The sequence below is a fragment of the Bos indicus genome, chromosome 15 (genome assembly GCF_029378745.1).
Source record: "Bos indicus isolate NIAB-ARS_2022 breed Sahiwal x Tharparkar chromosome 15, NIAB-ARS_B.indTharparkar_mat_pri_1.0, whole genome shotgun sequence".
Taxonomy (NCBI): domain Eukaryota; kingdom Metazoa; phylum Chordata; class Mammalia; order Artiodactyla; family Bovidae; genus Bos; species Bos indicus.
Window position 1 is genome coordinate 47,638,649 of NC_091774.1, and position 72,089 is coordinate 47,710,737.

The following is a 72,089-nucleotide window of genomic DNA, read 5'->3' on the forward strand; positions in this document are numbered from 1 at the left end:
CAGTTCAGTTCAGTCGCTCAGTTGTGTCCGACCCTTTGTGACTCTATTGATTGCAGCACATCAGGCTTCCCTTTCCATCACCAACTCCTGGAGCTTGCTCAAACTCATGTCCATTGAGTTGGTGATGCCATCCAACCATCTCATCCTCTGTCATCCCCTTCTCCTCCCGCCTTCAATCTTTCCCAGCATTAGGGTCTTTTCCAAAAGGTCAGTTCTTCGGATTAGGTGGCCAAAGTATTGGAGTTTCAACTTTACCATCAGTCCTTTCAATGAATATTCAGTACTGATTTCCTTTAGGATTGACTGGTTTGATCTCCTTGCTATTCTAGGGACATGCAAGAGTCTTATTCAACACCACAGTTCAAAAACATCAGTTCTTCAGTGCTCAGCTTTCTTTACACTCTGAACCTCACATCCATACACGACTACTGGAAAAACCATAGCTTTGACTAGATGGACCTTTGTAGGCAAAGTAATGTCTCTGCTTTTCAATATGCTGTCTAGGTTGGTCATAGTTTTTTTTCCAAGGAGCAAGCATCTTTTATAAAAATTTCATGGCTGCAGTCACCATCTGCAGTGATTTTGGAACCCAAGAAAATAAAGTTTCTGAGTGTTTCCATATCTATTTGCCATGAAGTGATGGGACTGGATGCCATGATCTTTGTTTTTTGAATGTTGAGTTTTAAGCCAGCTTTTTCACTCTCCTTTCACTTTCATAAAGAGGCTCCTCTGTTCCTCTTTGCTTTCTGTCATAAGGGTGGTGTCATCTGTGTATCTAAGGTTATTGATATTTCTCCTGGCAATGTTGATTCCAGCTTGTGCTTCATCCAGTCCAGCATTTCACATGATGTACTCTGCATGTAAGTTAAATAAGCAGGGTGACAATAAATAGCCTTGATGTACTCCTTTCCTGATTTGGAACCAGTCTGTTGCATGTCCAGTTTTAACTGTTGTTTCTTGACCTGCATACAGATTTCTCAGGAGGCAGTTAAGGTGGTCTGGTTTTCCCATCTCTTGAAGAATTTTCCACAGTTTGTTGTGATCCACACAGTCAAAGGCTTTGGCATACTCAATAAAGATGTAGATGTTTTTCTGGAATTCCCTTGCTTTTTCTATGATCCAGTGGATGTTGGCAATTTGATCTCTGGTTCTTCTGCCTTTTCTAAATCCAGCTTGAACATTGGAAGTTCTCCGTTCACGTACTGTTGAAGCCTGGCTTGGAGAATTTTGAGCATTGCTTTGCTGGTGTGTGAGATGAGGGCAATTGTGAGGTAGTTTGAGCATTCTTTGGCATTGCCTTTCTTTGAAACTGACCTTTTCTAGTCCTGTGGCCACTGCTGAGTTTTCCATATTTGCTGGCATATTGAGTGCAGCACTTTCGCAGCAGAATCTTTTAGGATTTGAAATAGCTCAGCTGGAATTCCATCACCTCCATTAGCTTTGTTCGTAGTAATGCTTCCTAAGGGCCACTTGACTTCGCATTCCAGGATGTCTGGCTCTAGGTGAGTGATCACACCATTGTGGTTATCTGGGTCATGAAGATCTTTTTTGTATAGTTCTTCTGTGTATTCCTGCTCTATTCTGTGTATTCATTATAGAGATGGCAAGAATATATATATATATATGTGTATATATATATAAGATCATATTTTATATATAAGATATTTTATATTTTATGTATAAGATATTTTACATTTTATATATAAAGTATTTTATGTTTTATGTATAAGGTATCATATATAAGAATATTTATATATACGATCTTAACATACACATAAAAATAGATGAAAAGCACACAACTGATTGTTTATACCAGTTATTTCTAATGGGTTCTAAGATTTTACTGGATGACTTTAAATGATGTACAATATCATAATTTGAATGCTAGAATGTCAATGTATTATTTTGTAATATAGGAAAAATGAAAAGTTATTGATTGGACTATATTGTTCAGAGTGAGAATTTGAACGATTAATGTTGGATTTGTGGGAAAAACACATGAGTGTTTATAAGTAGAAAACAAATGTGAGAAGTCAGTGAATTCAGGGACCTATTTAAAGGTCATCAGTTAGGAACTCATGGGAACCAGTAAAAATGAAGAGAAGGCTGGGAACTACAAAGCAGCTCTTTCACTGTGTAGGGCTGGACTACAGTATCCCTTTTGAAATCTTGGTTTGGCCATCAGTCGGTTCCGGTGCCCTCTATGCACAGTCCTATTGCGTTCCAGGTGTACACCTCGCAGCACAAGAGTAGAGCTGTGCTGAGTTCCCGGCAGAAACAGCTCCTTCCCTGCTTGCCCTGAGTTGTTATCAGCTCTCCTCATTATTATCTATTATCCATGCACTCAATCCTCCAGTGCAACATAAAGCATCAGGAAGCTCCATACAAGTAGCAGACTACTACAATTACACCAATCCCAGACAAATTTATAAAGGGCACTGGAATAAATTTCTGCTCATTTTCTAATGCAAGGTGGCTCCCAGGTGATGGTGTCGGCAGATGCATCAGATGAGACAACAAAGAAATGAAATGAATTATGTATTGCCTAACTAAATTATTTGTCTAAAATCAGTGAGAGGCTACAGGCTAAAGTCTGTTTATCAGATTATTTCTCTATTGAATATATTCTTTATCTGATGTCTAAACTTCTCCAAAACTTTTCTCAGATTTATCCTTAGTTTAAGAAATTATACTGTGTGTATACTATATGTATCCCTCTTATTATTTACTTCACTTACATAACATTTATTTTTCATCAGAATGTGATTTTCATACAGTGGGCATCCCTTAGCTGGGAAAACTGGAAATGCTTGAATACTTAGTTCAGCCTGTACTCAAAACTTAGTCTTTCTTGTTTAAACTACCAGTTTTTGATTTATCTCATTTTTGTGGCTGATTCATCTCTAAAACTTAGATTTGAAACATCCTACTTTCTGACTATCACCTTCTAACTGCAGGCTCAAATTTTTAACTATCCTTAATGCAGTCACAATTGTTGAACATCAAGACTACCAAGCCACTGAAAAAAATTTCCTTCATTTTATTATTTTTCTTTTTTCTTAACTTCTCAAGCTGAGCATCTACGGCCCATCATGCAATTATGCTCTTGGAAATAATCTGACCTCCTTTGTTCTCTTCCTCCATTGTAGTTGCTTGAAATAACCCAAACACTGACTAAATCTAAATATCTATTTCCTTTGTGGAAGATTGAAGCTTTCTAGAAAAAAATCCCCTGAGTAACTTGTTGATTTCACATTAAATTTATCATTATGAACTTCAAATGTAAGCTCAACAATTCCCAGAAATCTCACTATGTGATACAATTATAGTAAATGGGTCCATGTCTACTAGGTTATCAAAGAGAATCCTAGAATTATATTTGATTTCTACACTGAATGCCTCATTTTCTAATTCATCAGTATATTTATTTGACTATTCCTCCAAAATTTGTCCCCTCAAATTCATTTCCTCTGCCACCAGTCTGGTCCCAGCCACCATCTTGTCTGGGCAAGTAACAGTCTTCTGACTGGCTTCTCTGCTTCTACTCTTGTTTTTCTTCCCATTCATACCTCTCTTCCTTAAGGCCATTTTGATTCAACAACTTATCTAAAGTAATGCTCCCACAGTAATGTTCTATGATGGCTTTTGACAGAATTCTGTATATTTTCTTTTGTAAATTTTTTCTTTCGTAAATTTTACAAAATTTTCTTTTGTAAAATTACCAAAGCTTTCTACATTTTAATTGTATGATCAAAAGAATAAAATTAAAAGCATATTTAATTAAAAAATAGAAAATATACACATAGTTCAAAGTTTTAAAAGTTAAAGGTATTCAGTAAAAATAATTAATTTTCCATATCAGTTTTATTTCTGACGGCATATGTTAGAAAACCTAAATAATTATGGACTAAACAAAATAGAAAATACTTTTTCTTCCATGTAGAAGAGTCTCGGAAATGGACATCTAGGACTGAAACCAGAGCTTCACTGGTTTCTCTATTTCTGCTTTACCATGCTTAGAATCTAATGTTCATCCTCAATGTTACTGATAGTTTAAGGTGCTTACTAGAAATTCAGGCATCAGTCCTGTGCCTGTTCTATGTGGAAGGAAAGACGGCAAATGACCTTCATTCCTCAGCTAAATTAGTTCACTTTAGAGAGTTTTCTTGGAAAGTTTGCCAAATTACATCTACTAACATTTGAAATCTGAGAGGTGTAGTATTTTGGTGCTATACGTGGGTACCCAAATAAAATAATGTTTTTTGTTATTAAGGAAGAATGGAGGTATTGGCTAAATAACCAGTAATCTCTAACATACCATTTACCCATCTGCCAAGTTTGACAAATTTGTCTTTCTCAGAAAGAACTACTTTTACAGGTTTGTTGTGTATCCTTTCAGAGGTAATTTGATTTCATCTAAGAACATATAATAAATTGTGTATATATATACACACTTATTTATATTATATTCTTGGTATAGCATTGCAAAATTATTTTGTATAGCATTCTACATACTGTTTTTGCCTCTTGCTTCTTTGCTAAACAATGTGTCTTAGAAATTATTCAAATAAATACATTTAGAGACGCCATTTTCTTTTAACAACCATATAATTAGAATGCACTCTTGATGAAGGCAAGGACCACATTTGCTTATTTACCATTGTATTGGGTTGGCCAAAAAGTTCGTTTGGGTTTCCATATGCTATTACGGAAGAACCCAAACAAGCTGTTTGGCCAATCTAATATTCAGTGTCCAAGACAGTTTGTGGATCACAAGATATAGTTAGTGTTTGTTTAATGGGTGGGTCATGCAAACAGCCGGGGAAGGCAGTGGCACCCCACTCCAGTACTCTTGCCTGGAAAATCCCATGGATGGAGGAGCCTGGTAGGCTGCAGTCCATGGGGTCGCTAAGAGTCGGACACGACTGAGCGACTTCACTTTCACTTTTCACTTTCATGCATTGGAGAAGGAAATGGTAACCCACTCCAGTGTTCTTGCCTGGAGAATCCCAGGGACAGGGGAGCCTGGTGGGCTGCCATCTATGGGGTCGCACAGAGTCGGACATGACTGAAGCCACGTAGCAGTAGCAGCACGCAAACAGCAAATGCCAGAGCTGTGATTCAAATCTGTGATTTGAATGATTTTATTCCTTTATTTAATTCACAACCTTGATGTCTTAAATTAGATTGTCAGATTTCCTTTTCTTTCTCTTCACTCTTTAGGGGATAAATATATTTATTAGTTAAATAAATCTTAACAGTTTTCTGAACTTGATGTGCTAGGATTTTGTTTAGGAATTCAATACTTACAGTCACATTCATCAGATTAGTGGTGACAGTGGGAAAGGGTCATTTAGAACATAGACATTGAAGTCAGACGGATGTAGCTATAAATGTAGCCTAACTGTGTACCTTTGGGGACGTTTCCGTCTCTCTAGCTACCCCCTACACACAGTAGGGATAATAGTTTCTACTCCAAAGAGTTGCTCATCCATATCCAAGAGAGATGATTCAATGAGAAAAATTATATAAAGAACTTAAGTAGTTTAGGTCACTCAGAAAGCACTCAAAACATTGGACTTACTGTAATAAAGACTCTGTAGTCTCTTTTTCTCCATTTTCAACAGGTTTGTGTGTCAGGGCTTATGCACCAGATCCTTGGCTTCTGGGCAATTTCTTACCTTAGTTTCAAACCAGTCCATTTTTCACATGTTAACTCCCTACCAGCAGGAGCATAATATGACACAGTTCCCAAAGGACTCAGCTTTTTACCCGTCAAGTCTCTGCTTCCCAAGTTACCTTTTCCCATCTGGGTCTAAGAAAAAGGGTAGGAGAGGAATCAAATCCGATCAGATCAGTAGCTCAGTTGTGTCCGACTCTTTGCGACCCCATGAATCGCAGCACGCCAGGCCTCCCTGTCCATCACCAACTCCTGGAGTTCACCCAGACTCACGTCCATCGAGTCAGTGATGCCATCCAGCCATCTCATCCTCTGTCGTGTCATCCCCTTCTCCTCCTGCCCCCAATCCCTCCCAGCATCAGAGTCTTTTCCAATGAGTCAACCCTTTGCATGAGGTGGCCAAAGTACTGGAGTTTCAGCTTTAGCATCATTCCTTCCAAAGAAATCCCAGGGCTGATCTCCTTCAGAATGGACTGGTTGGATCTCCTTGCAGTCCAAGGGACTCTCAAGAGTCTTCTCCAACACCACAGTTCAAAAGCATCAATTCTTCGGCGCTCAGCCTTCTTCACAGTCCAACTCTCACATCATACATGACCACAGGAAAAACCATAGCCTTGACTAGACAAACCTTTGTTGGCAAAGTAATGTCTCTGCTTTTCAATATGCTATCTAGGTTGGTCATAACTTTCCTTCCAAGGAGTAAGCATCTTTTAATGTCATGGCTGCAGTCACCATCTGCAGTGATATTGGAGCCCATAAAAATAAAGTCTGACACTGTTTCCACTGTTTCCCCATCTATTTGCCATGAAGTGGTGGGACTGGATGCCATGATCTTCGTTTTCTGAATGTTGAGCTTTAAGCCAACTTTTTCACTCTCCACTTTCACTTTCATCAAGAGGCTTTTGAGTTCCTCTTCAGTTTCTGCCATAAGGGTGGTGTCATCTGCATATCTGAGGTTATTGAGATTTCTCCTGGAAATCTTGTGTTTCTTCCAGTCCAGCGCTTCTCGTGATGTACTCTGCATAGAAGTTAAATAAACAGGGTGACAATATACAGCCTTGACGAACTCCTTTTCCTATTTGGAACCAGTCTGTTGTTCCATGTCCAGTTCTAACTGTTGCTTCCTGACCTGCATACAAATTTCTCAAGAGGCAGATCAGGTGGTCTGCTATTCCCATCTCTTTCAGAATTTTCCACAGTTTATTGTGATCCACACAGTCAAAGGCTTTGGCATAGTCAATCAAGCAGAAATAGATGTTTTTCTGGAACTCTCTTGCTTTTTCTATGATCCAGCGGATGTTGGCAATTTGATCTCTGGTTCCTCTGCCTTTTCTAAAACCAGCTTGAACATCAGGAAGTTCACGGTTCACATATTGCTGAAGCCTGGCTTGGAGAATTTTGAGCATTACTTTACTAGTGTGTGAGATGAGTGCAATTGTGTGGTAGTTTGAGCATTCTTTGGCATTGCCTTTCTTTGGGATTGGAATGAAAACTGACCTTTTCCAGTCCTATGGCCACTGCTGAGTTTTCCAAATTTGCTGGCATATTGAGTGCAGCACTTTCACAACATCATCTTTCAGGATTTGGAATAGCTCCACTGGAATTCCATCAGCTCCACCAGCTTTGTTCGTAGTGATGCTTTCTAAGGCCCACTTGACTTCACATTCCAGGATGTCTGGCTCTAGGTCAGTGATCACACCATCGTGATTATCTGGGTCATGAAGATCTTTTTTGTACAGTTCTTCTGTGTATTCTTGCCATCTCTTCTTAATATCTTCTGCTTCTGTTAGGTCCATACCATTTCTGTCCTTTATCGAGCCCATCTTTGCATGAAATGTTCCTTTGGTATCTCTGATTTTCTTGAAGAGATCCCTAGTCTTTCCCATTCTGTTGTTTTCCTCTATTTCTTTGCACTGATCACTGAAGAAGGCTTTCTTATCTCTTCTTGCTATTTTTTGGAACTCTGCATTCAGATGTTTATATCTTTCCTTTTCTCCTTTGCTTTTCGCTTCTCTTCTTTTCACAGCTATTTGTAAGGCCTCCCTAGACAGCCATTTTGCTTTTTTGCATTTCTTTTCTATGGGAATGGTCTTGATCCCTGTCTCCTGTACAATGTCACGAACCTCATTCCATAGTTCAAGAGGCACTCTATCTATCAGATTTAGGCCCTTAAATCTATTTCTCACTTCCACTGTATAATCATAAGGGATTTGATTTAGGTCATACCTGAATGGTCTAGTGGTTTTCCCTACTTTCTTCAATTTAAGTCTGAATTTGGCAATAAGGAGTTCATGATCTGAGCCACAGTCAGCTCCTGGTCTTGTTTTTGCTGACTGTATAGAGCTTCTCCATCTTTGGCTGCAAAGAATATAATCAATCTGATTTCGGTGTTGACCATCTGGTGATGTCCATGTGTAGAGTCTTCTCTTGTGTTGTTGGAAGAGGGTGTTTGCTATGACCAGTGCATTTTCTTGACAAAACTCTATCAGTCTTTGCCCTGCTTCATTCCGTATTCCAAGGCCAAATTTGCCTGTTACTCCAGGTGTTTCTTGACTTCCTAGTTTTGCATTCCAGTCCCCTATAATGAAAAGGACATCTTTTTTGGGTGTTAGTTCTAAAAGGTCTTGTAGGTCTTCATAGAACCGTTCAACTTTAGCTTCTTCAGCGTTACTGGTTGGGGCATAGACTTGTGTTACTGTGATATTGAATGGTTTGCCTTGGAAACGAACAGAGATCATTCTGTCGTTTTTGAGATTGCATCCAAGTACTGCATTTCAGACTCTTTTGTTGACCATGATGGCTACTCCATTTCTTCTGAGGGATTCCTGCCCGCAGTAGTAGATATAATGGTCATCTGAGTTAAATTCACCCATTCCAGTCTATTTCAGTTCGCTGATTCCTAGAATGTCGACATTCACTCTTGCCATCTCTTGTTTGACCACTTCCAATTTGCCTTGATTCATGGACCTGACATTCCAAGTTCCTATGCAATATTGCTCTTTACAGCATCGGACCTTGCTTCTATCACCAGTCACATCCACAGCTGGGTATTGTTTTTGCTTTGGCTCCATCCCTTCATTCTTTCTGGAGTTATTTCTCCACTGATCTCCAGTAGCATATTGGGCCCCTACTGACCTGGGGAGTTTCTCTTTCAGTATCCTATCATTTTGCATTTTCATACTGTTCATGGGGTTCTCAAGGCAAGAATACTGAAGTGGTTTGCCATTCCCTTCTCCAGTGGACCACATTCTGTCAAATCTCTCCACCATGACCTGCCCGGAACAGGAGCTCATAAAACCCTCAAGATTTATTAAGCAAATTCCCAACATGGTTTTACTACAGCTGATACATCATAAAAGACTCATCCCTCTACATCTTCTGTAAATTCCAGGGCTAAGGGCAGATAAAACAGGTTCTGTTGGATCTAGATATGAAGAATGACAAGGCAGTTAAGGATCCTTTTCTAATAGCCTCCAATAAATAGGAAGAAAAAGGCAATAACAAGGTAAGAGATATGGTAACTTTGGATGCATTAGCATCTAGAAACCCTAAGCAGATCCATAAGGAGCCAATTAGTTTTCTTTCTTCTCTCTGCCTTCCTAGAAGAGGACCCCATTTCATTTCTTGTTTAGGAGACTTAGTGAAAGTAGAGAATTGGCTTTCATCTTGCTTGACCAGGAAAGAGAGGAAGCCTATAAATTCTACAGTGCGATAAAAGGTGTACAAATGCTGAATTAGTATGTCACTGGACATCTGGCACATGGACTCAGGAAAAAAAAAAAAAAAACCGATGAAGAAGTTTTCCCCAAACTCTGTCCCCATAGAGCAGTTTAAATTGCAGACAGATAACTTTCTTTGGACTGACAGAACTCTTTCACATTTAACCAAACTCAGTTTCTCTGAGATTTTTCTCCAATGGTTCTGGTTTTGCCCTTTTGCCAAAGATAACCATTCAAATATTTTCAAGTTATCATTGATGTCCTTTGCAGATCACACATTATCCAGTTCAGTTCAGTTGTTCAGTCGTATCTGACTCTTTGCGACCTCATGAGCTGCTGCACGCCAGGCCTCCCTGTCCAACACCAACTCCTGGAGCCCACCCAAACTCATGTCCATTGAGTCGGTGATGCCATCCAACTATCTTATCCTCTGTCATCCCCTTCTCCTCCTGCCTTCAATCTTTCCCAGCATCTGGGTCTTTTCAAATGAGTCAGCTCTCCGCATCAAGTGGCCAAAGTACAGCTTCAGCATCAGTCCTTCCAATGAACACCCAGGGCTGATTTCCTTTAGGATGGACTGGTTGGATCTCCTTGCAGTCCAAGGGACTCTCAAGAGTGTACTTCAACACCACAGTTCAAAAGCATCAATTCTTTGGCACTCAGCTTTCTTCACAGTACAACTCTCACATCCATACATGACCACAGGAAAAACCATAGCCTTGACTAGAAGGACCTTTGTTGGCAAAGTAATGTCTCTGCTTTTTAATATGCTGTCTAGGTTAGTCATAACTTTCATTCCAAGGAGTAAGTGTCTTTTAATTTCATGGCTGCAATCACTATCTGCAGTGATTTTGGAGCCCCCCAGAGTAAAATCTCTCATTGTTTCCACTGTTTACCCATCTATTTGCCATGAAGTGATAGGACCAAATGTCATGATCTTAGTTTTCTGAATCTTGAGCTTTAAGCCAACTTTTTCTTTTTTTTTTTAATTTTTATTATTTTTTTAAATTTTATTTTATTTAACTTTACAATATTGTATTGGTTTTGCCAAATATCAAAATGAGTCTGCCAGAGGTATACATGTGTTCCCCATCCTGAACCCTCCTCTCTCCCCATACCATCCCTCTGGGTCGTCCCAGTGCACCAGCCCCAAGCATCCAGTATCGTGCATCGAACCTGGACTGGCGACTCGTTTCATATATGATATTATACATATTTCAATGCCATTATCCCAAATCATCCCACCCTCTCCCTCTCCCACGGAGTCCAAAAGACTGTTCTATACATCAGTGTCTCTTTTGCTGTCTCGTATACAGGGTTATTGTTACCATCATTCTAAATTCCATATATATGCGTTAGTATACTGTATTGGTGTTTTTCTTTCTGGCTTACTTCACTCTGTATAATAGGCTCCAGTTTCATCCACCTCATTAGAACTGATTCAAATGTATTCTTTTTAATGGCTGAGTAATACTCCATTATGTATATGTACCACAGCTTTCTTATCCATTCATCTGCTGATGGGCATCTAGTTGCTTCCATGTCCTGGCTATTATAAACAGTGCTGCAATGAACATTGGGGTACACGTGTCTCTTTCCCTTCTGGTTTCCTCAGTGTGTATGTCCAGCAGTGGGATTGCTGGGTCATAAGGCAGTTCTATTTCCAGTTTTTTTAAGGAATCTCCACAGTGTTCTCCATAGTGGCTGTACTAGTTTGCATTCCCACCAACAGTGTAAGAGGGTTCCCTTTTCTCCACACCCTCTCCAGCATTTATTGCTTGTAGACTTTTGGATTACAGTCATTCTGACTGGCGTGAAATGATACCTCATAGTGGTTTTGATTTGCATTTCTCTGATAATGAGTGATGTTGAGCATCTTTTCATGTGTTTGTTAGCCATCTGCATGTCTTCTTTGGAGAAATGTCTATTTAGTTCTTTGGCACATTTTTTGATTGGGTCGTTTATTTTTCTGGAGTTGAGCTGTAGGAGTTGCTTGTATATTTTTGAGATTAGTTGTTTGTCTGTTGCTTCATTTGCTATTCCAGTTGAGCTATTCCAAATCATGAAAGATGATGTTGTGAAAGTGCTGCACTCAATATGCCAGCAAATTTGGAAAACTCAGCAGTGGCCACAGGACTGGAAAAGGTCAGATATCATTCCAATCCCAAAGAAAGGCAATGCCAAAGAATGCTCAAACTACCACACAATTGCACTCATCTCACATGCTAGTAAAGTAATGCTCAAAATTCTCCAAGCCAGGCTTCAGCAATATGTGAATTGTGAACTTCCTGATGTTCAAGCTGGTTTTAGAAAAGGCAGAGGAACCAGAGATCAAATTGCCAACATCTGCTGGATCATAGAAAAAGCAAGAGAGTTCCAGAAAAACATCTATTTCTGCTTGATTGACTATGCCAAAGCCTTTGACTATGTGGATCACAATAAACTGTGGAAAATTCTGAAAGAGATGGGAATACCAGACCACCTGATCTGCCTCTTGAGAAATTTGTATGCAGGTCAGGAAGCAACAGTTAGAACTGGACATGGAACAACAGACTGGTTCCAAATAGGAAAAGGAGTACGTCAAAGCCGTATATTGTCACCCTGTTTATTTAACTTATATGCAGAGTACATCATGAGAAACGCTGGACTGGAAGAAACACAAACTGGAATCAAGATTTCCAGGAGAAATCTCAATAACCTCAGATATGCAGATGACACCACCCTTATGGCAGAAACTGAAGAGGAACTCAAAAGCCTCTTGATGAAAGTGAAAGTGGAGAGTGAAAAAGTTGGCTTAATTTCAACATTCAGAAAACGAAGATCATGGAATCCGGTCCCACCACTTCATGGGAAATAGATGGGGAAACAGCGGAAACAGTGTCAGACTTTATTTTTCTGGCTCCAAAATCACTGCACATGGACTGCAGCCATGAAATTAAAACGCTTACTCCTTGGAAGGAAAGTTATGACCAACCTAGGTAGCATGTTCAAAAGCAGAGACATTACTTTGCCAACAAAGGTCCGTCTAGTCAAGGCTATGGTTTTTCCTGTGGTCATGTATGGATGTGAGAGTTGGACTGTGAAGAAGGCTGAGCGCCGAAGAATTGATGCTTTTGAACTGTGGTGTTGGAGAAGACTCTTGAGAGTCCCTTGGACTGCAAGGAGATCCAACCAGTCCATTCTGAAGGAGATCAGCCCTGGGATTTTTTTGGAAAGAATGATGAAGCTTAAACTCCAGTACTTTGGCCACCTCATGCGAAGGGTTGACTCATTGGAATAGACTCTGATGCTGGGAGGGATTGAGGGCAGGAGGAGAAGGGGACGACAGAGGATGAGATGGCTGGATGGCATCACTGACTCGATGGACGTAAGTCTCAGTGAACTCCGGGAGTTGGTGATGGACAGGGAGGCCTGGCGTGCTGCGATTCATGGGGTTGCAAAGAGTCGGACATGACTGAGCGACTGATCTGATCTGATCTCCCATTCTGAAGGCTGTCTTTTCACCTTGCTTATTGTTTCCTTTGTTGTGCAGAAGCTTTTAAGTTTAATTAGGTCCGATTTGTTTATTTTTGCTTTTATTTCCAATATTCTGGGAGGTGTGTCATAGAGGATCCTGCTGTGATGTATGTCGGAGAGTGTTTTGCCTATGTTCTCCTCTAGGAGTTTTATAGTTTCTGGTCTTACGTTGAGATCTTTAATCCATTTTGAGTTTATTTTTGTGTATGGTGTTAGAAAGTGGTCTAGTTTCATTCTTTTACAAGTGGTTGACCAGTTTTCCTAGCACCACTTGTTAAAGAGATTGTCTTTAATCCATTGTATATTCTTGCCTCCTTTGTCAAAGATAAGGTGTCCATATGTGCGTGGATTTATCTCTGGGCTTTCTATTTTTTTTTCCATTGATCTATATTTCTGTCTTTGTGCCAGTACCATACTGTCTTGATGACTGTGGCTTTGTAGTAGAGCCTGAAGTCAGGCAGGTTGATTCCTCCAGTTCCATTCTTCTTTCTCAAGATAGCTTTGGCTATTCGAGGTTTTTTTGTATTTCCATACAAACTGTGGAATTATTTCTTCTAGCTCTGTGAAGAATACTGTTGGTAGCTTAATAGGGATTGCATTGAATCTATAAATTGCTTTGGGTAGTATAGTCATTTTCACTATATTGATCCTTCTACTCCATGTCCTTTTTGATTTCTTTCACCAGTGTTTTATAGTTTTCTATATATATGTCTTTAGTTTCTTTAGGTAGATATATTCCAACGTATTTTATGCTTTTCATTGCAATGGTGAATGGAATTGTTTCCTTAATTTCTCTTTCTATTTTCTCATTATTAGTGTATAGGAATGCAAGGGATTTCTGTGTGTTGATTTTATATCCTGCAACTTTACTATGTTCATTGATTAGTTCTAGTAATTTTCTGGTGGAGTCTTTCTATGTAGAGGATCATGTCATCTGCAACAGTGAGAGTTTTACTTCTTCTTTTCCCATTTGGATTCCTTTTATTTCTTTTTCTGCTCTGATTGCTGTGGCCAAAACTTCCAAAACTATGTTGAATAGTAATGGTGAAAGTGGGCACCCTTGTCTTGTTCCTGACTTTAGAGGAAATGCTTTCAATTTTTCACCATTGAGGATAATGTTTGCTGTGGGTTTGTCATCTATAGCTTTTATTATGTTGAGGTATGTTCCTTCTATTCCTGCTTTCTGGAGAGTTTTTTTTTTATCATAAATGGATGTTGAATTTTGTCAAAGGCTTTCTCTGCATCTATTGAGATAATAATATGGCTTTTATTTTTCAATTTGTTAATGTGGTGTATACATTGATTGATTTGTGGATATTGAAGAATCCTTGCATCCCTGGGATAAAGCCCACTTGGTCATGGTGTATGATCTTTTTAATGTGTTGTTGGATTCTGATTGCTAGAATTTTGTTAAGGATTTTTGCATCTATGTTCATCAGTGATATTGGCCTGTAGGTTTTTTTTTTTTTTTTTTTTGTGGCATCTTTGTCAGGTTTTGGTATTAGGGTGATGGTAGCCTCATAGAATGAGTTTGGAAGTTTACCTTTCTCTGTGGTTTTCTGGAAGAGTTTGAGTAGGATAGGTAGAAATTTAGCTTTTCTCTAAATTTTTGTAGAATTCAGCTGTGAAGCCATCTGGACCTGGGCTTTTGTTTGCTGGAGATTTCTGATTACAGTTTCAATTTCCGTGCTTGTGATGGGTCTGTCAAGATTTTTTATTTCTTCCTGGCCCAGTTTTGGAAAGTTGTACTTTTCTAAGAATTTGTCCATTTCTTCTACGTTGTCCATTTTATTGGCATATAATTGCTGGTAGTAGTCTCTTATGATCCTTTGTATTTCTGTGTTGTCTGTTGTGATCTCTCCATTTTCATTTCTAATTTTATTGATTTTTCTCCCTTTGTTTCTTGATGAGTCTGGCTAATGGTTTGTCGATTTTATTTATCCTTTCAAAGAACCAGCTTTTGGCTTTGTTGATTTTTGCTATGGTCTCTTTTGTTTCTTTTGCATTTATTTCTGCCTTAATTTTTAAGATTTCTTTCTTTCTACTAACCCTGGGGTTCTTCATTTCTTCCTTTTCTAGTTGCTTTAGGTGTAGAGTTAGGTTATTTATTTGACTTTTTTCTTGTTTCTTGAGGTATGCCTGTATTGCTATGAACTTTCCCCTTAGGACTGCTTTTACAGTGTCCCATAGGTTTTGGGTTGTTGTGTTTTCATTTTCATTTGTTTATATGCAAATTTTGATTTCTTCTGTGATTTGTTGGTTATTCAGCAGTGTGTTGTTCAGCTTCCATATGTTGGAATTTTTAATAGTTTTTCTCCTGTAATTGAGATCTAATCTTACTGCATTGTGGTCAGAAAAGATGCTTGGAATGATTTCTATTTTTCTGAATTTACCAAGGCTAGATTTATGGCCCAGGATGTGATCTATCATGGAGAAGGTTCCGTGTGCGCTTGAGGAAAAGGTGAAATTCATTGTTTTGGGATGAAATGTCCTATAGATATGAATTAGGTCTAAGTGGTCTATTGTATCATTTAAAGTTTGTGTTTCCTTGTTAATTTTCTGTTGATCTATCCATAGGTGTGAGTTGGGTATTAAAGTCTCTCACTATTATTGTGTTATTGTTAATTTCTCCTTTCATACTTGTTAGTGTTTGTCTTACATATTGTGGTGCTCCTATGTTGGGTGCATATATATTTATAATTGTTATATCTTCTTCCTGGATTGATCCTTTGATCATTATGTAGTGACCTTCTTTGTCTCTTTTCACAGCCTTTGTTTTAAAGTCTATTTTATCTGATATGAGTATTGCTACTCCTGCTTTCTTTTGGTCTCTATTTGCATGGAAAATCTTTTTCCAGCCCTTCACTTTCAGTCTGTATGTGTCCCCTGTTTTGAGGTGGGTCTCTTGTAGACAACATATGTAGGGGTCTTGTTTTTGTATCCATTCAGCCAGTCTTTGTCCTTTGGTTGGGGCATTCAACTCATTTACATTTAAGGTAATTACTGATAAGTATGATCCCATTGCCATTTACTTTATTGTTTTGGGTTCGAGTTTATACACCCTTTTTGTGTTTCCTGTCTAGAGAATATCCTTTAGTATTTGTTGGAGAGCTGGTTTGGTGGTGCTGAATTCTCTCAGCTTTCGCTTGTCTGTAAAGCTTTTGATTTCTCCTTCATATTTGAATGAGATCCTTGCTGGGTACAATAATCTGGGCTGTAGGTTATGTTCTTTCACCACTTTAAGTATGTCTTGCCATTCCTTCCTGGCTTGGAGAGTTGCTATTGAAAGATCAGCTGTTATCCTTATGGGAATTCCCTTGTGTGTTATTTGTTGTTTTTCCCTTGCTGCTTTTAATATTTGTTCTTTGTGTTTGATCTTTGTTAATTTGATTAATATGTGTCTTTGGGTGTTTCGCCTTGAGTTTATCCTGTTTGGGACTCTCTGGGTTTCTTGGACTTGAGTGATTATTTCCTTCCCCATTTTAGGGAAGTTTTCAACTATTATCTCCTCAAGTATTTTCTCATGGTCTTTCTTTTTGTCTTCTCCTTCTGGGACCCCTATGATTCAAATATTGTAGCGTTTAATATTGTCCTGGAGGTCTCTGAGATTGTCCTCATTTCTTTTAATTTGTTTTTCTTTTTTCCTCTCTGATTCATTTATTTCTACCATTCTATCTTCTAATTCACTAATTCTATCTTCTGCCTCTGTTATTCTACTATTTGTTGCCTCCAGAGTGTTTTTGATCTCATTTATTGCATTATTCGTTATATATTGACTCTTTTTTATTTCTTCTAGGTCCTTGTTAAACCTTTCTTTCATCTTCTAAATCCTTGTCTCCAGGCTATTTATCTGTGATTCCATTTTAATTTCAAGATTTTGGATCAATTTCACTATCATTATTCGGAATTCTTTATCAGGTAGATTCCCTATCTCTTCCTCTTTTGTTTGGTTTGGTGGGCATTTATCCTGTTCCTTTACCTGCTGGGTATTCCTCTGTCTCTTCATCTTGTTTATATTGCTGATTTTGGGGTGTCCTTTCTGTATTCTGGCAGTTTGTGGAATTCTCTTTATTGTGGCATTTCCTTGCTTTGTGTGGGTTTGTACAGGTGGCTTGTCAAGGTTTCTTGGTTAGGGAAGCTTGTGTTGGTGTTCTGGTGGGTGGAGCTGGATTTCTTCTCTCTGGAGTGCAATGGGGTGTCCAGTAATGAGTTATGATATGTCTATGGTTTTGGGGTGACTTTGGGCAGCCTGTATATTGGAGCTCAGGTCTGTGTTCCTGTGTTGCTGGAGAATTTGCTTTGTATGTCTTGCCCTGGAACTTGTTGGCCCTTGTGTGGTGCTTGGTTTCAGTGTAGGTATGGAGGCATTTGATGAGCTCCTGTCAATTAATGTTCCCTGGATTCAGGGTTTGGACTTAAGCCTCCTGCTTCCAGTTATAGGTCTTATTTTTACAGTAGTCTCAAAACTTCTCCTTCTATACAGCACCATTGATAAAACATCTAGGTTAAAAATGAAAAGTTTCTCCACCATGAGAGTCACCCAGAGAGGTTCACAGCATTACATGGAGAAGAGAAGAGGAGGAGGGAGTTAGAGGTGACCCGAATGAGATGAGGTGGAATAGAGGAGAGAGCGGGCTAACCAGTAACCACTTCCTTATGTGCACTCCACAACTGGACTGCTCAGAGATGTTCACGGAGTTATACAGAGAAGAGAAGAGGGAGGAAGGCGACAGAGGTGGCCAGGAGGATAAAAGGAGGGAATGAAAAGGAGAGAGACTGATCCAGCCAGTAATCAGTTCCCTAAGTGTTCTCCACCGTCTGGAACACACAGAAATTCACAGAGTTGGGTAGAGTAGAGAGGGGTTAGGGAGGAGACACAGGAGACCTGGTGGAAAAAAAGGAGAGTCCGAAGCGGGAGAGAGCAGTCAAGCCAGTAATCTCGCTCCCTAGTGAAAAATGGGTACTGAAGATTGGGTTCTTAAAGGTACAAAATTGGTAACAAATACCCAAAAGCAAAAATGAAAAATCTAGAGTTTGGAATTTCAAAAATAAATGTTAAAGAAAAGAAGAAGGAAAAGGAAGAGAAAAACAAAAACAAACAAAGTCACAGAAATTATAAGGAAGATATAGGTACAAAATTGATAACAAATACCAAAAAGCATAAATTAAAAATCTCCTTTAGAAGACAGTGGGTTGCTTTTCTCGGTGCCTGATGTCCTCTGCCAGCATTCAAAAGTTGTTTTGCGGAATTTACTCAGCGTTAAAATGTTCTTTTGATGAATTTGTGGGGGAGAAAGTGTTCTCCCCGTCCTATTCCTCCGCCATCTTAGCTCCTCCTCCTAAGCCAACTTTTTCACTCTTCACACATCTATATTTTGTAACAATTACTTAACCCCACAAAGGGGGTCAGTGCCTTTTATTATGTTTTAACTTCCTATGACTTTATCTCAGTCTGACAAAGAATTTCCAAATCCATAGTGCCCTGAATTGGATAAGATACTCCAGAGGGCTAATTGAAACGGAGTTGAGAAAGACTCTCAGTTTTGTTTTTGACATTGTGTTTCTATGAAATAAATGAATAGATATGATATTCTCAGAAGAATGCCTGGTATATGCGAGATGCCTGATATATACCAGTGAATATTGTCGATCCAGCTTTAGAGTCCTTAAATTATTTTTTATTCCATGTACCAATACTTAACACTTATTAGAACATCGAGAAATTTGCTTCCCTTTTCTTCTTTCCCATTCCAGATTTTCTCTCCTCCTACCTGCTATCCAATGTTAAACAGTGAAGAAATTGAATTGGACTTTAATAAGCTTAGAGTCCAAGTGATAACACTGGGTAGCTAAAGGCAAGTACCTTGGACTTGATGAGTTTTGGGCAATAACCCTTTCACAAGTAAATGGTGAACAAGTGATGAATAGAAGCAGATAAAGAGGAGAATTGATCAGCAAGTAGCCTTTGAGGAGGTGCATGAACAGGTATAAATATTATGTCAAACAATGCTAGAAAAGGACAAAGTGCAAAGAAGGGCACTCAACAGGGATGAGAAAACTTGAGGAGGAGGAAGGTCAAGAAGAACAGGAAAGCTGGGTGCAGAGAGATGAGATTTTGTATGGATAAGTTGGTAATATTTTAAGCTGAAGGAAATTCAAGAAAATTTGTACTAACATAGCAGGAACAATAGAGTGATTCTGAGTTTGTTTTAGGGCAAGGGCAAAATATTTATTAAGTCAGAGACCTAGCCTAGGGTTTTACCATTCACCAAGGGACAGGCTCTTGAGCAGCACTGCAGACAGTGGTGTGAATGAGCCTCCAGGTTCTAACATGCATTGTGTGGCATGCTCTGTCCATCCCCTGAAGTCCACCATAAAAACCCTCAGTGACTACCATTTGTAGTATTTTTTTTAAAACATTTTTCTTTAAAATTTTTTAATTTATTTTTTATCTTATGCTGGAGTATAGTTGATTACCAGTGTGATAGATTTGGGCAAAGTGATTCAAATTATGTGTGTGTGCTGTGCTGAGTCATGTCTGATTCTTTTGCGACCTCATGGACAGTAGTCCACCAGGCCCCTCTGTCCGTGGGATTTTCCAGGCAAGAAAACTGGAGTGGGTTGCCATTCCTTTTTCCAGGGGATCTTCCTGACCCAGGGATCGAACCCATGTCTCTGGTGTTGCAGGCAGGTTCTTTAACACTGAGCCAATTCAAGTTATACTTGCATCCTTTTTCAAATTCTTTCCCCATTTAGGTTGCTACATAATACAGAGCAAAGTTCCCTGTGCTGTTGAGTAGGTCCTTGTTGGTTATCCATTTTAAATATAGCCACCATTTGTAGTATTGATCAGAGCTTCTCCTTTCCCCTCCTCCAAGTTCCTTCAGCACTGAAACCCTGGCTAATTCTCCACTTTCACTCTCCTTCCTTGAAATTTTCCATCTGTGTAAAACACTAAGGTCCAGTTTTTTGCAATAGGCTTTTGTTAAGAATCTATGGGGCGTTAGAGAATGTTGATGTATATCAGTGAAAAGTGCATGTTGTCAGTCCTCAGATATTTCAGAGTAGGGTGGAGGGAGACAAAGAGGTACAAAATCTATGTGTAAAAAATTACAAAGAAATGATAATAGTAAAGAAAAAAAGTTGCTTTCTTAATAAACAACTACTTCAATTATCTTACTTTCCATCTGAATTTGTAACCTTTCCCCAAATAGGCATGCTACAATATGATTCATTCTTGTCTTGCCTTTTCCTTTACCTGCAAGCTTGAATGAGCCTTTTAGTTATGTAGTCAGCCTTCTCTATCTACACTTTCTCACTTATTGAATCTTCAGCTCCTTTCATTCTGGTTTCTATTGCCACCAGTCCAATGAATTATCCATGTCCAGGTCACTAATGACACCCTTTCAATAAAATTTAATGACCATTCATATTCTCATATTATTAGACTTTTGCTTAGCTGACAAGTTGATCCTATGTTCCTTAAAATTTTCATGGAGAAAGCAACTTCTCCTTTACAGTATTATCATTTTTGTTTTCTTAAACTGGTACAACACTGACTTAATTTATTGCACATTTTTAAATTGTGAGGTTACTACCTATCGTTATTCTCTTTTCACATCTTAGCATTTACACTGATTCTTTTTTTCTCTTTCATAGACTGTAGCATTAATTGTCTAGAGAAGGAAATGGCAACCCACTCCAGTATTCTTGCCTGGAGAATCCCAGGGACAGAGGAGCCTGGTGGGCTGCCGTTTATGGGGTTGCACAGAGTCGGACATGACTGAAGTGACTTAGCAGCAGCAGCGTTAATTGTCAAGTCCCACCACTCTATCTTTAGGATATTGCCTGAAATTTTCCTCCTTCTATATATCATTAGCAACCTACAGAGTGAGAGCTATATTTTTGAAATCAATTAAACAAAATTACCTTTTGTATCTGACCAAGCAAATAGTCAAGACAAGACTTCTCAGCTCAGGATTCACTGGATGACCTCACTCAGCAACTACTCCACTCCTTTAGTCTCTGAATTCCTCCTCATCTGCTTCCCTAACTACCAGAGCTGGCAGCACTGGCTGTCCCTGCCCCTCAGTCTCCTCTTTCTTCTGGTCCTGGGGGCCAATGCCACTCTCCTGATCACCATCCGGCTGGAGGTCTCTCTTCATGAACCCATGTACTGTTTGCTCAGCCTCCTCTTCCTGCTGGACATGGTGCTCTGCCTCACTGTCATCCCCAAGGTCCTGGCCATCTTCTGGTTTGACCTCAGGTCCACCAGCTTCTCTGCTGCTTCCTCCAGACGTTCATCATGAACAGCTTCCTCCCCATGGAGTCCTGTGCATTTTTGGTCATGGCCTATGACTGCTATGTGGCCATCTGCCACCCACTGAGGTACCCATCCATCTTCACTAACCACGTTGTGGCCAAGCTAGTACCTTCATTGTCATACAAAATGCCCTTCTCACTCTACCCATTCCCATTCTTGCTGCCAGGCTTTGTTATTGTGGGAAAAATGTCACTGAGAACTGCATTTGTGCCAACCTGTCTGTGTCCAGGATTTCCTGTGACAATTTCACCCTGAACACAATCTACCAGTTTGTGGCTGGTTGGATGATACTAGGCTCAGATTTCATCCTCGTTTTCATCTTCTACATCTTCATCTTAAGAGCTGTGTTCAAGTTCAAGGCCGAGGGAGCTGCAGTCAAAGCTCTGAGCATGTGTGGCTCTCACTTCATCCTCATTCTCTTTTTCAGCACCATCCTTCTCGTTGTGTTGACAAATGTGGCCAGAAAGTGTCCCCATGGACATCCTGATCCTGCTCAATATCCTTCATCACCTCATATCCCCTGCCTTGAACCCTGTTGTATATGGGGTTTGGACTAAAGAGATAAAGCAAGGAATTCAGAAACTGTTGCAGAGAGGGATGTGAATTTATAAAACAGATTTAGAATTCTATCTGCCCTTCCTTCTCAGTGATTTTTCCCAGGCATGAGCTAGAGAAAAGCCTGACCCTGGTTTCTGCCTTTGTTCTTGCCTGGCTCAGGAGAGGGTAGGCAAGAGGAAGAAACTCATTTTTCTTGGGCAACTGCTTTGGTCCTGGGCAGTTACAGTGAAACAATTTAATCTTCACAACATTCATGTAGCTACTACTACTACTACTACTTCCATTTTACATAGTATAAAAAAATATGATTTTAAGAGAAAAAACTACTGGAGATCATATATATATACATATAGCAGATATATGACAGAGCAGACATTAAAATCCAGGCTCTAGAGCCTGGTGTCTTTCTACAGAAATGTCCCACCCTTGCCTGTGTTTTGTCCTTCTGGATTTCCATGGATATTTCCTGCCTGTATCTCCTATTATGAGAGGGATGAGTTCTCAGAAAAGACAGAGTCCTGTGACAAAGAACCTGCAGGACCATAGGAAAAGAGCACTCATAATAATAATAATAAATCAGTGCTAACCTCTTACTATGTCCTCAACAGCCTCACTGCCCTCAGGGAGTCTAGAGAATGAGGAAATAGTTTGAGGTGGGGGGAGAGTGGATATGAATGGAGTAAGAAATTGGGGAATCAGGACAGTAAATTGGCCATGTCCCCATGGGTTTAAGCGGCACATGCAGTGAACTGAAAGGCAGGTCTTATCTGTTGATTCATCTCAAGAGCTCTAGTTGAAGGTGAAAAGATAGAGCGAAGTGTCACGTTTGTGGATAAAAGTGGGTTCATTCAGGAGAAAATAAATCTCACAGATTACCTTTAGAGAATTTAAAGTAAGCACTTGATTAAATAAGTATTGGACTGCTGCTAAGTCACTTCAGTCGTGTCCGACTCACACATGAAAATTAAAAAAAAAAAAAAAAAGAGGGAAAAAGAGAGGATGCTGAAGTAACACAGGGATAGTACCTGAGGGAAGAACCTTATACTTGGGAATTGTTGGGTCATTAGGAGCCAGCAGGTTGGCGGTGGGCTTGCTGAACTGGGTTTCGCAGCTCTGAGGAGGGGAGCAGCCTCTGACTGGTACTCGTGTCACAAGGGCTCCGCGGAGGTGCCCTTAGGGCTGGGACAGAGACCTCTGAGCAAGGACTCTATCCTGATGCTGGTATCTCTGAAGGAGTTTAGAGAGGCTGACTTGATTCTGGGAATTCTGAAACTCTAACCCAAACAAAATCCAAAGCAACCAACCAACCAATCCTGGAAGCTAAAACCAATTTCAATGCCAGAATGAAGAGTCATTGCTGAGGGATACTGATGAAAGGGGAAGGAACAAGTATCCCACCTTACCCCCCACCGCCTCCACCTTCCAGTCTTTGTCTGTTGCTCTCTGTAGGTAAAAACTAAGAGGGATCCAGCTGACCCAGAGTCCTAGAGTCTAAGCCCCAGCATCACAAGATGTTTGGATGGGAGGGTGTAGCTCTGAGTGACAAGAAGTAATTACTGGCACAGCTCCAAATGTTTGAGTCTGAAAACTTAGGATCACCTGAAGGACAGTTATACAATCCCTGCAGTATAGGATGCCACCCAGTGGGCTGGAGACAGAGTCAAGTCCTACAGGGCAGACAGGTGAAGAGATGTGACGTGATGCTGTAGGGGCAGCTGTCAAAGTTATGAAAGAATTTGATATCAAGCTGGTAACAGGAATGGAGATCCACTGCTCCACCCTATGGGGATAAAAATAACTGCAAGTCAATGCTGATATTGGGCTCCAGGGGCAGATTCTTCCAAAGAAAGCCACACTCAATAACAGTTTGAAAGGAAAAATGACATCTCTGCAAGATAGCGATCTTCATACCCCCAGACCTGGCTCTCATTTTCTCAAGCCAGAGCCACAGATGTGATTCAGTATTTGTCATTTTTAAAAAGGAATTCTTTGATAGGACTTCTCTCTATCTCATGGCTGCCCAAATAATTTTTTCCACCATCATCTCCTACTGTTCCTCAGAAGACAGAAGGGCCAACTTCAACACCTCTTGCCTAATATGATACTAATAATTTCAATGTCCAGATATACTGATAATAATTATAGTAATATTAATGAAATTAAAAGCTCAAATATTTTGAATGCTTGCAATATTCCAGTTTTAATGCATGATAATATTTAATTTTCATAAGAGTCTTTTGTAGATGATTAAGATTAAGAGGACCACAGTTTCTCAGAATTGTCAAGCCCAGTGCAAGTGGTTCAATGAACGAGACACAGTGGTACCAAGACAGGCTTTGGGGTGAATCTACGTGTAGATAAAGAGAATGGAGGAACAGGGTAACTCAAAGAGCCTGGTCTTGAAAGGCAGACACAACTCAGCTGTAAAGTAATCATAGCATTGCAAAGGTACTTAGTAGAAATCTTTGAGCGCTGTCTTGAGTGGATAGAATGAAGTGGCATAAACTAAAGGAGTTTTAAATTGGTGGGGTATAAATGTCCAAACTTCCAGTTATAAATAAGTATTGGAGGTGCAATGTACAACGTGATGACTATAGTTAATACTGCTCTGTGTTGTATTTGAAAGCTGCTCAGAAAACAAATCCTAAAAGTTCTCATCGCAAAGAAAAATTGTTTTTCATTTTTTTGGCTATCTATATGAGATGTTGGATGTTAACTAAAATTTTGTAGTAATCATTTCACAGTATATGTAAGTCAAGTCATTGCTGTGTGCCTTCAACTTATACAGTGCTATATGTCAATTATATCTCAATAAAACTGAGAGAAAAAAATAAATAAAATGGAGGGATATAGATTTTTTTTTTCAGTTTAACTGAGAAGATCTGTGAAGAGTCACTTTGCTAACTGTGGTCCAGTTGTACTAGAAGGGGGTGTACAAAGAACAAGAGGAGCGGGAGAAAGTTGATCTGTCAAGGCCACTCAGGTTAGTCACACTTATATAAGGAACACAGAGTCTTTTGAGAAAGATCTGAAACCGCTGAACACCGCTCTCTAGGAACAAGGCAGATTTAAATCAAGATTCAGCGACAAGAGAAAGCAACAAGTTTCCTGGAATTAATCTGGAGGAAAGAGAGTGTATGCTGGTGATCAATGTTTAAAACAAAGACCTAAACATTGTTAAGGGAGCAAAACTACATTTCCACAGATCATAAAGTGGAGTTTGGGAGCCTCTTAGCACATAGCCATTTGATACTGTAGTGTGTTCGGGGTGTACTCTGAGCATGCGGGTGTTAACCATGAAAGGTATGACCTCAAAGGCAGACTGTGGGACATCAAGACTGTGCAGCCAAGGAGTCTAAACAGGATAGCCTTACTGCAAGGAGTAAAGAAATGCTTCGTTGTTGACATGTCAACGGTGCCCCCCTGTGGCTATAAGTAGGAATAGCAATATTGGAGTGAATTTGGTTCTCAACCTCTTCTCATTCTTAAAAAGAAACTGACAACTCTGAAAAATTCCTGGGATCTCCAGTACTCAGCTGGAGGGCTAGGGTAGATTTGAGACAAAAATACTGTACTTCCTGCTCAGAAGTCTGTGGGGGTGGGGGGGGGGGTTGAAAGATTAGAAAATAAAATGATACAATAATTTACAGTCTGGTTTCCTTTATTTCAGTGACATTTAAGAACAATATCAAATCAATCACATGAATCAGATATTCATGTTGCTGGCTTAAATCTTGGCTGTCTCTGCCCACTGAAGTCAAATAAAAAATATGGAGACTGAGTTTGGAGTAAATAGAAAGGTGGCTTTAATTCTTAGTCTGCCAAGAGGGGAACAGGGTAGGCTCGTGCCTCAGGAACTGTGCCCCGTCTCCATGAGAAGTCTAGGGGCTTATATAAGATGAGGGCTTGCAGTCAAGAGTCAGTGATGGAGAACAAAGGTGTTAGGATGGTGTCTCCTTCTTGCATTGTTTCAAAAATAGTCATAGGCTGGAGTCAGAAACCCAGTTATTGAGTCTGGCAGTTCAGTGGCTTGGCAGCCTTTTTTCTGATATGCAAAACAGAAGAACTACAAGGGGAAATTAAAGGATGCTTGCTCCTTGGAAGAAAAAGTATGACAAACCTAGACAGTGTACTAAAAAGCAGAGACATCACTTTGCTGATAAAGGTCTGCAGAGTCAAAGCTATGGTTTTTCCAGTAGTTATGTATGGATGTGAGAGCTGGACCATAAAGAAAGCCGAGCACCAAAGAACTGATGCTTTCAAATTGTGGTGCTGGAGAAGGCTCTTGAGAGTTCCTTGGACAGCAAGGTTACCAAGCCAGTCAGTCCTAAAGGAAATCAACCATGAATATTTACTAGAGGGACTGATGCTGGAGCTGAAGCTCCAATAATTTGGCCACCTGATGTGATGAGCCAACTCATTGGAAAAGACTCTGATGCTGGGAAAGATTGAGGGCAGGAGGAGAAGGGGCAACAGAGGAAGAGATGGTTGGATGGCATCACTGATTCAATGGACATGAGTTAGAGAAGCTCTGGGAGATACTGTGGGACAAGGAAGCAGTTCATAGGGTCACAAAGAGTTGGACATGACTTAGCAACTGAACAACAACAACAAGGAAAAGAGATATTAGGTGCAAAATGTAGCTCTTGCAGAGTTAGGGGAGCAGAAAAGCAAACTGAGTTACAGACATGCAGAGTTTGAAGGGGTTAAAGTAAAAAAAAAAAACCTTTGAATGTTCAGGCCTACTCACTGTTCTGTTTATCTTTTCTGTTCTTAGGAAAAGGAAAGAAAAAAAATTCATTCTTCTCTTTTCCTTTCCACTACAACATTGATAAGGGTATATTGTATCATAATATTTAATAAGATTCTAAATTAGGTGTATTTTGCTAAGGACTATATGAAATAGTAACTTTTTCCCCCCATTTCTTCATCTATACAACCAAAAATTAGTTATTGAGTGCTTCATGTGTAATTAGCACAGTAGTGATTAGCATAGATGGTTACCAAGAGGTAAACTACTTTCAGAGAGATTTTGGTCAAAATACCATGAATTATCATTTTTGAAAATTTGCAGGAGAGACAACTGAGTTAAAAGATAAAATACTAATGGTCATTCAACTACCAGGCACAAGAGTGAAGAGAGAGAAATTAGGCATATTTGCTACTTAATCTAGTTTTCTTACTATATTGTCTAGGGATTGATCTACATTTTTTTCTACTTTAATTAGATAGTTGTAGGGTTTTCTGAAGTTTTTCATGCTCTAAATTATAGATAGCAGAGGCAGTGCACATCAAAATCCATGTTATATTGAATTAATAAATGCCCATAAAGTTAGTTACTGCAATAAAAATACCACAGGAACTTAACACAATTTGTTTACTTCTCATTCACATCCTGATTTCAGTGCATGGGGGCTTTGCTTCATGTCGTCATTTAGACATGAAAGGACGACAGAGGAAGAGATGGTTGGACGGCATCACTGACTCAATGGACATGAGTTAGAGAAGCTCTGGGAGATACTGTAGGACAAGGAAGCCTGGTGTGCTGCAGTTCATAGGGTCACAAAGAGTTGGACATGACTTAGCGACTGAACAACAACAACAAAGGAAAGAGATATTAGGTGCAAAATGTAGACCCATGCTTCTGTCATATTTGGGTATTCTGCATCATAAGGCCTTACAGACTTTCACAGATCCTTCTGCATCTGACTTTCACACACTGAGGCTTACCAGGTGGCTCAGTGATAAAGAATCCACCTGCCAATGCAGGAGACACAAGAGCAGTGGGTTAGATCCCTGGGTCGGGAAGATCCCCTGGAGAAGAAAATGGCAACCCACTCCGGTATTCTTGCCTGGAGAATCCTCATGGACAGAGGAGCCTGGTGGGCTACAGTCCATGTGATCGCCCAGTGTTGGACACGACTGAATGACTGAGCATGAATGTGTCACACAGTGAAGGGAGACAGTGTGCAGAATCTTGCGGGATATTTTAGGGGCCAATCTGGGAGAGATTTACATCATTTTCTTTACCATTGTGTTGGCCAGAATCCTCACATAAATCTAGCTGCCTAGAGGAGAGGCAGGGTGACTAAATATTTCTTTCTTAAGAGAAATGATATGAGAGACTCTCACATGTAACACATACTTGACTCTTTCCAAGTGAGGCTACCCAAACTCTCATTTAGTCACTGAAGGCAGCACAGAGTCCAAGATCACCAGGAATGTGTGGTCTTCTTCATCAGTCCTGATGTGGCTCCTCTTGGACCATCATCTTCCTTCTTTCATCACATATTTAATGGTGGAGCAGAAACTGGGTACTAGCCATTAAGAGTCTAAGTTGAAAGTGAAGCATGGGGTACATTTCACAGAAACTTGTCAATGGTAATGCTGGAATGCTTTGGGGGCAGGCATCACATCTTAACCTCCTGACAGCTGGGGAAGATCCCTAACTAGATACTGGTTATGTTCTTTGGGAGAGGATCTCCTGACCATTGTTTTCTATGTCCCCTTGTTCTTCTTTTGGGGGGGTTGTCCTCAGTGACATTAAATGAAGCAGGCATTGGAGCACGTGACTTCTTTCGGAGGTACTGTATTTGTAGCCTGTTCCCTGCTCATAAAATATTAGGGTCAACAACTATTTTAATTGTTTACCAAAAGCTTTCTCTAAAAGCCAAGCTATTTACAGCAATTGTTTTCTAAATGTTGTTTGTTTTGGTCACTAAGTCTTGTCTGACTCTTTTACGACCCCATGGACTGTAGCCCACCAGGCTCCTCTGTCCATAGGATTTCCCAGGCAAAATATGGGAGTGGGTAGTCAATTCCTTCTCTAGGGGATCTTCCTGACCCAGGGATTGAACCAGCGTCTCCTGCACTGCAGGCAGATTCTTTACCACTGAGTCACTTAGGAAGCCTATATTGGGAAATGTATATGCTGGGTTGCTAAGTTGTGTCTGACTCTTTGCGACCCCATGGACTGTAGCCCACCAGGTTCCTCTGTCCATGGGGATTCTCCATGCAAGAATACTGGAGTGGGTTGCCACATCCTCCTCCAGGGGATCTTCCCAACCCAAGGATGGAACTCAGGTCTCCTGCACTGTGGGCAAGTTCTTTACCCACTGAGCCACCAGGGAAGCCCAAGAATACTGGAATGGGTAGCCTATGACTTCTCTGGGGGAACTTCCCAACCCAGGAATCGAACCGGGGTATCCTACATTGCAGGAGGGTTCTTTACCAGCTGAGCTACCCAGGGAAGCCCTCTGATATGTTAGTACTAGGTCAATTCCAGATGCTAGAATCACTGTGTAGTGTAAGCACCTGACAGGTAGCTTTTTTGATTATAATATAAGTGCCTGGCATTGGGTTTTGATTGCTGAAGCATACGCTTTAAAAATGTTCATCTCCTTCAAATAAAACAAAAATAAGATATTACCTCAGAGTGGTCAGAATGGCCATTATCAAAAATTTACAAACAGTCAGTGCTGGAGAGGGCGTGGAGAAAAAGAAACCCTTCTATACTGTTGGTAGGAATGTAAATTGGTATAGCCTTTATGGAGAACATTATTGAGGTTATTTTATAAACTAAATATAGAACAACCATATGATTACCAAGGGGGAAAGTGGGGGTAGGGATAAACTGAGAGACTGGGATTGAGATAGGAGGTAGAGAGGCTCCAAGTTGGACATCATAGCCAGCCTCCCTTTGCATTTCCTGAGGCAACAGATAGGTGGGCTCCAGTTGAGAAATTTACAATGAGCAAGCCTCCCATTTGTTCTCCAAAATGGAAGTAACACAGAAACAGGGTAAATAGCCAGTCTTTGTCTCCTGTAAACATGTCAAGGGAATAATCAAGGCAAGGACAAAGAGAGGCAAAAACTCTGTCTGAGTAAAGGATTGAGGGATCTCCACTTCCTTCTCTTTTGGGACAAGGGAGACACTATACATGTGCAGAAAGGCTCCCTGGAGTCAAAAGTCAGAGAATAATTCCAGGCCATAATGAGTCTTGCTCTTCCCAGAAGCCTTCACTTTGAGATCTATCTTGGTAAAGGTGTGCATGCTCACCCCAGGGGAGGGTCCTGAAACAGATTAACATGGGCGGGGGGCAAAGCAAGATGACTGGCCTCAGAGAGGACAAAGACCCAGAAAACTGCCCCCTTATAAAGGATTAAAACTTCCCAAAGGAGCGACTCTCTCTCTGACCTCGTCTGTGCCCCTTTCTGCAAGTACTTTTCAATAAACTTTTACTTTACCTTCTGCCTCCTCTCCTGAATTTGTTCTTGATGAGGCAGGCAAAGACTAGGGATCCTGGCTCTAACTGCTGGCCCCATGTGGTTCAGTGATTAGGACTCCTGTTCTGGGAAACTAAGACCTTGCTTCTAACTACTGCTCACTACTGCTTGCTGTAAGTTGACGTTCACTGCTGTGCACATCTGAAATCAGGATTGACATATACACAGTGCTATATGTAAAATGGGCTTCCCTGGTGGTCAGATGATAAAGAATCTGTCTGCAATGTGGGAGACATGGGTTTGATCCCTGGGTTGGGAAGATCCCCTGGAGAAGGAACTGGCAACTGACTCCCAAGAATGCCTGGGAAATCCCATGGACAGAAGAGCCTGGCAGACCGCAGTCCAATGGGATTGCAAAGAGTCAGACACCACTTGGCAATTAAACACACACCCCAGACATTTTTATCCGATAGCATCACAAAACACATAAGAATTTTCTTTGGCATAATGTAACATTTTTCTTTCTTTTTTTATTTCCTTTTTCCCCATGACACTCCTTTTCTGCATGATTGTGTCTATCTAACACTATCAGTCTTGAGAGGACAGCTATCCACACCATCTAGTCTCTTTTCAGTGGTGGTTTCTATGAGTCTTTGCTACTCAGTTCAGTTCAGTTGCTCAGTCATGTCTGACCTTTTGCAACCCCGTGGACCATAGCATGTCATGCTTCCCTGTCTTTCACCAACTCCCAGAGCTTACTCAAACTCATGTCTGTAGTCTGTGATGTCATCCAACCATCTCATCCCCTGTTGTTCCCTTCTTCACCTTCAATCTTTCCCAGCATCAGGGTCTTTTCCAATGAGTCAGTTCTTCACATCAGGTGGCCAAAGTATTGGAGCTTCAGCTTCAGCAACGGTCTTTCCAATGAATATTCAGGACTGATTTCCTGTAGGATTGACTGGTTTGAGCTCCTTGCAGTCCAAGGGACTCCCAAGAGTTTTCTCCAACATCACAGTTCAAAGCATCAGGATAACTTGGCAGCTGCCAAAACAACAAGTGAAGAACTAAAGAGCCTCTTGATGAAAGTGAAAGAGGAGAGTGAAAAAGTTGGCTTAAAACCCAATTATTCAGAAAACTAAGATCATGGCATCTGGTCCCATCACTTCGTGGCAGATAGATGGTGAAACAGTGGAAACAGTGACAGACTTTATTTTTTGGGGCTCCCAAATCTCTGCAGATGTTGACTGCAGCCATGAAATTGAAGAGTGATTGCACCTTGGAAGAAAAGTTATGACCAACCTAGACAGCATATTTATTAACAAGCAGAGACATTACTTTGCTGACAAAGGTCCGTCTAGTCAAAGCTATGGTTTTTCCAGTAGTCATGTATGGATGTGAGAGTTGGACTATAAAAAAAGCTGAGTGCCAAAGAATTGATGCTTTTGAAGTGTGGTGTTGGAGAAGACTCTTGAGAGTCCCTTGGACTGCAAGGAGATCCAACCAGTCCATCCTACAGAAAATCAGTCCTGAATATTCATTGGAAGGACTGATGCTGAAGCTGAAACTCCAATATTTTGGCCCCCTGATGCGAAGAACTGACTCATTTGAAAAGAACCAAATGCTGGGAAAGATTGAAGGCGGGAGGAGAAGGGAATGACAGAGGATGAGATAGTTGGATGGTATCACTGACTCAATAGACATGAGTTCGAGTTTGGGAGTTGGTGATGGACAGGGAAACCTGGCGTGTTGCAGTCCATGGGGTCGCAAAGAGTTGGACACGACTAAGTGACTGAACTGAACTGAATTGAACTATCATTTATATACACTGATGGCCAAGCAAAAATCCAACTGTGGCGTGAGAAAGGTGAGAAGTGGTAGGAGAATCTTGGGAAATTTCTATGGCTTTTCTGGTCTGTCTGAGACACTGTCTACCCTACAGCCTGATCTACCTCTTGTTTGCATCTTCCAGATGATTTATTAAGTAATTCTCCATGTTTTATTTTAGACATAAGAAAGAGAAGCAGAGGGACATACTTAGATCCCTTCCATGGTTTTCTGTCATCCCCATCACCTGTAGTAGGAAGAAGAGAAGGCACTGGGTGGAGCATAGGTAAGCTGCATGCCAGGGATAGAAGTCCAGTGGATGTGGTGCAGAGATCTGAATCCATCCCCAGACCCAGCCCCCAGCTCAGGACCATGTAAATGTTCTCCTGAGACCTCCCTTGTCACTCTGCCATGGTGACCTCAGGAGTTCAACATTTAATTAAAACAAATGATGATTTTCTGCTCAGTCTTTGAGTTCATGTAGTTTGCTGTCTGTCAGGAGACACTGTTGTTGGGACCTAATTGCGAAGGGGAACTAGAGGTGTTTATATCTGGGGAAGACAGACCTTGATGGATTTCCTCAACAAAGTCACTGAATTTGTTGCATTTACTTGGATGTTTATAATAGAATTAAGAACTGTGTCCTGTTTGAAAAATAGGCTGAGAGTTTCCAAAGACCTATGATCACTGCTGTAAAAGTAACTATTGATTTGTATGCTGACTGAGCCAAAAGAGGGACATTTATGGGTCCATGTGTCTTGTTTCCTCATGGGTGAGGTGGGTGCAGGCTCCCTGACTTCCTAGGTACGTTGATTACTTGAGAGAAGTCTGAGGAGCTCTGTACTACATTATCCAGCTGACTAGTATCAGCTAGAAGATATTCTTGAGACTATAACTTTTCATTTCTTTTTCCTGCTATGGGGCAAATTCTGCCTTGCTTGGAATCATAAATTTTGATTTTCTTTTGCACCAATCTTTTTTTCTCAGCCAAATGGATTGCATACTTTACCAAATAATAAACACGATATAGTGATCACCATGCATCATTCTTCCTGCTCTTCACTGAGTGATGGAATGGTCAATGTGCCATATACTCTTGAGAAAGAACCTCCTGACGCTCACTTTTTTCTAAAAAGACTTGAATTTTAATATTTGGAAGTCACCTTTATTATCCTGCCTAGGCTATGGTTAGCTATATGAATTGGGTAGATAATTTAAACCTGCCATATTTCAGTTTCATTTTCTCACAAGCATGGACAAAATCATTTTTTTAGCTGTGTGATTTTGTAAATTCAATTGTATACATAAAAACATTAACTACAATCATTCAATAGCTTTGTCATTCTAAGAGTTGACTCATTGGAAAGGACTCTGATGCTGGGAGGGATTGGGGGCAGGAGGAGAAGGGGACGACAGAGGATGAGATGGCTGGATGGCATCACCGACTCGATGGACGTGAGTCTGAGTGAACTCCGGAAGTTGGTGATGGACAGGGAGGCCTGGCGTGCTGTGATTCATGGGGTCGCAAAGAGTCGGACACGGCTGAGCGACTGATCTAATCTGATCTGATGTTTCCTTAATAATCTCCCCTCTTCCTCTTTCCTTCTCTCCCTTCCCTTTTTTTTTCTATCTTCCTTTCCTCTTTTTCTCTGCTTCTTCTTCTTCTTTTTTTCCTGCCCTGATATCTCCTTCTCCAGCAGTTGTGTGTAGGAGAGTGTGAGACCTAGAACCAGACTCCACCTGGACTCGTCTCTGTGATTCCTGTGCACAAGGTCCCAAAGATCCTACATTTAGCCTGAGTGTCCCTTTCCTAAGAAGCATATGAAGACCTTCACAGGAGAGGCTATTTTTAGGTCTGATTTTCAATTCAGAGTGGTAGCTGTACTGGTGGCAATCCCTCTTGTTTTCCCAAGAAAGCAATGCTAAGTGTTGCTCTGTATAAGATGTGTATTGTTAACAGTAGCATTTCCTACAACCATAGTGACAGTTCAGACAAAGAACAGTCATGAAGGTGAAATCCTGGACATGAGTTCACTTGTAAAGAGGGCCACTCCCAGCTACTTGCTTGGATCCAAACCACTGATCCTTCCATCACATGGATGGGACACATGGCAAATGCTTCCTGCCCCCACGGTTGCCTGTGGTCCATGCTCCTCTGAGATCCCTGCTCTTTTGATCACTGGGGGTGTTCCTCTGTCACCTCCCTACACAGACTTACAGTTGCTGAGGGTAATTTATTCTGTCCTTCCCCACAGGTGCAACTATAGAAATTTTTTTTTCTGAGAAGGTTCTCATCCCTCAGTTTTCTTACACTTCTTTTCTTGGGGTTTCTTTTTCTTTATTCAGATTGCCTAAGAGCTTTTGATCTCTCTCTCTCTCTCTCACTCTGTTCACAGTGCTGAATTAATACACTCTATTGGGAAATAGACCACAGGGCCTTGGGGTACAGGTGTCTGACAAAGGGACCAACCCCTGTGAGCAATGAGGATGGAAGGGGCACAGTGAAGCTAGAGCCCATAAAATTGGCCTGTAGAGCCTTTGGAAGGGCCAGTTCAGGTACTTTCCCCAACAACCAGAAGCAGCAGCAGTGCAAAGCTTCTGGAGGTGGTAAGTCCAAGCTGGGGCCAGGAAAATGTGAGGAAGGAGGCAATGAGGAAAGGAGGTGAGTTCAGGAATAAAAAGGAGATGGAATGCTTTCAATAGGGCCTAGTGCAGATGTTGATCCTGTGAAGATACTTAGATCCTGTGGCCATACAAAGTATATGGGCTTCAAACAACTCTAGGCTCAAAGCCCTTCACCCATATCATGGCTGGGAGACCAAGGCTGTGTGTCTGGCTGGGTCAGGATTTTTCTTTCCGACCTAGTCTAAATCCATCTGTGAGCCAAGATGATCATTCCTTTTTCTAGGCAGCCATTTCTGAGCTTGGATATCCTATTATATCTTATTATCTGACCTTTCCAGATTCAATATATCATGGTCAGAGAACATGTTTTCTTTGTTAGCACCTGGAACAAAGAATCACAGCAGCCACTCCTTTATAAATATCAGCCTGTGAGTAAAAACTAATGGAATTGGAGTATTGGCAATCAAATCTATGCCCTAGATGGCCAAAAAGTCCTCACTTCTTAGAGTAAGAGGCCTTACTTTCAATGAGGAGAATACATATATATAGAAAAAAAATGGTTCCAGCTATTAAGGAATTTAAAAGACTATAAGATGGAGCTGAAAGTATATTGCTATACTATATCAGTGTTATTGGAGGTCTGAAAGGGACATTTCTTTCCCATGTCACTTAAAAGACTTTTGGTGACATTCTTAACTCTAGTCTCCCTGCATCTCGCCTTTTCTTACACCAAATTCAAGAGTCCTCCTCATCCCTCTAATACATCCTTTCTTCTCCACTTACATGCCTGTGTTCAGATCTTGATCATTTTTCCTTTGAACTATTCAGGATTCTCTAAAAGGCTTGTGTGCAAGTCTCCTTTGTCCTGTCTGTAGCATGGCACTTCCCTGTGTCAAATTCTCTGTTGATTCCTTAGGATGTACCTGACAATGTCTATTGCCAGGTGGGCTGTGAATGGCTGCATATGCTCCTTCATGCCTGTAAACTTTGTCTCCTGATGCTCTTCTCTCCCATCTCCTCTCCCCAAAGAAATTGGGATCTACCAGCCCAGAAAACCCCATCATTATTTATTACTGAGTCCACCTAGGCAGACATTTCTTCTCTTGCCATTACCTATAAGAGTGACCCTCTCCTCTCTCCAGGTGAATGTTATCCCTTTTTCTTTCCTGTTCTGATGCTCTTAGCTTGTCATATCCCTGGGGTAACAGAATCTCAGGAAATGATCCTTTTTGTCCCCCCAAAAACACTGAAGCTAAGTATCATTTATCTGTTTTATAAATGGGAAAACTAGGTACCAAAGAGTTTAAATAGCTGTCAGGGTGGTACAATGAGTATAAAAGCCAGAATTGGAATTCCTTTCCATCTAAGGTCCACATTTCAAGCATAACACATTGTTTCATTCATCTGTACTTTTGTCTCTTTCCAGTTGCTTGTAAGATCGTCTTTACTAGAGTCACAACTATACTGTATTGTAAGTATTGATAGGTTAATTTTCCTCTATTAATTAAGCTCTCAGAAGATAACTGTTTTTCCTTAATCCATGTTATACATTTGTATGCTTTATGATAAGACCAAGTACTGAGAAGGCACTGACTCTTTCTCATTTGTTCAAATAGATCAAGCCACTCTGAGGATTCAGAACTTGAAGTTATTGGAAAGGAGAAGCCTTTTCAGGAAAGGTGGATATGTCTACTATTCTTATTTCTCTGATTCACATAGGGTAATTTTCTTAATCACAAATCAAAATACAGGACAGAGTTGATACATAATTTTCCCTATTGCTGTTTTAATCTCAGAATCCTTGGTTTGTCTTAAAAGCCCTACAATGGGTAGAAATTGTGTATGTGTTTGTGTATGGGTTATATTGATAAAATCTGCATTTGGGAAGTCTGAGACATAAAAAGTGAAAGTCCTTTTTCCAATTCTTATCTGACAGCAAAAGTCTGATACCTCCTTGCACACACTTCACCCTCCTACATGATACTTGTCAGATAGTACTCATAAACATCGTTAAGAACCGTAACTCTGTTGATTATAGACTGCCTGGGCTCCTGCCTTCATCCTGCCATGATTCTCTGGCTCTTTCCTGTTCTTTGACTGTTGCATTCATTGTTGTCAGCCTTCTTAGTACTTGGTTCACCCTGATCTCTGTTTAGCAGTGAGGGGGATAAGACAGTACCCAATCCAAGAAACAAATGGAATCAAAGCAGATAAGTTTACAGAACAGATTCCAAATGCTGGGATCATTGGGTCCGGCCACAAGAAATCACAGATAATTTTGCAAACAAGGTATATGAATTCCTATTGAAGTTAATATGCCTAAAACTCACTCACTAACTAGTTTTCTATTTTACTTTTGGTAACCTCCTGGTATCCCTCAATACTGACTGTCTCTGTCACTAGGATAGAAAATTCACAGTCTTTTCTAAAGGACTCAAGCCAAAGAAAGCACTCTTCAAATTTCACAAAGAGAAATAGCAGCAAATAATCCAGTAAGAGAATGATAAACATTATGCCTTGAAGTAAAATCCTCTTTGAGGTTGGAAGAACATATTCTCCTTGGGTGGGGTCAAGGAATATTTACCTCTAATCTTTTACGAAGATAAAGAATCCTGAAGTCAGTCCCTGTCCAATTGTACAGAAATGGCTGGGCTTTTCTAAGACTTCCATGTGGTCAGCTGAACAGAGCCCTCTGTATGGCTGTCCCTTCTAAACTCTGAGGGAAGGAAAGCCTTAATTAAACTGTGCTTATTGAGGCTAAATATTGTGAAAGAGCTCTAGAGTCAGATTCCTTGGTTCTCAGTCCTGGCTTCACATACTAACTTTTAAATTCTGATCAAACTATCTTGCTCCCCTTTATCTGTACACTTTCATTATCTGCAAACTTAGAATAACAATATTAGTTATATTTAAGTGCTTTTAAAAGGATGATATGAGTTAATGAATATAAACATTCAGCATAATATAGCATGAAGTTTGTTCAGTTAAATGTCAGCAATGATTGATGATGGTTTGAAAACTTCATTGGGACAGGTGAAGAGCATATCTAGAATGCATACTTTCTGTGGTAATATATTCTGTCTTACATTTTAAGGACTGAATTTTCAATGTGATCAGAAAACATTACATGATATCATACAGCAACTACTCCATTCCCCCAGTCTCCGAATTCCTCCTCATCTGCTTCCCTAACTACCAGAGCTGGCAGCACTGGCTCTCTCTGCCCCTCAGTCTCCTCTTCGTCCTGGCCATGGGGGCCAACGCCACCCTCCTGATCACCATCTGGCTGGAGGCCTCTCTGCATGAGCCCATGTACTACCTACTCAGCCTCCTTTCCTTGCTGGACATTGTACTCTGTCTCACCGTCATCCCCAAGGTACTGGCCATCTTCTGGTTTGACCTCAGGTCCATCAGCGTCTCAGCCTGCTTCCTCCAAATGTTCATCATGAATTGCTTCCTTGCCATGGAGTCCTGCACATTCATGGTCATGGCCTATGACCGCTATGTGGCCATCTGTCACCCACTATGATACCCCTCCATCATCACTGACCAATTTGTAGTTAGGGCTGCCATCTTTGTGGTGGCCCGGAATGGCCTCTTTTTTCTTCCTGTTCCAATCCTTTCTGCCAGACTGAGATACTGTGCAGAGAACATCATCAAGAACTGCATCTGCACTAACCTGTCTGTGTCCAAACTCTCCTGTGATGACATCACCTTCAATCGGCTCTACCAGTTTGTGGCAGGCTGGACCCTACTGGGCTCTGACCTCATCCTTATCATTCTCTCCTACTCTTTTATCCTGAAAGCTGTGCTAAGGATTAAAGCTGAGGGAGCTGCTGCCAAGGCCCTGAGCACCTGTGGTTCCCACTTCATCCTCATCCTCTTCTTCAGCACAGTCCTGCTGGTCCTAGTCATCACTAACCTGGCCAGGAAGAGGATTCCCCCAGATGTCCCCATCCTGCTCAATATCCTGCACCACCTCATCCCCCCAGCTCTGAACCCCATTGTTTATGGTGTGAGAACCAAGGAGATCAAGCAGGGAATCCAGAAACTGCTCAGGAGGTTATAAGGGGTAAAAAGAATCAGATCCAACTCCTGGAATTGTTAAAGAAAGTCAGGAATTATTTGGATACTGGAAAGGGAATTTCACTTTTTAATTCTGAAATGAATTCTGATTTTTCTTTGCCTTAATATCTTAGATAAGAATGAAAACATTCCTCCATTAATCTTTGTTTCCTGTTGCTTCAAAAGAATTCTTTCTTTGTTACATATTTTGGGGAATTTTTCTTGGCAGAATCCTTAAATGGGAGGCATGGCAAGCCTTAGTCAATGGCGTAGGATTAGATTAGGAGTGTTTGACCACTAAAGACACAGAATATATATGATAACCTTAAAAAGATCTGCCTGCCCCCTGATTTACAAAGGATGTGGAAGCCTTCCCTGTCTCCAGTTTCAACCTGATAGAGCCCTACATGACTTCTGCATTGTGAAGGGTTGATTGGGCTAGACTATAGACATTACTCTGACTCTCAGTGCCAAGCGCTTTGCCCTGAGCATCCCTGACATTCTTCTCTGGCACTTGTGGCAGAGGTGACATCTTCCGGCTCCTCAGATCATTTCGGACCTGATAAAATTTCCCATCTGTGCAATGTCTCCATATTTTTTTTTAACCACCATTTTGCAGAATGAGTAAGTATGAATATTTTGTTTAGTACTCTGCATGTTGTTGTCATTGTTTAGTCACTAAGTCAAATCTGACTCTTTGCAACCCTATGAACTGTAACCCGCCAGACTCCTCTGTCCATGGGATTTCCCAGACAAGAATACTGGAGTGGGTTGCCATTTCCTTCTCCAGGAGATCTTCCCAACCCAAGGATAGAATCTTGTCTCCTGCACTGCAGGTGATTCTTTACCACTGAGCCATCAGAGAGGCCCACTTGGCATGTACATACATTAAATTGTATAGACATTAAATGAGTGGTTAATTATTACCATTTTCCTAAGCACACTGTTTCCTGCTGCACTCTGAATAGGAGGAAAATCATTATCATACATCCCATTTACCTTGGGGTAGAAGATATCCATGCCATTTTAGTGCTCCTCTGTCCCTACAGTCATTTCTACCACTAGTTTATTCTCTTGAGAAAATTTTACTTACATGAAGGTTCAAACCACTGGATCCCAAAACATTGAATGCCACTTAAAACTATGAATTGAGCATACTATATTCATATCTATTTCAGTCTGAATATGCCATGAGGCTTCCTACAAGCATATCTTCTTGAATTCCAAGAGATAGTCTCTGGTTATAAGTGGCTATGGTACCACTCTAGTACTCATACATTTTGAAGCTCTCTGGCTTCTAGTGTTACTTGGTGCCTCCAGTTCTCTCCACTTTCCCATCTGGTATAGTCAAGGGATCAAAACAGGCTCTGATGCACCAATCATGAAACAGCAATCTGCTTTCACCAGACCTAGGCAGCTATCTTAGTAAATTATCTTACTGACTTATGGCTACACAGTGTGTAGATACTTGACAGCTTTGCAACCCCTGCCTAGAGCAGTACAAAAGAGTATAACTATCAGTTTATCTATAAAATAACCAAAGAGATAAATAGAGCTCATAATGCTATATATCATGTTTTCTTCAGATCCCATGGACTCCTTAATTTACTCTAATTTTCCTTCTTAGGGAAGAATAGCTCCTGCAACTTCTCTCAGAACCATCTATGACTTGGTGCTTCCTCTGAGAAAAGCTGTTAAGATGTTATTCTTTGCTTCTGAAATATTCTCAGTAGAAAAGAGTGATGGTATCATTCACTGTTGTTATTACCTTTGTCTGCCTCCATCCTGTCTGTCATGATTTCTCCTGTCTTTGATTGATTATCTTTCCTAGTTTAGACTCTTCCTGAGTGAGGATTTTTGATTCTGGCATGCTGACAATACATTAACCAGGTAGTAGCAGATGCCCCTGGGATCCCAGTTTCTGTTCAGAAAGAGGTGGCAGAGTTGGAAGAATAAAGTATAACAGGGTTATCTCTACCCCTAAGCTTTACTTATGGTCAGTACTAGCATTGTCAGATGGGATGAAGCTGATATCCAACCCAAGGTTCCCTTCAGAAGACGTAGAGTTAGGTTCACAGTACGAGACATAGTATCGTGTCCAGCTATACTCCGTCACCTAAAATACACAGTTGCAAACATAGTCCTGGAATTCAGGTAAGGTGGGAAAGACAGACTGTATCTCAGCATCATCTCCAGCTCCCTCACTCCTCTTGCTGGTACCCAGAAGCTTTCTAAGGCATTTCCCTTTTGTTTCTGCATGTATTCAGATGAAGCTTATAGTCACCCAGTGAGTGCTGCTGCTGCTGCTGCTAAGTTGCTTCAGTCGTGTCCAACTCTTTGCAGCCCCACAGACAGCAGCCCACCAGGCTTCCCCGTCCCTGGGATTCTTCAGGCAAGAACACTGGAGTGAGATGCCATTTCCTTCCCCAATGCATGAAAGTGAAAAGTGAAAGTGAAGTTGCTCAGTCGTGTCCGACTCTTAGCGACCCCATGGACTGCAGCCCACCAGGCTCCTCCCTCCATGGGATTTTCCAGGCAAGAGTACTGGAGTGGGTTGCCATTGCCTTCTCCAATCCACTGAGTGAGTCAGATTTTAATGCCCTTATTGTCCTATCATTAATACTAAATACTTCATTTGTCCTTTCCTACTTCCATTCAGAAAACGAAGATCATGGCATCCGGTCCCATCACTTCATGGGAAATAGATGGGGAAACAGTGGAAACAGTGTCAGACTTTATTTTTTTGGGCTCCAAAATCACTGCAGATGGTGACTGCAGCCATGAAATTAAAGATGCTTACTCCTTGGGAGGAAAGTTATGACCAACCTAGAGAGCATATTCAAAAGCAGAGACATTACTTTGCCAACAAAGGTCCGTCTAGTCAAGGCTATGGTTTTTTCTGTGGTCAGGTATGGATGTGAGAGTTGGACTGTGAAGAAGGCTGAGTGCCAAAGAATTGATGTTTTTGAACTGTGGTGTTGGAGAAGACTCTTGAGAATCCCTTGGACTGCAAGGAGATCCAACCAGTCCATTCTGAAGGAGATCAGCCCTGGGATTTCTTTGGAGGGAATGATGCTAAAGCTGGAACTCCAGTACTTTGGACACCTCATGCGAAGAGTTAACTCATTGGAAAAGACTCTGATGTTGGGAGGGATTGGGGGCAGGAGGAGAAGGGGACAACAGAGTATGATATGGCTGGATGGCATCACTGACTCAATGGACGTGAGTCTGAGTGAACTCCGGGAGTTGGTGATGGACAGGGAGGCCTGGCGTGCTACGATTCATGGGGTCGCAAAGAGTCAGACAAGACTGAGTGACTGAACTGAACTGAACTTCCATTTAAGCCACTGTACAGTAGGTAATAGGGGGAAGTAATACATCTGAAGCACATTATGCTTTATGCCCATTTGCATGCATTCACCATAATCAGAGTGCATAAGAAGAAATGACCCTCTTTAACAGATAATATTCCGACTCAATGGACATGAGTTTGAGCAAACTCTGGGAGATAGTGAAAGATAGGGAAGCTTGGTGTGCTGCAGTCCATAGGGACACAAAGAGTTGGACATGACTTAGTGACTGAACAATGACAACAAAGTTAAATCCTCATCTAAATGTAACTTTTCTAAGAGTACACTTAATGTCTGAAATACATTTCTCTCTGTCCTCAGTCTTGAATATTTATTTTTCAAACATTTATACTCCTTATGTAGACTGCCCCAGTTTCCCCACAAGTCTTCCTGGTTCAACTCTCTACCTATTCGTCACAACTCCCACATTGAATGTTTTTATGTATGTGTTTTCTCCAGTCCATGTTCTCCCCCTCCTTTTATCCCATTCCTCCTTCACCACTTTCTTTTTCTCCTCCTCCCCTTCCCTTCACAAGAAATGTGCCTGTGCTCTAGGTTCAGATGTCTAAAATGGTCTTAGCCCCACTGTGGGCTGTGGGAAAAAAGGGACAGAGTAGAGTTCATGGAGATAAAAATAGCCTCTGGATCCTCCAGAGGGCTGGACCAGAAGGTGCAGCAAGCAGTCATAAATAACAGCAGCTCACAGTTCAGTCTCCTCAAGCTGGTAGGTCTGGTTTGTATCTGGGAAGATCATTAAGATGGGAATGGTGAGGCATGTAGAACTTCAGGTATTCAGTATAAACAGAGAGAAGAAATTCTTCTAGTAGAACTAAAGCAGGTCTGGTTCTGCATAATCAGTCTACCACTTTCCAAAAATGTGGTACATCACAGCTTTCAAATGGGAGCAAAGTGTTTCTAGTGTAAGCTGTGTATTATCCACTGAGATGTCTGAGTAAGTGTTCTTGAACTAAATTTATACATTCATTATTTCCTGTGGCAACTAGAGAGCAAGAGTTTATATTTTCAACCGTAATTCAGCCCCTGCTCTTGAAGATTGCTCTAGAAGCACCAGAAGAGAAAGTACCAGTAATCTCAGCTGCCTTGATTACCCCTGCCTTGCCTTCCTATTTCATTCTGCTGTGTCCCCCAGTGCTTTTTCCTACTTCTCTAGCTAAGACAGAAGAGCTTTTCTATTGCTCGAGCCTTCATGCTCTCCAGAGGACTTGACACTGTGTGCAGAGTCAATATTTTCAGTTCACTGATCCAGGGAAAAGAACACAACAACCAACTGGAAACAAAGCAGATGAGTTTATAGAAATATATTTATTTCCTTACGGTAATTGGAATCTGGTAAGTTCGTATAGTTTGATGAACACAATAAAGAGTTTCTATCTTGATTTATATCTGAAGTTATAGCTGTTTTAAGTCCAATTCTGCCTTTTGAACCTTAGCTCTTTTGCCATGTTTGTTAACAAAACCTAGTTCCAGCTTCCAAATATATCTTATATGAAAGAATGGTGTTCCTAGGACCAGATTTAGAGATATCTGGACATTTTGGCATTCTTTACTGAATAGTGACACTGATTCTAAAAAAATGAAATAACATCACTGGTTTAGGGAGGATGGGAGGAAGTTGATATCTAGTCTGAATCAGGGAGGTTAGGGTTGCTGGGAAGCCCTAGTCTCTGGTATGTCTGTTTTATCTAAGGTGAGAGCTCTGGAGGTGTGGATTATCTCTGTCCTAAAGGAGGTGTTCCCATCATGAAGCTGAAGGATCACTTTTCTAGGAAATCTCTAAAGGAAACTTGATGGGGTGTACTGAAAAAGAAAATAAAAGCTATAATTTTGAGCTGACCCAGAAATAGAACCAAATGAAAGAAGTTCCCATATATAATCCAGGAACCATAAATGCCATATGACCAACACCAAGAGCAAACCATAGTTCAAGCAAAAAAAAAAAAAGAGAGAGAGAGAGAGAGAGAGAGAAACATACAGTTTTCCCTAAACTCTAGACATTGATGTCCAATCCAGTAGCCAGTGCCCAGTCAGAATTGAGATATGCTGTGAGTGTAAAATGCACACTTAATTTTAAACATTTCATACAAAAAACAAATAATGTAAAACAGCTCTTTAACAGTTTCTTATATTGATTACTGGAGAAGGCAATGGCACCCCACTCCAGTACTCTTGCCTGGAAAATCCCATGGACAGGGGAGCCTGGTAGGTTGCAGTCCATGGGGTCATGAAGAGTCGGACATGACTGAGCGACTTCACTTTCTCTTTTCACTTTCATGCATTGGAGAAGGAAATGGCAACCCATTCCAGTGTTCTTGCCTGGAGAATCCCAGGGACGGGGGAGCCTGGTGGGCTGCCATCTATGGGGTTGCACAGAGTCGGACACGACTGAAGTGACTTAGCAGCAGCAGCAGTAGCAGCAGCATATTGATTAAATGTTAAAGTAATAATATTTTGGATATTTTGAGTAAAATAACATATTATTAAAATTAACTTCACATGTTTCCTTTAAATTTTTCAAGCTGGCTACTAGAAATTTAAAATTGTGCATGTGGCCCACATTGTATTTCTATAAGTGCTGCTATAGGTTGTCTGGAAAGTGATAACATATGAGGCAAAACAGAAGAGCAAATTTGTTTCTTTCAGCTTTGAAATTTGCCATTAGATATTCACATTTACTTCTTAGTTTGAAAGAACAAGCTTCTGCTTTCTCATAAAGGAGAGGGAAGCTGAGGAGGGTCCAAAACTCATTAGGACCACTGCCATTGTTGATAAAAATTGGCTGAGTTTGGGATTCCTCAGAGTATTAAAAACAGGGACTTCCCTGACCATTCAATGGTTAAGGCTCTGTGCTTACTGTAGGGGATGCAGCTTTCATCCCTGGACAGGGAATTACATAAATACATTCCTGGACACCTGCACGCTGTGTGGTACAGCCCAAGAAACAAACTAAAAAACAACAAAATGTCCTGGGGCCCATCAACCAATGTTCTAAGTTTTAGTATGACAACCATTTATAAGGTGATCTCATAATTATCTTAGATTTATTCATAAGTGGTTATAGTGTACCAGGCCAGGAACACATGGAAATCTGTTTATCTGTGTTTGTGAATGATGGGGAATCCATGTGTGGTCAGATAAATACAGCATGTGCTGCTATCACTTACTCCTATAATAGTACCTTTAAACCCAAACTGTTGACTCTAAGGGGCTTCCCTGGTGGCTCAGCAGTGAAGAATCCACCTGCAATGCAGAAGTCCTGGGTTCCATCTTTGGGTTGGGAAAATCCCCTGGAGGTGGGCATGGCGACCCACTCCAGTAGTCTTGCCTGGAGAATCCCTTGGACAGAGGAGACTGGAGAACTAAGAGTCAGATACGACTGAAAGTACTTCGCATGCACAAACATTGAAGCCTACAATTTGTTTTTCTTCTCTCAACTGCTTGCATTAGGAGACTTTTCCATACATTCTTATTGCAAAATTTTTCTTTTTAGAACTCTTTAAGGTGCTATTTTCTGTAAAATGATAGTCATAATTCTAAAGGCTGGTATTTTCTGGTAAGGCACATAGGCCTGATTTCTGCTTTGCCTGTATTGTCCTCTCTTGCTGGAAGGACAAGAATAGGATTCATGGGGCCTATGCTGATCCAGCATCAAGGCCTATGTAAGTGTTTTTGTAAATAGAGGCAGAAATTTTAGTGGCTAAGAGCTTCAGCTGTAAATTCAGATTTAAGATTCAGAAGTTGGGAAAATGTGAACAGTGAGAAGGGGTATAGATGGGAATTATTCAAGCTAAAGTGGAAATATGGTCATTTTACTATCATTTTATTTGTAGAATTTTAATAGAATAAATGGGTTTATATTTAAAAAGTGATGTGCTAAAAAATGTGATGTGCTTATACTTATAAAATACTCACTCCATTATTATAATTTTTCAGTGGTTCTTTGGAAAATAAGTTACTTTCCCATAGGTAGTCATGTTGTTGGAATGGGTTTACTCTTGTCTTTCAGGTTTTCCAAAGGCTCAGCTGTGATCAGGATTACATGGGATTACCCAGCAACTACACCACTGCTCCAGTCTCAGAATTTCTCCTCATCTGCTTCCCTAACTACCAGAGCTGGCAGCATTGGCTGTCCCTGCCCCTCACTCTCCTCTTCCTCCTGGCCATGGGGGCCAATGCCACCCTCCTGGTCACCATCCGGCTGGAGGCCTCTCTGCATGAGCCCATGTACTACCTGCTCAGCCTCCTCTCCCTGCTGGACATGGTGCTCTGCCTCACTGTCATCCCCAAGGTCCTGGCCATCTTCTGGTTTGACAATAAAGCCATCAGTTTCTCAGGCTGCTTCTTCCAGATGTTTATCATGAATAGCTTCCTGACCATGGAGTCCTGTACATTCATGGTCATGGCCTATGACCGCTATGTGGCCATCTGCCACCCATTAAGGTACCCGTCCATTATCACTGACCAATTTGTAGCTAGGGCTGCCATTTTTGTTGTGGCCCGGAATGGCCTTCTTACTATGCCTATCCCCATACTTTCTTCCCGACTGAGATACTGTGCGGAGAACATCATCAAGAACTGCATCTGCACTAACCTGTCTGTGTCCAAACTCTCCTGTGATGACATCACCTTCAATCGGCTCTACCAGTTTGTGGCAGGCTGGACCCTACTGGGCTCTGACCTCATCCTTATCATTCTCTCCTACTCTTTTATCCTGAAAGTTGTGCTAAGGATTAAAGCTGAGAGAGCTGTTGCCAAGGCCCTGAGCACCTGTGGTTCCCACTTCATCCTCATCCTCTTCTTCAGCACAGTCCTGCTGGTCCTAGTCATCACTAACCTGGCCAGGAAGAGGATTCCCCCAGATGTCCCCATCCTGCTCAACATCCTGCACCACCTCATCCCCCCAGCTCTGAACCCCATTGTTTATGGTGTGAGAACCAAGGAGATCAAGCAGGGAATCCAGAAACTGCTCAGGAGGTTATAAGAGGTAAAATGCGAGAGGGACTTGTCAAGCCATAGTTACAAGAGCTTAACTAGAGTGATATTATTTTTCAAATAAAGAAAACCTGTTTCTATGAGTTTGCTTCTGTTATGTTTTGTTTGTTGGTCTTGCCTTTTAGATTTCACATATAAGTGAAATCATGTAGTATTTGTCCCTTCTCTGTCTGACTTCTTGGACTTAGCATGTCCTCTAGGTCTAACTTGTTGCAAATGGCAAAATTTTGTTCTTTTAAAAAATGCCTGCATAATAGTTTTTTATACATAACCACATTTTCTTTATCCATTTATGTATAGATGGACACTCAGGCTGCTTCCATATCTGGGCTATTGTAAATAATGCTGCAATGTACATAAGTGTGCATCTATCTTTTTGAATTAGTGTCTTCCTTTTCTTTGGATAAATACCCAGAAGTGGAATTTCTGGATCGTATGGTAGTTCTATTCTTAGTTTTTTTGAGAGGGACTTGTCAACTTTTGTACATTGTAGCTGCAGCAATTTACATTCCCACCAATAGTGCGCAAGGGTCCCCTTTTCTCCACATCCTTGCCAACACCTGATTTTTGGTTACTGTCAGAAGGGATGAGCATTGTGTGTTGTGTGTGTGTGTGTGTATGTGTGTGTGTGTGTGAGGGTAGGAACAGGTGAGGTAGATAAAGGGCATTAAGAAATAAAAAATTTCATCTATAAAATAAATGTAATGCACAGTGTAGGAAATATAGCCAATAATATTGTAATAACTCTGCATGGTGACAGATGATACCTAGACTTACCATGGTGATTATTTTGTAATGTGTAAAAATAACAAATCACTATGTTGTATACCTAAAACTAATATAATATTGTATGTTAGTTATAAGAAAAAAGAGAAATAAATTTTACTGTAATCATTTTCAGTGGCTCTCAGTTTAATTGCTTAATAATTTGCTATATGTTAGATCACTTAGTTCCACCTGACACAGTTCAAACTGGTTTTGTGCCATGGATATATCTCTCATGGTGATGTAGAAGTTGGCTTCAAAACTTCGATTCTTATAGTTGAGTGAATAGGGCTATCTCCCTTAGCTCTGCCAAATCTCGTTACTTATCTAATGTCAGTTCTCTGGAGCAGGAATGTCTCATAGTTCTTTCCTTCTTTTTAATGAATCAAAAAAGTTAACAATGACTTGTGTGTGTGTTAGTGTGTGTATGGGCACATTTTAAGTGAAAATGTGTATTCTTTTTTCATATGTACTCTGTCAACTTCTGACTTCATCTTGTCCTACCTGACTTTTTTTAATCATATTTCAGGTACCATGTGCATTCCCATTCTCTCCTGCTTACCTTCAGTCAGTCAGTACAGTCACTCAGTCATGTCCGACTCTGCGACCCCATGAATCGCAGCACTCCAGGCCTCCCTCTCCATCATCAACTCCCGGAGTTCACTCAAACTCATGTCCATCGAGTCGGTGATGCCATCCAGCCATCTCATCTTCTGTCGTCCCCTTTTCCTCCTGCCCCAAATCCCTCCTAGCATCAGAGTCTTTTCCAGTGAGTCAACTCTTCACATAAGGTGTCCAAAGTACTGGAGTTTCAGCTTTAGCATCATGCCTTCCAAAGAAATCCCAGGGCTGATCTCCTTCAGAATGGACTGGTTGGATCTTCTTGCAGTCCAAGGGACTCTCAAGAGTCTTCTCTAACACCACAGTTCAAAAGCATCAATTCTTCAGTGCTCAGCTTTCTTCACAGTCCAACTCTCACATCCATACCTGACCACTGGAAAAACCATAGCCTTGACTGGACAGACCTTTGTTGGCAAAGTAATGTCTCTGCTTTTGAATATGCTATCTAGGTTGGTCATAACTTTCCTTCCAAGGAGTAAGCGTCTTTTAATTTCATGGCTGCAGTCACCATCTGCAGTGATTTTGGAGCCCCCCAAAATAAAGTCTGACACTGTTTCCACTGTTTCCCCATCTATTTCCCATGAAGTGATGGGACCAGATGCCATGATCTTCGTTTTCTGAATGTTGAGCTTTAAGCCAACTTTTTCACTCTCCTCTTTCACCTTCATCAAGAAGCTTTTGAGTTCCTCTTCACTTTCTGCCATAAGGGTGGTGTCATCTGCATATCTGAGGTGATTGATATTTCTCCCGGCAATCTTGATTCCAGCTTGTGCTTCTTCCTGTCCAGCGTTTCTCATGATGCACTCTGCATAGAAGTTAAATAAGCGGGGTGACAAATTATAGCCTTGATGTACTCCTTTTCCTATTTGGAACCAGTCTGTTGTTCCATGTCTAGTTCTAACTGTTGCTTCCTGACCTGCATGGTATGCCCATCTCTTTCAGAATTTTCCACAGTTTATTGTGATCCACACAGTCAAAGGCTTTGGCATAGTCAATAAAGCAGAAATAGATGTTTTTCTGGAACTCTCTTTCTTTTTACATGATCCAGCAGATGTTGACAATTTGATCTCTGGTTCTTCTGCCTTTTTTAAAACCAGCTTGACATCTGGAAGTTCATGGTTCACATATTGCTGAAGCCTGGCTTGGAGAATTTTGAGCATTACTTGAATAGGGTGTGAGATGAGTGCAATTGGGCAGTAGTTTGAACATTCTTTGGCATCACCTTTCTTTGGGATTGGAATGAAAACTGACCTTTTCCAGTCCTGTGGCCACTGCTGAGTTTTCAAAATTTGCTGGCATATTGAGTGCAGCACTTTCAAAGCATCATCTTTCAGGATTTGAAATAGCTCCACTGGAATTCCATCACCTCCACTAGCTTTGTTTGTAGTGATGCTTTCTAAGGCCCACTTGACTTCACATTCCAGGATGTCTGGCTCTAGGTCAGTGATCACACCATTGTGATTATCTTGGTTGTGAAGATCTTTTTTGTACAGTTCTTCTGTGTATTCTTGCCACCTCTTCTTAATATCTTCTGCTTCTGTTAGGTCCATACCATTTCTGTCCTTTATCGAGCCCATCTTTGCATGAAATGTTCCCTTGGTATCTCTGACTTCCTTGAAGAGATCCCTAGTCTTTCCCATTCTTTTGTTTTCCTCTATTTCTTTGCATTGATCACTGAGGAAGGCTTTCTTATCTCTTCTTGCTATTCTTTGGAACTCTGCATTCAGATGCTTATATCTTTCCTTTTGCTTTTCGCTTCTCTTATTTTCACAGCTATTTGTAAGCCCTCCCCAGACAGCCATTTTGCTTTTTTGCATGTCTTTTCCATGGGGATGGTCTTGATCCCTGTCTCCAGTACAATGTCATGAACCTCATTCCATAGTTCATCAGGCACTCTATCTATCAGATCTAGGCCCTTAAATCTATTTCTCACTTCCACTGTATAATCATAAGGGATTTGGTTTAGGTCATACGTGAATGGTCTAGTGGTTTTCCTTACTTTCTTCAATTTAAGTCTGAGTTTGGCAATAAGGAGTTCATGATCTGAGCCACAGTCAGCTCCTGGTCTTGTTTTTGCTGACTGTATACAGCTTCTCCATCTTTGGCTGCAAAGAATATAATCAATCTGATTTTGGTGTTGACCATGTGGTGATGTCCATGTGTAGAGTCTTCTCTTGTGCTGTTGGAAGAGGGTGTTTGCTATGACCAGTGTGTTCTCTTGGCAAAACTCTATTTGCCTTTGCCCTGCTTCATTCCGTATTCCACGGCCAAATTTGCCTGTTACTCCAGGTGTTTCTTGACTTCCTACTTTTGCATTCCAGTCTGCTATAATGAAAAGGACATCTTTTTTGGGTGTTAGCTCTAAAAGGTCTTGTAAGTCTTCATAGAACTGTTCAACTTCAGCTTCTTCAGCATTACTGGTTGGGGCATAGACTTGGATTACTGTGATATTGAATGGTTTGCCTGGAAACCAACAGAGATCATTCTGTCGTTTTTGAGATTGCATCCAAGTATTGCATTTCGAACTCTTTTTTTGACCATGATGGCTACTCCATTTCTTCTGAGAGATTCCTGCCCGCAGTAGTAGATATAATGGTCAAATGAGTTAAATTCACCCATTCCAGTCCATTTTAGTTAGCTGATTCCTAGAATGTCGACGTTCACTCTTGCCATCTCCTGTTTGACCACTTCCAATTTGCCTTGATTCATGGACCTAACATTCCAGGTTCCTATGCAACATTGCTCTTTACAGCATCAGACCTTGCTTCTATCACCAGTCAAACCCACAACTGGGTATTGTTTTTGTTTTGGCTCCATCCCTTCATTCTTTCTGGAGTTATTTCTCCACTGATCTACAGTAGCATCTTGGGCACCTACTGACCTGGGGAGTTCCTCTTTCAGTATCTTATCATTTTGCCTTTTCGTACTGTTCATGGGGTTCTCAAGGCAAGAATAATGAAGTGGTTTGCCATTCCCTTCTCCAGTGGACCACAGTCTGTCAGACCTCTTCACCATGACCCACCCATCTTGGGTGGCCCCACAGGGCATGGCTTAGTTTCATTGAGTTAGACAAGGCTGTGGTCCTAGTGTGATTAGACCTGCTTATCTTAAATATACAGTTAAATTGACTTTCTCATTCTACTTTCAGCCTTGTTGTGTCAATTCTTATATCCTGTCCTGGTGCTACCTTGTCTTCCCATAGAATTCAGACTTACAAATTAGTGGATTAATTGAACAAAGATAAGTGGATTTTACTCTTTGCAATTCCTTCCATGATCACCCTAAAAATAGTGGAGACTCAGATTTTTGTCAGTATTCCTAGGATTAATTTGCTCCTTTTTGTGACCATACCCCTTTTGGGGCACTCCAGTATTCTTGCCTGGTGGGCTGCTGTCCATAGGGTTGCACAGAGTTGGACACGACTGAAGTGACTTAGCATGCATGAATGCATTGGAGAAGGAAATGGCAACCCACTCCAGTATTCTTGCCTGGAGAATCCCAGGGACAGGGGAGCCTGGTCGGCTGCCATCTATGAGGTCGCACAGAGTCAGACATGACTGGTGACTTAGCAGCAGCAGCAGTATATGTTATTTTATGAATCATTTGAGGGTATCCTCTAGTATAGCTGGTCTATGATGAAGTTGTGTGCTCAGTGATGTCCAACTCATTGCAACTCTGTGGACTATAGCCGGCAAGGCTTCTCTGTCCATGAACTTTTATAGGCAAGAATACTGGAGTGGGTTGCCATTTCCTACTCCCAGGGATACTTCCCACCCAGGGATCAAACCCACATTTGCTGTGTCTCCTGCATTGGCAGGGGTGTTCTTTTACCACTGAGCCTCCTGGGAAGCCCATGATGAAGTTAGTCATTCTTTAAGCAATTATTAAATAATTTACTTCCATGGTATTGTCTTTCATCAAAACAATAGCTTTCAACTGCTCTCTCTTCTCTGTTTCACAATTCCCAAAACTAATTCTAACCCAAGTACAAAGCTTCTCAAGTGCTCTCCTATATGACCACTATTCCAGTAGCTCCTAGCTCATTATTTTCAGAATATGTCCTTCTATGTGTGCTTACAGATTTACTACACATCCCTACAATTATTCACCTTACTATTGCTGTTTCATTTTTGGGGTGAAATTTTGTGAAACTAGAGAATAGAAAGTTTCTATTTATCCATATATTTGTTTTCACTTAAGTGACATATTTTTTCCTGTGTAAAGATATTTCTAGTTTCAAGAGGGAGGGGATATATGTATACCTATGGCTGATTCATGTTGAGGTTTGACAGAAAACAACAAAATTCTGTAAAGAAATTATCCTTAAATTAAAACATAAATAAATTAAAAAAGATATTTATAAAATTTAATAACTAAAAATTAATGGTTTCCCTCATGGCTCAGATGGTAAACAATCTGCTTTCAATGCAGAAGACCTGGGTTAGGTCTCTAGGGTGGGAAGATTCCCTGGAAGAGGGCATGGCTACCCACTCCAGTATTCTTGCCTGGAGAACTACATGGACAGAGGAGCCTGGCAGTCCATGGGGTTGCCAAGAGTTGGACATGACTGAGCCACTAATACTTTCACTCAATAGTAAAATAAATCATCATAAAGTACTCATTAAAAAATAGTTTTTATAGAATGCAGCTAATGTGTAAGAGGAAGTCATTTCTTATCTAATGACATTTGTTTTTTTTTTAAAGATCTTTTAAATACATCTTCCAAGTCTCTGAGTGATACTTCTTTCCATCACCAATAATATCTCAGTTTATATAACTCTCAGACATCTCAAGAGAAAATGTACGCTGGTCACTGATTTCTCATTTCATCTGAGTTTAAATGCAAAATTCTCTCTTTTTATACTGAAAGTGTATGTGTATTTGCAGGGAGGCAGGAACCCAAGGGAGAAGTATTCTTAACCAACTCTTCATGTTTCCAGCTGCACAACAGTGACTGTTATAGACACAGCATCTTCATCTGGGCAAAGCCAGAGTAGGAGGCCAAGTGGAGGAGTCACACATTGTCTGAAAGCAGCTGGGTTGTTAAACTGTTACTATTATTTGGCACAGACTTTCAATGTAAGAATTTTTGGAAACAGTACATTGGAAAGCCAAGCATAAGTGATACTTGCAGTTTGGTCCTCAACTTTACTTACTGTTTACTTCAGAGAATGTTATTATAGCTGCAGCTGTTAGTATGTGAAGACCCTGAAGATCACTGATATCAGAAGAGCATGAGCATATTAAAGTGTGGGTCAACTGAGCTCATGGAAGTTTGGACTGGGAGTCTGACTAGAGAGTAGTCCCTGACTTACTACAGGCATATTGTAAGTGTCTGAATTTGTGCCAACTGCCATGAAGAAAAAAGATAGATATCAATTACGTCTAACTGGTCCATTGTATCATTCAAAGTTTGTGTTTCCTTGCTAATTTTCTGTCCTTAGGGATAAATCTATCTAAAGAAACAAAATGCCTATATATAAAAAACTATAAAACACTATGAAAGAAATCAAAGATGGAGAAATATACCATGTTAATGGATGGGAAGAATCAATATAGTGAAAATGAGTATACTACCCAAAGCAATGCATAGATTCAATGCAATCCCTATCAAGCTACCAACAGTATTTTTCACAGAACTAGAAAAAATAATTTCACAATTTGTGTGGAAACACAAAAAACCTTGAATAGCCAAAGTAATCTTGAGAAAGAAGAATGGAACTGGAGGAATCAACCTACCTGATTTCAGGCTATACTACAAAGCTACAGTCATCAAGACCATATGGTACTGGCACAAAGACAGAAGTATAGATCAATGGAACAAAATAGAAATCTCAGAGATAAATATGTGCACCTATGGACACCTTATCTTTGATAAAGGAGGCAAGAATATACAATGGAGAAAAGACAATCTCATTAACAAGTGATGCTGGGAAAACTGGTCAACCACCTGTAAAAGAATGAAACTAAAACACTTTCTAGCAACAAATACAAAAATAAACTCAAAATGAATTAAAGATCTACGTGTAAGACCAGAAACTATAAAACTCCTAGAGGAAAACATAGGCAAAACACTCTCTGACTTAAATCACAGCAGGATTTTCTATGACCCACCTCCCAGAGTAGTGGAAATAAAAGCAAAAATAAACAAATGGGACCTAATTAAACTTAAAAACTTTTGCACAATAAAGAAAACTATAAGAAAGGTGAAAAGACAGCCTTCAGAATGGGAGAAAATAATAGCAAATGAAGCAACTGACAAAGAATTAATCTCAAAAATATACAAGCAGCTCAATACCAGAAAAATAAATGACCCAATTAAAAAATGGACCAAATAACTAAACAGACATTTCTCCAAAGAAGACATACGAATGACTAACAAACACATGAAAAGTTGCTCAACATTACTCATTATCAGAGAAATGAAAATCAAAACCACAATGAGGTAACATCTCAAGCCAGTCAGAATGATGCTATCAAAATTCTACAAATAATAAATGCTGGGGAGGGTGTGGAGAAAAGGAAACCCTCTTACACTGTTGGTGGGAATGAAAACTAGTACAGCCACTATGGAGAACAGTGTGGAGATTCCTAAAAAGACTGGAAATAGAACTGCCATATGACCCAGCAATCCCACTGCTGAGCATACACATCGAGGAAACCAGAATTGAAAGAGACACATGTATGCCAATGTTCATTGCAGAACTGTTTACAAAAGCTAAGACATGGAAGCAACCTAGATGTCCATTGGCAGAAGAATGGATAAGCAAGTGTGGTACATATACACAATGGAATATTACTCAGCTATTAAAAAGAACTCGTTTGAATCAGTTCTAACGAGGTGGATGAAACTGGAGCCGATTATACAGAGTGAAGTAAGTCAGAAAGAAAAACACCAGTTCAGTATATTAATGCACATATATGGAATTTTGAAAGATGGTAATGATGATCCTATATGCAAGACAGCAAAAGGGACACAGATATAAAGAACAGACTTTTGGACTCTGTGGGAGAAGGCAAGGGTGGGATGATTTGAGAGAATAGAATTGAAACATGTATATTGCCATATGTGAAATATATCACCAGTCCAAGTTTGATGCATGAAACAGGGCACTCAAATCTGGTGCACTGGCACAACCCTGAGGGATGGGATGGGGAGGCAGGTAGGAGGGGGGTTCAGGATGGGGGACACATGTACACCCATGGCTGATTCATCTCAGTATATGGCAAAATCCACCAAAATATTGTAAAGTAATTAGCCTCCAACTAAAATAAATTAATTAATTAAAAAATAAATTGTCCCTGATCCTAATGACCTTAATGAGTCACCAGGAGAGGTGGCTAAGAACTGTAGGTCTAGGAAGAGAGATAAAACCATGAAAAAAAACTAGAGAATTCCCAGAGAGTCCATGGGAGGAAGATAATTTTCAAATCGGGAGACTAGAGATTGGCCAGAATTGTACTTAAATGTCTAAAGATAATGGAAGAAACAGTTTGATGTCTAAAGCTGAGCAGAGCTTCCCTGCAGACAGACCTACAAAGTTGGCAACTCTGCAGACTATCCTCTGTGCGTCAGGCAACCTGTGCATCAACAAACTCTCCAGGTGATTCTGATGCACACTAGTATTGAGGAACCACTGGTCTAGATAAAAGTCCTGATGTGATGCCCATAGTACAGGGTCAAGAAAAAGAAACATCTCCAAACCTTGATAGGGAGATTTTTTGTGTGTGTGCTCCAAAATTCATCTATTGCTTCAGGAGAGAGCAAGTCCAACCTGGCAACTACTTTACCAGCAGGATCCTGGATGGTTAAGAGGATACTCAAAAGGAATTGACACTTCTGTCTGTGAGCTTTTATTCTGGGGCATGTTTAAGTATTCCTCAGTTCTTCCCTTGTCTTAGAACCTCATTTCTTTAATTTTTCTTCTTTTTTCAGGAAATGATAAACAATTTGTTTGTTTGTTTTAAGCAGTTACTTACCAAAGACTCATGCAAATAAGACACTGTACAGCTGTCTTTTGTATTTATTGTTCTCTTTTTCCTCTCAGCACTAAAATATTTACCCATTTTGTTTTGTTCAGATTTTTAATAAATGTTAAGCAACAGTGCCAGTGGTTAATGTTAGAGCAAGATGTGGAGATAGTATTAGTGAGTTAAATGAGTGCAAGGTGTTATGATGCTTTCAACAATCTATCAGTCTCCTATCTGAATAGTACTTATTGAGTGCTTATTGTGTTACCAGATATATTGTATTTTTCTTTGTGCTATAATAAAGAGATAAGATTCCACTGCTGGAAGATGGAACACAGAGTTTTTGGAAGACAAATAGGAAATGTGAAGGAATAAGAGAAAGTTTTATTAACAGTTCAATAGTAGCATGCTCAGGATGTTTAAGGGTCACAGAGAACAAGGAGATGTGGAAGAAGCATTTAATTATATATGTATGTAAAAAGAGTAACAAGAAAAAACATATTTTTTCTTAAATTTCTAAGAGGTGTAACTCATGGCACAGATAGAATGGGGCAAACAGAAGCTATTTATTTAAGGGCAAGAGAGTTAATTCTAGGAGAAGGATATGATACATGCTAAAACACAGAGGTGAGACAAAACAAAGCATGCTCTATAAGGGGCTGTGTCTATGTGTGTGGAGTTGGAGCATACTCATGTGAAGGGAGTTATTCTTGCTTCATAAAGTTATGAATGCTAAGGAAAATGTTTTAACAAGGAGTGATTTTATCTAATTTAAATTTTTGACAGATTTTATGTCAATAGAATTATGGAGAAACTTGATGGCCTAGAATGAAGGCAGATAAATCAGTCAGGGGATTACTAATGTAACAATCAAACTCTGAATTCATATCTCTTTTCTTTCAGTCAGTTTCAGGCTTACCTGCCAGCCATGGTGTCATCTCTCAACCACACAGGGACCCAGGTGACTGAATTCCTGATGATCTGCTTTCCAGGAATGCAGGATACCCAGCACTGGCTGTCTCTAGTCCTGGCTCCTCTCCTGGTCTTGGCCCTTGGGGCCAACTTTCTGTTATTACTTGCCATCTGGCAGGAGGCATCTCTGCACAAGCCCATGTACTACCTGCTTGCCATCCTTTCTGTGCTGGATGTCATCCTCTGCCTCACAGTCATCCCTAAGGTCAGACCCTCCCTGGATTTACTCCCGGGTATTCAATCATCTTTCTCTAACACTACCTTGCTTTCCAGATGTAAATACTCCTGTAAAATTTTCAATCAGTTGCCAACAGTATCATACTAGGTCTATTACAGCTTCCAGATATGTCTTCTCTCATTCTCAATGCCTATGATTTTTAAGGTTTCACATTTTTTTTTCGAACTGAGAAGCTCTCTCTCAATGTCTGAGTCAGTGATATTCCAAGTTTTGACTTTATCTTTACTTCTAAGGAGATTCTCCTTGACTCTGAATCACCCCACCCTTATATTCAAGGGCTCAAGACTTTTCTTTCTAAAACATAACTAGGGACTTCCCTGGCAGTCCAGTGCTTAAGACTTCACCTCCCGGTGCAGGTGGTATGGGTTCGATACCTGTTGGGGGAGCTAACATCCCACGTGCCTTAAGGCCAAGAAACCAAAACATAAAACAGAAGCAATATTGTAACAATACTTATTGTTCAATAAAGCTTTTAAAACTGATCAACAGTAAAAAAAAAAAACTTAAAAAATTTAAATAGATGTATATTTATGTCATATACCGAGGTAGGAGGCATAACTGGAAGATGTTTCTTATCTATTAGGAGAGGTTGGAGGGTGTCCAAATATAAGTATTGGGCTTATTGGACTTGATGTCTTTGTGATACATTTAGATGAGCAGATGTGTTCATATGAAGTTTGGGTAAGAACTCTAGAGATCAAGAGAAGACGGACTAGAAATAAATTTTTTTAAACAAAAAGGTGTGATCTATAGTTGAAAAGTGTATAAATCGGGCTCTGGAAGTTGGAATGCACATAGAAGGTATTTGAAATTAGGACACTGTCCCTGTTAGGATTATGAGACTGTGGTTTGGGGATATGAGTGGTTGAAGCCATCAAAGGATTATCCAAGGGTTAGGTACCCTAGGGTGGGAGTGAATGCACTGCTTTTGAAAATAATAATTCTGGCAGGTCCTGTTCATCTTCTGGTTTGACATGAAACCCATCAGCTTTATGGGCTGCTTCCTGCAGATGTTCATCATGAATACATTCCTTCCCATGGAATCCTCCACCTTTCTGGTCATGGCTTATGACCGCTACATGGCCATCTGCCACCCACTGCGCTATCCATCCTTCATCACGGAACAGTTTGTCATCAATGCGGCCATCTTCATCATCTTCCGCAATTTGCTGGCTACGCTGCCTACACCAATTCTGGCTGCGAGACTCAATTACTGTGCCAGCAATGTAGTGGAAAACTGTATCTGTGCCAACATTTCTGTAGCAAAGCTCTCCTGTGGAGATATTCACGTAAATAAGCTCTACCAATTTGTGAGTGTTTGGTGCCTACTGGGTTCTGATCTGGTCCTTATCTTGCTATCCTACTGCTTCATCTTGAGTGCTGTTATGCATTTGCAGTCAGGAGATGCATCCACCGAGGCCTTGAGTACTTGTGGTTCCCATCTCATTCTTATACTTTTCTTCTATACATTGCTGCTAGTCTTCATCTTCACAAATAAGGCAGGGAAAAAAGTGTCCCCAGAGGTACCCATTCTTCTCAATGTCTTGCACCATCTCATCCCACCAGCACTGAACCCCATTGTTTATGGAGTACGAACCCAGGAAATCAAGCAAGGGATTATCAAGCTATTCAAGTACCAGTGCTGAGAGATGTGAGTCAAAGATCAAGGATTATGGAAATTTGAGTGTGTCAGTGATGGTTTCAACTGAATACCACAAGGAACACCATGTAACATCTGTGCTTCTACCCTTATCTTTTATTTAAACCTTCCTCAACCACTATCACAATATTTACTCTCAGTAACCCTGTCCTGAAACCCTCATTGAATATATGTTTTGGTATCCATTATTTTCTTCATTCTGACCCCTTGCCATTGTGATGTCTCAATTACTCATTCATTAAATAAGTATTTAGTGCCTTTACATACTACTCAGTCTTTACATTCCAAATGCCTTCACATGTAATTACCAGAGCAGGGATGGAACTATGCTTCAAATAGAACATGAGGAGTATGGGTAGGACTGGAAAAACCAATGAGGACTTTACTTCAATAATCCAGGTAGGAAATGATAATGATTTGAACTAAGGTGGTGAGTGAAAATTGAAGTTATGGGTCACAAGATTTGCTGAGAGTTCTTATGGAGGTTATAAAAGATTGAGAGGAGCAAAGGGTGGCACCAAAGTTTTTTTTGCAAGAACAATGGGAAAAGTAGAATTGTCATCAATGGCAGAGCTTTTTTTTTTTTACATATGCTATCAGAAGTTTGGCTTTAAACACTGAACTATATTTCCATACAAATTCCTCCAAATGACTCTACTTTTGAAAAGATCTCCAGTATTCTGACAGGCCTACAATGATAGTCACCTTCTCATAGCCAATCTTCCTTTGTTTGTTTGGAACCAGAGGTTCTGCTATTTGCCATCAGATCTTCCCTGTTACCTCTGCCTTATCCTCCCTGTGACTGTATCCCTCCCTGCTGCTGCTGCTGCTAAGTCGCTTCAGTCGTGTCAGATTCTGTGCGACCCCATAGACGGAAGCCCACCAGGCTCCCCCATCCCTGGGATTCTCCAGGCAAGAACACTGGAGTGGGTTGCCATTTCCTTCTCCAGTGCATGAAAGTGAAAAGTGAAAGGGAAGTCGCTCAGTCGTGTCTGACTCTTCTCGACCCCATGGACTACAGCCTACCAGGCTCCTCCTTCCATGGGATTTTCCAGGCAAGAGTACTGAAGTGGGGTGCCATTGCCTTCTCCGGTATCCCTCCCTAGGACTTCCACTACTTCTTAGACTTCTGCTTTTTCTTTGCTTAGTACTCTGTACTAATTGCTCCAACTGACTGGAACAGTATTCTCCTTATGTTCAAATGATGAACTTTTCAACATTCATAATCTCAATTAAAAAACCACCTATACAGGGAGTACTTCCTTAATAATTACATCCAAAGTAGCATACTTCTCTTGGAACATGCTAACACGTTGTATTACCTTTTTTCTTTATAGCACTTATCATTTTCTGAATTTATTTATTTCTTTAATTTCCCTGTAAATATATTTATATTTAAGTCTCTTTTGCTCATGACCCTATCCTCAAATCCTAGATCCTGATATATCTGACAATATTTCATGTGTTGAATAAATAGATAAAGGAACAATTGGTCTCAAAATTTGGTGTGTATGGTCACTGTCATGTCCTGGAAACATTCTGAAACATATACTTAGATCAATCTCCAGTGTCAGTTGGCATGTCCTCTAAGACAGGGGTCCCCAACCTCCGGGATCCAATGGCTGATCATCTGAGGTGGAGCTGATATAAATATAATACAAGTAAAGTGCAAAATAAATATAATGTACCTAAATCATTCTGAAACCATCTCCCATCCCTTAGTCCATGGAAAAATTGTCTTCCACAAAACTAGTTCCTGGTGCCAAAAAGGTTAGGGACTGATGCTCTAAGATATCCATTTGATACATATATCAGTATAGGGGAAGACTTTTAAATTATTAGTAATGTTAAAATTGCCAATATAGCCTTCATTTTAACATTATCTGGATATTTGTTCTAAGGTTCAAAGGACCTCATTTCCTATTTGTGTTTTTTTCCAAACATTAGATTATAAAACATTCTATTTCTCTTACAAGTTCTTTAAAAAAGTTTTTCAAAAATTAAAATCAGCCAATTTCAGATACCCATGTATAAGATTATGAAAATCTGATGAAGCAAGATTTAAACGAGATAAAAATGCATGTTTCCTTTATGAGAATTGCCTTTAAACATAATCAACCATTGCTTGCTGTTGCTAAGTTCCTTCAGTTGTGTCCAACTCTGTGCGACCCCATAGACGGAAGCCCAGGAGGCTCCCTGGTCCCTGGGATTCTCCAGGCAAGAACACTGGACTGGGTTGCCATTTCCTTCTCCATTGCTTATCCTAATGTTGCTGCTGCTAAGTCACTTCAGTCGTGTCCGACTCTGTGTGACGGCATAGACAGCAGCCCACCAGGCTCGGCTATCTTATTCACCAATAAAAACTAATTAGGAATAACTATTTCCTGGATCTATTTACAGCTTATCTTCAGCCTCAGGGCTGTCACTGCAGGATTTGGGCATGTCTGATATACATAATGCTAATACAAAAGACTTCCTCCATTTTAGTCTTTTCACTCTATTTTCTAATATTCTATCTTCTCTCATTATTTTAGCACAAAGAAGCCTGATTCCCTGGCTTCCTTTTCTATTTGTGGTAAAGTAAAAACAAATGACAGAAACATCATTTATTATTATGGGCATTTTTTGAGAGTAAACTTTTCTTTGTCTAATTAGCTAACTTTTCCTATCCACTTCCCTGAGTTTCACATCAGTGATTGGAAAAAGAATCTTAATTCATATTATGTATTTTGAATGGGATATAGCCATTCTTACTCTGTTGTGTTTTTCACATAGAAAGTGGGCATACATTTCTTAAGCTATACAGAATTTCTTTCCCCACATTAAAATAATCTGTAAGTAGGCAAAATAAAGCAGAGTTTTAAATAAAACAAAAAAAATTTAAAACTCTGTTTTGGTAGATATAGCCTGTGGTAAATTCTTCAGTTCTGTGAATCCATTTCATCTAAGTTTCAGTCTGCAATTTTATTGGAAAGTCTGTGTTTACTTTAAGTTGATGTGAGTCATAAAATCTCATAAATTTTTAGACCATCAGTGGGAAGATGTTGGGAAAAAATCAGTTAGACTTTGCAAGCATTATTTATTTCATAATAGCTGTTAATTAAATTTGCTTTAGAAGTAGATCCCCTTTTTCTTTTGAGAACTCTTCTCATTGATAGTTAAAAACATGTTGAATTGAAACCTTCTTCTGAAATAGTAAAGTTTGTAAGAGTGAGACTTTAGTTAGTCATACTCGTTTATATAATAGTGTATTGTAAAAATGGAATTTGAACCTAATAGCACCTGAAATTATTGTTTATTATTGTTTGTTATGCTCAGTCATGTCCAGCTCTTTGTGACCCTATGGAGTGTAGCCCACTAGGCTCCTTTGTCTATGGAATTTTCCAGGCAAAAATACTATAGTGAGTTGCCATTTCCTTCTCCAGGGAATCTTCCCAAAACAGGGATTGAACCCATTTCTCTTGTGCCTCCTGCATTGGCAGGCCAGTTCTTTACTACTAAGCTCCCTGGGAAGCCCAACTTAGGCTGATACAAACACATTTTCATTTTCAAATAGTTACTAATAGAAGTTCAAAAGTCATGAAACCAAAGAAAAAATTCAAGATTCATTTCTTTGCATCACTGGATGGAGGAGTCAAGAAATTGACAAAGTATGGAAAACTATACCTTAAATTGATCAGCAATTCATCTAATATTTTACCTCAAGCTAAATGGTCCAGACTTTGGGAACAGTACTGATAGTGGAATTTAAGCATTTTTATTTTGGGATCAGAAAGCAGAAACCCATAATTTTGGATTGAGTAGGACTTTCCCTGAGTCAAATTGATATTTTCCTGTGTTGGTAATCTTGGGAACATGTCACTCCTAAAGAAAAGATAAAGATTTACATAGTATGACTTGGGCTTTCAGAGGAAAATGCTCTTTGTTTCTTAGGGTCTCCTGGCTTTTAGACCAAGAAGTAAACATACATGGAGTCCTTCCAATAGAGAAAGCCATAAGCTTCTCTGAGCAGATGAATGTAGGCTGGGACCTGTAAATGATGTGAATATATAAATGATCTTGGGTTTTGGCCTGATCATTTGACCTTATGATTTGAACAAAATCATACGTGGTGGTATTTGGAAGTTACCCTTGATATGATGTTTTAATTTCCCATTTCCTTTCAACTGTCCTGAGGGTGTGTATGAAGGTCCATGCCAGTAGCTTGAAGGGAAAAAGTGAAGAAAAGAGACTGGATAAGATGAGTGATGCCTGTCTTAAAGCAGGGCATGGTTTCATAGACTAGAACTAGAAATGTATTTTGAAATAACCAGTTCACTGTCTTTATGTAACAGATGAGGACACTGAAACTCAGTGAGGCTGCTGATTGGTTTCCAATCACACACGTTATTTGTGGTTGTGCTACTGACCTGGGTTCCTACACTCTAATCAATGGAAATTGATAAGAGGTAAGACAAGAAATTTATGCAAAACAAAACTTTACTGGAACTCGTGCTGCAGCATGAGGGAGTGAAAAGGAGTAACAGGTTTCCTTGCTCAGCTCCCTGATAGGGGCAAACTAGTCCCTTAAACGAAGTGAGAATAGAGGTAAGTCCAGGGGTCAGGCCAGAGTGTTGGTTTGGGTGATCTGCTCACCCCCTTGATGGTGCTGTTTGCAAGGATCACGCCCAGTGCCTTGCTTTTGCTCCTGACACCTGAGAAATATTAGTTGTGCTTTCTTTTGTATCTTACTGTTCATGGTGGTCCCAACTGTGTCTGCATTTCTAGTCCCTTATAGTTTCTTTGTATTCTGTTGCTCAAGAAGATATTTGTCCAGGTGCATGTGGAAGCACTGCAGGAAAGGGACCATGTCTTAGCCTATCTCATTGTGTAAGGTCTAGAATGCAGAACTGCTAAGACAGGCACAGGCTCTTTCTTCAAGTAGCTTACTGTACTTATTTGCATCTCCTTTCTACTTCCTTCTATGTAAAAGACAACATTCCTTCAACATTATAGGATCCAGATTGCTTTAATTCCATTTGAACAGCACATGAGTTCCTCGATGACTGCAAATTTGTCCTGTGCATCTTTGTACCCTTGGGCTGTAACAAAGTTACTGTACTATAGCAGTTAATTAGAAAATATTTCTTCAATTAATAATGAGCCTAGTATATTTTAGTGTCATTACTGGGACAACTTATGATATGGTGATATATTAGTATCCTAAAACAGAGCCTAACTATGTATGTACCCTAAATACATACCACAAACTGAGTCATTGTGAATTTCAAAGGTGAAGCTTGAAGTGCAGACAATGGGGTGAAGACATTGAGGAAGAAGAGTTATGTGATACCCCTTCTCCTAAACCAAGTAAGTTCCATTTCCTCAAATGTGAGCAATTCTTGCAAGAGATCTTTCCTTTCAAGGGTTGGACCTGATAATAAGACACAAGTTTGCTTGATAAAGAGTAGGTGGAGAAGAAATTTATTGGCCGATCTAGAGGTAAGTGAGAGAGATTTATTTATGGAGTCCAGCTACTTTTCATCATTCAGGACTGACATTTAAAATAATGTGAACTTTTCACAATTGCATTATGCAGCTGAGCTAATAATAACAAAAATAGTAATAATAATATGCTACATGCAAGGATATTTATGTCCACAATTACATATTAAAAATTACATGTACATGAAGCAGGCTACCCAAAGCCAGTGCTCTGTGACAACCTAGAGGAGTAGGGTGGGGAGGGATGAGGGAGGGGTTTTCAGGGTGGAGGGGACACATGTATACCTACGGCTGATACATATTGATGTATGGCAAAAACTATCACAATATTGTAGTTATCCTCCAATTAAAATAAATACATTAAAAAATAAATAATAAAAGATTACATGTACTGAAATAGTAAGTTCAATATTAACTGGGATTTATTTCTCCACTATAGAATTCATCCTCCAGAGTTCTCACATTTTAGATAAAACAATAGCAAAGATTTGAAAAAAAAAATTAAAAAGTCCCAGAAATGCCAGGCTTTTGGGGGGAAGCACTGAAGTTTGAAAAAGTGAATAAAGTCAAGAAAATTGTTTCAGAATTAAATTTATTCTCTGCTTGAACTTATGTCTGTGAGCTATGGATTTCAACCAAATTTCCCATCAACTAATTTATTAGTTGATTTATTAACTGATTCCTATTTTAGGAATGCAGAGATCCAGTTGTCCTAATTACCATCCTTTCTTCAGTAACCTCTGGATTCCTTGCTTGATCTCCTGGGTTTGCACCCCATAGACAATGGGGTTGAGGGCTGCAGGGATGACATGATGGAGGACATTGAGCAACACTGGCAATCAGGGGATGCTTTCTTCTTTGCCACATGGGTGAGGACAAAGACCAGGAGAATGGTGCTGAAGAAGAGGATCAGGATAAAGTGGGAGCCACATGTGCTTAAGGTCTTTACAACAGATCCTTCTGCCTTGAGTCTCAGAACAGCCCTTAGTATGAGGGTGTAGGAGAGGAAGATGAGGATGAGGTCAGATCCCAGCAGAGTCCAGTCTCCAGCAAATTGGAGGAGACAATTGATAGTGACATCATCACAGGAGAGTCTGGAGACGGACATATTGGCACAGATGCAGTTCTCAATGACATTTCTCCCATAATAATGGAGTCAAGCAGAGAGGATGGAAACAGACATAGTTAGAAGTGCATTTCTGGCTAAGATAAAAATGGCCACCTTGGCTATAAATTGCTCAGTGATGATGGATGGATATCTCAGTGGATGGCAGATGGCCACATAGTGGTCGTAGGCCATAACCATGAATGTGCAGGACTCCATGGTAAGAAAGCAATTCATGATATACATCTGAACAAAACTGGCAACAAAGCTGATGGACCTGAGGTCAAACCAGAATATGGCCGGGACCTTGGGGATGACGGTGAGGCAGAGCGCCATGTCCAGCAGGGAGAGGAGGCTGAGCAGGTAGTACATGGGCTCATGCAGAGAGGCCTCCAGCCGGATGGTGATCAGGAGGGTGGCCTTGGCCCCCATGGCCAGAAGAAAAAGGATGCTGAGGGGCATGGACAGCCAGAGCTGCCAGTTGGGAGACTTGACAAAGCAATTCAGGAGGAAGTGTGAAATCCTAGTGGAGCCATTTCTGTGAGATGTCATCTTGTGGATTTTGTTTCTACAGACTTCCTTTTATGATCTAAAAAGTTACGATTGTACTAACAATGGGAGAAAAGTTCAGGAGCAAACTTAAGGTTTCTAGCAGATTATTTTGCTTTAAATGAAAATTTTTCATGTTGCACACAGAAAATAAATTCATTTCAATCTTCTGCAATTTTTGTGTCTCCTCACTTATGAAATAGTTCTCTTTTTTCAATGAAAATATCTTATAAATTAGAGTGAGTTATGAACAGTTAGCTATAAGATGTTTTCTTGCAACTGAGGATTGTTACAGATCAGGTCCTCTGATTTTAGCAGTGTGGAGGTCTTTAGCGATTCCTCTCTGAATCTCTGCCCAATTGACCAGATACTCTCTCCTAAATTCATACCGTACACCATCCAGTGTTGCCACTCCTTTCTTCTAATTTAGCTTTTTTTTTTTTTTTAAAGCTCTTTATAGAGAGGGAACAAAAAGATTAAGTATTATCCTTGTTCTCAGGTGAAAATTCCCTTGAGATTGTCAGTTATAAGACAAAATGATAAGATAATAACAGAGTAATGTGCAGAATATTTTGAGAGTAGATGAGGACTAAACTTACATGAAAGTAAAGTGTTCCCAGGACTACTCTCCTGCTGAATTTTAAAGGCAAGTTCAAAGGAAGCTGCAAAAAATGAGCTGCTTGTTGCAGTGAGAAATGCCTACAAAATGTCTGATATTAGCATTTCTGGAGTCTTTAAAGTCATGTTGTATATAGTCCCTCTATCTGTCTACAAAGATATTCTGCTCCAGTGTCATCCTATGGGTATAAATTGTTTCATCAATATATCAACTTCACTGTTTTACATCTGTTTAACTAGCTGGTAAAATGCAAATATTGTTTGCAGTGAATCAAGTGGACTTTGAATACTTACTAGACATTGTGCTAAAATACATTAGGAGCTTGCATGTGTGTGTGTGTGTGTGCGCTCAGAAGTGTCCGACTGTTTGTGATCCGGTGAATTGTAGTCTGCCATGCTCCTCTGTCCATGAGATTCTCCAGACAAGAATACTGGAGAGGGTTGCCATTTCCTCCTCCAGGGGATCCTGTGTCTCCCGAGTCTCTTGTATTGGCAGGTGGGATTCTCTACCACTGAGCCAAACTGGAAAGCCCAGGATCAAACCCTTCTCTCTATATTAGGAGCATTTCTCAATTATTAAAATGACCCAGGAGGTATGTCTTATGTAACTTTACAAATGAGGGGGGAAGGAGAGGCAGAAAGGTTGAGAAAATACCAAGACCACACAGGTTTACAGTATTGTATTGGTTTTGCCATATATCAACATGAATCTGCTGCGGTGTACACGTGTTCCCCATCCTGAACCCCCGTCCCACCTCTCTCCCCGTACCATCCCTCTGGGTCATCCCAGTGCACCAGCCCTAAGCATCCTGTATCCTGCATTGAACCTGGACTGGCGATTCATTTTTTTATATCATATTATACATGTTTCAGTGCCATCTAGATGCAAATTTCCACTTGATTTTCAACCCAGTTCTTAGCTGTACTACATCTAATTAGTTAAAGAACATTGGTTGGACAGTCAGGATTCCTATTATAATGAGCTCTATAATGCTGCCGCTGCTGCTGCCACTAAGTTGCTTCAGTCATGTCCAACTCTGTGTGACCCCATCGACTGCAGCCCACCAGGCTCCACCGCCCCTGGGACTCTCCAGGCAGGAACACTGGAGTGGGTTGCAATTTCTTCTCCAATGCATGAAAGTGAAAAGTGAAAGTGAAGTCGCTCAGTCGTGTCCCACTCTTCGCGACCCCATGGACTGCAGCCCATCAGTTTCCTCCCTCCATGAGATTTTCCAGGCAAGAGTACTGGAGTGGGTTGCCATTGCCTTCTCCGCCTATAATGCTATGATAATGTATTTGGTTCCTCAACGTCGTCAAAAGAGAGCAACTATTCCTCTAGGAATACAATTTTTGAAAGTTGAATACAGTAGTAATTAATTTTGGAATGAGAGCTCAGTAGACAGGAATGGATTTTTAATAGGAGTATGAACCCAAAGCTGAAAAGATTTTTCAATCAAAAATACCTAATTTGATGTAACTGTTAAAAACACGTATTAGTTTCCACCTATGCATGTCCTTGATCCCATACTTCCAATCCTGTTCACTTTGTTTTTTGTTAGGCTTCAACCTTCCTACCAATTGGCCCTGGGAAATTTCTGGGTTAGCAAAGATACTGGACTTTATCCTCCTCTTCCCCAACTCTTCTCTTCATTCCTTTTTATGTTCTGATTTAACATCAAGGGAGGTCTGTCTTAGTAGGGTCTGCCAGGAACTGTCCCTCTCTCTGGGGCAAAAGTAATTTCAAGATCCATTGGGAGTTTACATTAAATCTCAGTTCTTTTACAGTTTTTAAGAATAGCAATGCTTACACGGTCTTGGTAAATTTCAAAGTGGTTTTAAAATGGTCTCATCTGTGCCTCTGAGACAGTACACAAAGCAAGAGTTGCATTTATACCAGTTAATTTTGTCACAACACATGCAAATTTCCACGTCAAATTCTGGCACACTTTCCTTCAAACAGGACTTGTCATTTTGTACTGAATTTTGTGTTTTAGCTCTTCTTTTGCTTTTTATTCTTAGCACAATCCCAAATCTCACCGTAGTTAAACCGCATTAAATACTCCTGCCTGATTTCTGGAGGATCCAGTCACATGAAAACATCTCAGACACAGGGAACAAGGACCCATAAGGAAACTATAAGAAATACAGTATTTTAAAAATTCCTGGATAGTTTTGGAAAGATTATTTCTAGCACTACAATAGAATTTCTAGAGACCAGAAATGAGGAATTGCCCATTTATTTTCTATTCTTTCTTTTAAAAGATTTATTGCCTTTTTTCCCCTCTCATTCTTTCTCTTCTTTCCCTTCAACCAATACTTTATTCAATAAGCACTGAGTGTCTATCTACTCAACTATAGGACTAAAGTACTTGGATTACTTAAATATGCATATACATTTTCCCTTTCTTCTTCAATTTTTCCTCTGCATTCAGAGATAGCCTATGGCAAGAATAGGATTGAGACCCCAGAGCTAATCATTTCTTGTCTCCATCAGGGTCAAGCTGAGGAAGCCAGCTGAAGCTGGAGACCAATGCAGGAAACTAACTCAAGTGTAGATTCCAGGATGGAACTATGTCACAGCACACTGGAAGCACAGACTTTGAAATTTGCAAGGGATGAAAAGGATTGCCCAACTCCATATTATTTGGATAAATGTGAAATACTACCATCAGTCTGTCTTTTAAACTTATGGGCTGGATCTAGAGACAGAAAAGAAGTTACTAGATTTTCTAGTATTAGCATTTTAGCTTTTATAAATTCTTTTTTACCACTCAACGCTCAAGCAGCAGGATCTTAGTTCCCTCATTTTAGTTCCCCGAATAGGGATTGAAACTATACCCCTGCAGGAAAAGCATGGAGTCTTAACCACTGTATCACCAGGGAAGTCCCTAGAAATTCTTTGGATTGAACTGAGGTATGTTATTCTCCCTCTACTCCTTCTCATACACACCCTTGTTTTCTGGTCTGTCACTATGTAGAGTATCTTTCTCCCCTCTGATTAATCAAGTATTTATGCACAGATTCTCTCTTGTCAGGTTTCTAGATTTCCAGACTTCAGACTGAAAGCAGCTGAATTGTTCTACTAGGTTCTATTTGTTAGCTATTCCAAGACATTAGTTAATTTAGAGACTTTAATACCCCACTCACACCTATGAATAGGTCAACTAAAAAGAAAATTAACAAGGAAACACAAACTTTAAATGATACAATAGACCAGTTAGACCTAATTGATATCTATGGGACATTTCATCCCAAAACAATGAATTTCACCTTTTTCTCAAGCGTACACGGAACCTTCTTCAGGATAGATCACATCCTGGGCCATAAATCTAGCCTTGGTAAATTCAAAAAAATTGAAATCATTCCAAGCATCTTTTCTGACCCCAATGCAGTAAGATTAGATCTCAATTACAGGAGAAAAACTATTAAAAACTCCAACATATGGAGGCTGAACAACACGCTGCTGAATAACCAACAAATCACAGAAGAAATAAAAAAAAGAAATCAAAATATGCATAGAAACGAATGAAAGTGAAAACACAACAACCCAAAACCTATGGGACACTGTAAAAGCAATGCTAAGGCGAAAGTTCATAGCAATGCAAGCACACCTCAAGAAACAAGAAAAAAGTCAAATAAATAACCTAACTCTACACCTAAAGCAACTAGAAAAGGAAGAAATGAAGAGCCCCAGGGTTAGTAGAAGGAAAGAAATCTTAAAAATTAAGGCAGAAATAAATGCAAAAGAAACAAAGGAGACCATAGCAAAAATCAACAAAGCCAAAAGCTGGTTCTTTGAAAGGATAAATAAAATCGACAAACCATTAGCCAGACTCGTCAAGAAACAAAGGGAGAAAAATCAAATCAATAAAATTAGAAATGAAAATGGAGAGATCACAACAGACAACACAGAAATACAAAGGATCATAAAAGACTACTATCAGCAATTATATGCCAATAAAATGGACAGCGTGGAAGAAATGGACAAATTCTTAGAAAAGTACAACTTTCCAAAACTGGACCAGGAAGAAATAGAAAATCTTAAGAGACCCATCACAAGCACGGAAATTGAAACTGTAATCAGAAATCTTCCAGCAAATAAAAGCCCAGGTCCAGACGGCTTCACAGCTGAATTCTACCAAAAATTTAGAGAAGAGCTGACACCTATCCTACTCAAACTCTTCCAGAAAATTGCAGAGGAAGGTAAACTTCCAAACTCATTCTGTGAAGCTGCCATCACCCTAATACCAAAACCTGACAAAGATGCCACAAAAAAGAAAACTACAGGCCAATATCACGGATGAACATAGATGCAAAAATCCTTAACAAAATTCTAGCAATGAGAATCCAACAACACATTAAAAAGATCAGACACCATGATCAAGTGGGCTTTATCCCAGGGATGTAAAGATTCTTCAATATCCACAAATCAATCAATGTAATACACCACATTAACAAATTGAAAAATAAAAGCCATATGATTATCTTAATAGATGCAGAGAAAGCCTTTGATAAAATTCAACATCCATTTATGATTAAAAAAAAAAAAACTCTCCAGAAAGCAGGAATAGAAGGAACATACCTCAACATAATAAAAGCTATAGATGACAAACCCACAGCAAACATTATCCTCAATGGTGAAAAATTGAAAGCATTTCTTCTAAAGTCAGGAACAAGACAAGGGTGCCCACTTTCACCATTACTATTCAACATAGTTTTGGAAGTTTTGGCCACAGCAATCAGAGCAGAAAAAGAAATAAAAGGAATCCAAATTGGAAAAGAAGAAGTAAAACTCTCACTGTTTGCAGATGACATGATTCTCTACATAGAAAACCCTAAAGACTCCACCAGACAATTACTAGAACTAATCAATGACTATAGTAAAGTTGCAGGATATAAAATCAACACACAGAAATCCCTTGCATTCCTATACACTAATAATGAGAAAACAGAAAGAGAAATTAAGGAAACAATTCCATTCACCATTGCAACGGAAAGAATAAAATACTTAGGAATATATCTACCTAAAGAAACTAAAGACCTATATATAGAAAACTGTAAAACACTAGTGAAAGAAATCAAAGAGGACACAAATAGATGGAGAAATATATACCATGTTCATGGATTGGAAGAATCAATATAGTGAAAATGAGTATACTACCCAAAGCAATTTATAGATTCAATGCAATCCCTATCAAGCTACCAACGGT

The 72,089-nt window shown here is 40.1% G+C and overlaps 3 protein-coding genes and 2 pseudogenes across 3 annotated transcripts; 4 read left to right on the forward strand and 1 right to left on the reverse strand.

The window, feature by feature from the left end:
• Positions 1-20,903: 20,903 nt before the first annotated feature.
• On the forward strand, positions 20,904-21,841 carry LOC109568865 (olfactory receptor 56A1-like; annotated as a pseudogene).
• A 15,757-nt stretch (positions 21,842-37,598) lies between these two features.
• Positions 37,599-38,540, forward strand: LOC109569352 (olfactory receptor 56A4). The gene is given in 1 exon segment (XM_019974690.2): positions 37,599-38,540. A coding segment is annotated over 1 exon segment (942 nt).
• Positions 38,541-45,943: 7,403 nt separating this feature from the next.
• LOC109568866 (olfactory receptor 56A4) lies at positions 45,944-46,885 on the forward strand. The gene has a single exon (XM_070803163.1). The coding sequence runs from the start codon at positions 45,944-45,946 to the stop codon at positions 46,883-46,885; it is 942 nt and encodes a 313-aa protein (XP_070659264.1).
• Positions 46,886-57,181: 10,296 nt separating this feature from the next.
• On the forward strand, positions 57,182-59,109 carry LOC109568868 (olfactory receptor 56A4-like). Its single transcript, XM_019974237.2, has 2 exons — positions 57,182-57,430; positions 58,414-59,109. The coding sequence occupies exons 1-2, from the start codon at positions 57,182-57,184 to the stop codon at positions 59,107-59,109; spliced, it is 945 nt and encodes a 314-aa protein (XP_019829796.2).
• A 6,214-nt stretch (positions 59,110-65,323) lies between these two features.
• On the reverse strand, positions 65,324-66,264 carry LOC139187157 (olfactory receptor 56A3-like; annotated as a pseudogene).
• Between the last annotated feature and the right edge of the window lie 5,825 nt (positions 66,265-72,089).

Bases quoted from the DNA above. Each gene is read 5' to 3' on its own strand.
- LOC109568866 (XM_070803163.1), top strand. From the start codon at position 45,944: ATGGGATTACCCAGCAACTACACCACTGCTCCAGTCTCAGAATTTCTC.
- LOC109568868 (XM_019974237.2), top strand. From the start codon at position 57,182: ATGGTGTCATCTCTCAACCACACAGGGACCCAGGTGACTGAATTCCTG. The intron at 57,431-58,413 runs GTCAGACCCTCC...TAATTCTGGCAG, and splicing joins GCCTCACAGTCATCCCTAAG to GTCCTGTTCATCTTCTGGTT.